The sequence below is a fragment of the Papaver somniferum genome, unplaced genomic scaffold (assembly GCF_003573695.1).
Source record: "Papaver somniferum cultivar HN1 unplaced genomic scaffold, ASM357369v1 unplaced-scaffold_133, whole genome shotgun sequence".
Classification (NCBI taxonomy): Eukaryota; Viridiplantae; Streptophyta; class Magnoliopsida; order Ranunculales; family Papaveraceae; genus Papaver; species Papaver somniferum.
Genome location: NW_020622492.1, coordinates 3,128,843 through 3,200,931, shown reverse-complemented (window position 1 = coordinate 3,200,931; position 72,089 = coordinate 3,128,843). Strand labels below are relative to the sequence as shown.

Genomic DNA, 72,089 nt, shown 5'->3' with positions numbered 1-72,089 from the left:
TCTAACAACACCACCCAATATTTCGCTTAGCAATCTGTATGAACAAACTCGAGTATACTTTTAAGAGAATCAACAAGACTCAATCAATTAAAAGTATATCAACGAGTTTATATCTCTCTTCTTGATTTGATTTACTCAAGCAAGAACTGCGAGTTCAAATCAAATACAAGGAATAAATTGGATGGTACCAAAGACCAATATCCAAGGATCAATCAATATCAATCAACAACCAAAGGTCGGATTTCCAATTGATTGATTCAAACGCACAACCTGTATTATTTCAATTATATAAAAAAATATAATGCGAAAATATAAATAACATAGACACCAGAAATTTTGTTAACGAGGAAACAACAAATGCAGATAAACCCTGTGACCTAGTCCAGATTGAACACACACTGTATTAAGACGCTACAGACACTACCCTACTCCAAGCTGACTTCGGACTGGACTGTAGTTGAACCCCAATCAGTCTCCCACTGATCCAAGGTACAATTGTACTCCTTACGCCTCTGATCCCAGCAGGATACTGCACACTTGATTCCTTTAGCTGCTCTCACCCACAACTAAGAGTTTCTACGACCCAAAGTCGAAGACTTGACAATAAACAAATCTGTCTCACATAGACAAGTCTATCAAAGGATCAATCTGTCTCCCACAGATAAACCCTAAAAGTTTTTGTTCCGTCTTTTGTTAATAATCAAGGCAAATAGGAACCAATTGATAATCCGGTCTTATATTACCGAAGAACAGCATAGAGTTATCAATCACCTCACAACAATCTTAATCGTATGGTAGCGAAACAAGATGTTGCGGAATCACAAACAATGAGACGAAGATGTTTGTGATTACTTTTTATATCTTGCCTATCAGAGATATTAATCTCAAGCCAATCAATCTGATTGTACTCGTATGATAGAAGATTCAAGATCAGATCACACAACTACGATAAAAGTAGTATCGGTCTGGCTTCACAATTCTAATGAAGTCTTTAATTCGTTAACCTGGTTTTAGAAGAAGAAAACCAAAGGTTAAAAGATAACCGACTCTAGTATGCAAACTAGTATCACACGTGAGGTGTGGGGATTAGTTTTGCACAGATACTAGAGTTCCCCTTATATAGTCTTTGAAATCAGGGTTTGCAATTAGGTTACCTTGGTAACAAAGCAATCAATATCCACCGTTAGATGAAAACCCGATTTAGATTCAAGATAATATTTTTAAACCGTTAGATAGAAAACTTAGCTTGTTACACACACTTGACAATGCACGCTTCTAGGTTTGTTAGCCGTACCCAAACGTATGCACTTGTTGTTCAACAATAGTTAACCAAATGGTTAACCATATGAGCATTCCATATCAACCATGTTCTTCTTCACCATAACTAGTTCAAATGATTTCAAATGAACTAGTTAGAGAGTTGTTCAGATGCAAAAAAATCTCATGTACTACACAGGACACAATTGAAGCAAAGATGATTTGATTCACTTGAATCAGTTCATGAACTTTTATAGCCACGGTTTACAAACTGCATTCCTTAGTCTTTTTAAGTTTAAGTTTGGAAATCATATTCAGATATATAACCTTCTCAAGTTCGCAGACTAGGTTCGCGGACTTAAGTTACCGGACCGAGTTTACAAACTCCAGCAGAAATTCTCAGGTATAAGAACTTCGCCGGTTCGCGGACTGAGTTTGCGGACTTAGTTTCACGCAAATAGTTTGTCAACTCTAGAAGAATTCTTGGGTTTGAGAACTTCGGCAGTTCGCGGACTGAGTTCGCGTACTTGGCTCACGCCATTCTTCCGGTTCTCTTGATCAACAAAGTTCGCAAACTTTGGTTCAAGGAATAGGACTTATACATAAATGTGTTTCCACAATAATGCTTATGTCCTCCATTGATTATGTAATCTAAACTCTCATTCCAATCATTGAAACATTCTTAGAGGACGTTATATAGTTGTTACACCATGTCTCGTCAAAGCAATTTTCAAGATGATTGAAACATATCATGAATTTCGTCACATGGTAAAGATTAACTTGGTTAAAGAGAAAATCTTACCAACTCATATTTCGAGATATAGATAGGCGAGGTATACTCGGCTCGAAATACCAAATGTGTATAATCAAAGTCTATATATATAGCATACGACTTCTTGTCTCAAAGAGTAGGAGATAGAGTAATTAGACTTTTGAGTAATATATAAGTTCAAGCCTTCACATACTTTTTTGTCGAGAAGTTCCACCGGTTCCTTGAGTAGTTCTTCTACTTGTATGATGAATCGCCATAAAGTCCTTGAGCTCAACTACACTTTCTATCCTAGTCCGAGACTTAGCTATAATAGATTAGAAATCAATACTTATAGTTTTGATCACTAACATTGACAAACATGCTTGAGATAGCAACGCATGGGAGTTCGAACGCGCAATGCTCTAACAAAAGTAGCACGACCGGAAATCTTTGGGTAATAGTTTGAGGACCCTATGGTCGAGCTGTCTCTTGGTCGATCGCTCCCTGTGGAGTAGGGATGGCCGGTAATCACAATGATACTTTGCTAGTTTTCTAAAAATAAATCTATACCATCCAAATAGGCTGGCAAAGTCGGTTGGACGAGATGATTTGCGGCAGTTGTATACTATTATTGACTCAACCTTAGGGTTTAGGGGCCGTTCAGCCAACTTTCTTTCGGGCGATCGGTTCAACGCATCAAGTGCTAGCTTTAGCATGTCATTCGGTCACGTGTAGACGTGGACCGACGGTGATCAATTGACATCTTCGGGGCCACTTAAAATTAAATCTAAGCCTCTCAACTAGGCCGGCGAAGATGGATGGTTGTGATCGATTTACGACAGTAGGGCGTTGCCGCAAACACAATTTTAGGGTTTTCAAAACAGCGTTCACCCTACTTTTGGCAAGTTTTTTGATGTGCTATGGTTTTTCCATGTATAGGTCGATCGACCATATGAAAAGGTGGGTTGCTAGTGAGCATGCTGACATCTCCTGAGCCATCTAAAATTAGATATAAGCCACTAGATTCGGCTGGCGAAGATGGATGGTCGTGATCGATTTGCGGCAGTAACATATTGCCGCAAACACCAATTAGGGTTTTAAAGCGGTTGCGCCTACCCTAGTTCAATCAAACGATTTGGTGTGCGATTGACTTCCCATGAGCAAGTAGATTGGTCGGGGATAATATTGGGCCGGTGATGAACGCGCCGGCATTTCCTTAATCGCTTGTGGGAAAATCCAAGTCGTCCGACTAGGTTAGCGAAGTTGGACGGTCGTGACGCTTCTGAGACCGTTTTGGCCGGTCTAGCTCGTTTGAGCTCTCTTTTTGACAGCGCGATCATCCATGTTTGGGTCGGCGTTAGAATCACTTGCGGATGAGAAAAATAGGAATTGATCGACTAGAGCAATAGTGGGCCCGCCGGTGGTCACTATGGTGATTGCCTAGTTCCATCAGGAGTAGTCTAAGCTTGTTAACTCGCGCGGCCAAATCGTGTGGCCATGATCATTTCTGAGACTGATATTAACAGTCTAGTTTTTCCTTAAGGAATTTAAGCGTGTTCGATCGAGCTAACTTAAAAGTGTGTTGATACGAAATTCTCTTCGTCAGAGAGTGATGCAGCCTATGTGGGTACTTTCATGCAGATCTCAATACTGATACTTTGGGAGATTCATTCTACTCTGCTGAGAGTGAACATCAATCGTCATGTCATGTCAATATTGAGAGTTCGGCTGGGAACATAGCATGGGAAAATACTAGGAAAGTCATGCGTTAGTGAATAATGCTGGTGGAAAGTAAAATTCACATAATATTTTGGGATTGCTGTTGGATGCACCATTCTGAGTTAATTTCATACATACAAACATATTGAATTTCTCAATACATATGTGAGCGAAGAGGATTAAACACTCATTGCTTTTAAATGTGTTAGAGCATTGCTCGGTTGAACCCACCAAGCGTTGGTATGTCAAGTTTGGTTGTCATATTTTAGTGAATCAAAAATCATGTTAAGAGTCGCTTGATTATGTACTAGAGTCAACTTCGTATATGTTAGCTTGAAAGTATTAGGATATGAGACATTACAAGTATTGCGAAGTCTTGAATATGTGAAGAAGCAAGGAGAGACAACGACAACAATCATCCTTCCACTTGAGGTTAGTGATATTTGATTTGAACTGTTTAATTTCCTAACGTATCTTTCAAGTCGTGCATATTGAAAACATAACTGCGAAGCATATTTGAACTCTAGATAGACACAACATTAAGGAATACAATACGAGGTTTATTGCTTAACCATTAAACTTTGTAGATAAGACATTGCCATAATCATTTGAATGCTATTGTGATTATGTATGGGTATGAGGTGAGGATTTCATCCTAGGGAACAATGTTTACATGTGTTCTAAGGAAGTAAGTTCATAAACTTGTTTGTGGACCGAAAAGGAAATTGCCAGGTGTTATTGGTTTTGTTATTCATTGCATATCTTATGAACAACCAATATGTGTGATAGAGTATAACCGCTCACAAATTGTTGTGTTCTTGGTAGAACTGTTCACAAAGGCCTGACTTATGTTTTGGTATAACTTTTATTATTAAAACTGATCTTAAGTAATCACCTTTGGTATGATCGGATTTTGTATTTCTGACCAATTAAAAGGAAAGGGGAACCGATCCTTGTAAGGGGTGCAGTACATCAAAGGGAACCGATCCTTGTATGGGGTGCAGCAAGGTATATAGAAGAAAGGGGAACCGATCCTATGAACATGTGCAACACATATAAGTTAGATACCATATATATGTGGGGAACCGATCCTAGTACCTAGTCAACCGAATTTTTGGAAAGCTAGTGTGACTATGCACAATACTCACATGGAGGTAGAACCGAAACTTGTTTTGGTAGAACCGTAAACCCATAATTGTGATTGAATATTGGTTTGATCAATCACATAGTTCTTCAAAGTCAGATGAACCAATTCTAAACTTGTTTGGAAGTGTGGCAAATCGGTTTCAAGGTTGTAATGTGAAAGAGAACTTACAAAGTTAAGATGTCGACAAACTTTGAACACGTGTTGTGAATGTTTATTTCTTTAATTGTTCAAAGATATTCCTTAACGACTAAGGGAAGAGAATCCCAGGATCTAAACATAAGTAAGTTAAGAATCTTTTAATTAAGGTTATTAATTTCATTTTGTAGGGATATTACAGAATTAGTAATGTGCATTTACTAATTAGATTTTCCTAGAGATTTCGATCGTTATTTTTGGACACAACATTTCCAGGAATTATGAAAACCGAATCTGCGCTTTTATGAATATCTTGAGAATATTTTCGGTTTTGGAAATTCCTTGGTGTCCAAAATTTCTTGTCTATAAATACTCTAAGTTTGCCTTTCTAGCAAACTAATCCCTCGTAACAACATATTTCCTCTTTTGTTGTTGTTACTATTGTAGCCGCCTATTCGGAGAGGAGAATAACCTAATTAGGCGAAATCTCTTATGACCGCTCAGTTTAAAGTCTTCTTTGGGATTGAGAAGCTCTAGCGTGTACCGTTGGTGGGAAACTAGATAATTGCGGTTTATCTTTTGTTTTCGATTGATTGATTGACTAACGGTGGTTGAAATCTGATTGCACCTGGTTTGTTTATTCTTGAGAATATTCTCTTCTAATATAAGATTCACTCAAACTAGTTCAGAGTTTTGACAGGGATCTTTAGACTGTTGTTAGTTCTAAAGACAATCTTGTGATAATCCACTGTTAACAGACTCTGTTTTGTGCGTGATTGATCACAAGAGATTCAAGTGATTGTGTGCAGGTTTTTATTGAAGATTTAAGAAGATTTCAAGACAAAGAAGATATTGAAGATCTGACTTGGGTTTTATAATCTTTGGTGTGCACAATACTTGTTTCTGTAAAAGAGGATCCAATTGATAATCTGTTTATCCTTGTGGTAGATTGGATTGATTAATTGAGTAGATTGGCATCAACATGATTCTTTGGATTAAAGGTGTTGTTGGCGTAATCTTAATCGATTACCTGATGTAATTTTGTAGTGGTAAGTAAAGTGTTCGTTTCTCGGACTTGTTGAGACTGATTTCAGATTTAAAAATAGAAAACAATAAAAATAAAGAAAATATATACACAAGGTCCGTCACAATGTCGAGAGATTACTGAGACTCAGGATTCCACCAAACCTCATATCATGTGGTTCAACAATCAATTCTTAGACAATTATAGCTCTAGTTTATTGACTCTAATTCTTTGTCAGTGTAGATTTTAAAAAGATTAACTGTAAATCACTAGCATGATGCATCAAAAGCACTTAGACCAAGCATACATCATCATATGAATTCACAACTAATTAAAATAAGTTTTATCATAAACTATTGAGGGATTCCTCTATAGAAAGTTTTCTTTCGTCATAAACTAAGTTATTCATCTCAGCTATCCTACGAGTCGACTCTTCTAATTTCCTGAGAGACTCTTCTAAAGGAGAAATATAAGAATTTTGCTCATATGACTGGTGCGTATGTGGATAGTAATTGGGCTCACCATGGTATGGACCATAATCTTCAAAAGGCTGATGTTCCCAACCACTATTCACACTATGGTCAAAGTCGTAACGTCCATTTTGAAACTCAGTCGGATATTCGTTGTACTGGCTATTGTAATACCAGTTCGACATTCTACTGCAGGGGTGTGAGTTGTCACACAAAATAAAACCCACTGATAGGGGATTCGTGGGTGGATAGAGTCTTACCTCCCGTACCAGACGGGCGATGAACCGTTGAAGTCCACTCAGGCCACCGACTCCAATGTCAGTGTACGAACCCGAGGGGCCGAGACAATATCGTAACTGTCGTCCTTCCCTGCAAATAGTTTATATTTAATTTTTAACCCTTCCTTAGGGTTTCAAAATAATAATAATGTCCAGTCCAAAAATACAGTCCAAAAATAAAAATGTCCAAAAAGGAAAAGAAAAGTTACAAAAATAAATTCCTATTTACAGTTTCTAAAAATAAACAAAATAACTAGATACAAAATCTTCTTCTTCACTCCTTTCGGATTCCTCTTTTCTTTCTTTCTTTAGCGATGCTTACCTTTTATAGCAATTTTTCTTTCCTTGTAGATAAACATATTTTAAAAAGAAAACAAAATAAAAACAGAAGTGAAAAGGACTCAACGAGATATGGTGAAACTATCATGTTATTTCTAACACCTGAGCTCTGTGCTTTTATGAATAGACTCTTTATATGTTGCCATCTAGTCAGATTGGTTCCTCAACTCCTACAACCAAAATGCTTCCATCCACTTAGATTGGTTAGTGCCATCCTTAATAGGCATAAATTTCTAGGATCTGGAGTTTAATTATGCAACTAAAAAGTTTCTCCTATACCCCCAAACTTAAATCTAACATTGCCCTCAATGTTCCAAAGGTGAAATTAAAATCATGAACAAGGAGAAACTGTTACCATTTGAAACAAAAGAGATAAGGAAATATATTACCGTGTCGCATGAATATTGGGTTACCTCCCAAGAAGTGCTAAGTTTAATGTCTTCATCCAGACTAAGAAAGGATTAGTCACCTTATAAAATCATAAAGTAATAGATGAAATATTTGTGGGTCATCAAAACCAAATAGAGTTATCACAAGTAAAAGGAATCTGCAACCTGTCAAGAAAATAAACAAATAAAGCATACCCTTGTCTAGTTTCCTGTTTAAGACAACTACATCTAGCTGTGGTTCAGGTTCAGGTTCTATAACTGGGTCCAAATAAAATATTTTCATGGGTTGTATTTCCTCATAGGTTAGATCCAAATGTTCAGGTTCTAGAGTCTGGAAAAACTCAAATAAAAACTTAGAAGTACATAATAATAACCTGAATAATTGAGGATCCTCTAAGTCAATCAGATTTGACTTACACAGCTGACCACAATGAGAGTGGTGATCTTCCTTAAAAAAGTATGTCGGCCCTAATCTCCTGAAGTAATTAGGTTTAGTCTCAAAACTTAATATTCGACACATTTAAAAATCAAACATTTCCACATTCGGAAGAAAAATATTTGGTAGGAAAAAAAAGTCAATCTGGGTATCATAGCCTGGGTAAACCACATCAACCAGAGGATGGGTTTCTAACAACTGAACTTCCTTATGGACATCACTAGGTTCAGGAAAACGAGTATGAAGATAATCTTTTAAAATGGTTGAGGCATATATGTCAAGTCGCAAGTGAGGGATCTCTGTAAGAACTAAAGGTAAGGCACAAGGAGAATGATAATCACCCCCAAACTTAGAGTTTTGGGTGTATATAGATAGACTAGCTACAATTTCCCTAATTTCTAGATCATCAGAATCCTGAAAATGGTCAATTTCTTCGTGTAGATTATATTCAGGTGATGCATCCTCACTCATATTTAAAAGCTCTACGAGTTCATCTTCTTCGTCTAAGACTAATGTTTCTAAGTCCTGGGACTCTAAAACAGTATTCTCAGAATAAACTCGTTCCTCTAAACCATTATCGACTTCGTAAATAGGAAATACTACATCGTCTAAAACAGGGGTATCTCTAGTCAAATCCTCGTCCTTTTGAATAGGTGAATAATTATTAAAATTATTTGGATTTGAACTAGAAATAATATTATCATCGTAAAGCTTAATTGGAGTAACAAATTCCTGATCACTATGCCTACATATTTCAAATCCTTCATCAACATTATCCTCATCTTAATCATCATTATAAGAACATGAAAATGGTTGAACCTCATCCAAACAAGTAGTGTAACCAATTTTATCCTCGTCATCCTGTTTATGCAAATAACTATCCTCATTTTCAAGAGTATTATTCGCGACACTGTATTGAAAATTAAGATTATTTCGAGCAATTCTTTCGTTCGTCTCAGCTATCAGCTTGAGGGATTCCTCTATAGAAAGTTTTCTTTCGTCATAAACTAAGTTATTCATCTCAGCTATCCTACGTGTCGACTCTTTTAATTTACTGAGAGACTCTTCTAAAGGAGAAATATAAGAATTTTTCTCATACGATCGGTGCGTATGTGGATAGTAATTGGGCTCACCATGGTATGGACCATAATCTTCAAAAGGCTGATGTTCCAAACCACTATTCACACTATGGTCAAAGTAGTAACGTCCATTTTGAAACTCAGTCGGATATTCGTTGTACTGGCTATTGTAATACCAGTTTGACATTCTACTGCAGGGGTGTGAGTTGTCACACAAAATAAAACCCACTGACAGGGGATTCGTAGGTTGATAGAGTCTTACCTCTCGTACCAGACGGGCGATGAACCGTTGAAGTTCACTCAGGCCACCGACTCCAATGTCAGTGTACGAACCCGAGGGGCCGAGACAGTATCGTAACTGTCGTCCTTCCCTGCAAACAGTTTATATTTAATTTTTAACCCTTCCTTAGGGTTTCAAAATAATAATAATGTCCAGTCCAAAAATAAAGTCCAAAAATAAAAATGTCCAAAAAGGAAAAGAAAAGTTACAAAAATAAAATCCTATTTACATTTTCTAAAAATAAACAAAATAGCTAGATACAAAATCTTCTTCTTCACTCCTTTCGGATTCCTCTTTTCTTTCCTTCTTTGGCGATGCTTTCCTTTTATAGCAATTTTTCTTTCCTTGTAGCTTCGCTCCAAATCTGAAAAGAATCGAAAAATACCAAAACACGTAAAAAAGAACAAAAAAAATAATAAAAATAAAAATAAACCTAAAACAAATCTAAATACAAATCCCCGGCAGCGGTGCCAAAAATTGATGTAATTTTGTAGTGGTAAGTAAAGTGTTCGTTTCTCGGACTTGTTGAGACTGATTTCAGATTTAAAAATAGAAAACAATAAAAATAAAGAAAATATATGCACAAGGTTTGTCCCAATGTCGAGAGATTACTGAGACTCAGGATTCCACCAAACCTCATATCATGTGGTTCGACAATCAATTCTTAGACAATTATAGCTCTAGTTTATTGACTCTAATTCTTTGCCAGGGTAGATTTTAAAAAGATTAATTGTAAATCACTAGCATGATGCATCAAAAGCACTTAGACCAAGCATACATAATCATATGACTTCACAACTAATTAAAAAAAATCATAAAACGATTAAATTAATGCAAAAAGTCATAAAAAGAATTAAATATAATTACCACACGCATGAAATATGGCTTTCTCCGTCATTCCAGTGTTGGGGTTTAGCTCCTCATATCAAAAACATGCTCAAAATATTTATTCATGGCTCCCAAGTGTTTGAAGAGAGTGAAAATACAAGAAAAAGATAAAACATATCAATTGCAACGTTTATATGCGTGGCAGATAGACTGTTACTAACGATACAGAAGATGTAAGACTGCTGGAAACGATACTACGTGTGTCGTGGATAAACCACACTTTTCTGCGACTGACTTGGGTCGTCTAATGTTCTTCAGCTTCGTCTTCTTCCTCCTGCTGTTGCAACTTTCTCTGCAACGTGATTTCTTCGTACCAGAGCTTCCCCTAAACTACATAAAGTCCCCAAACTACTCGACATCCCTTTTGTGACCCTCAAACACTTGTATTTATACACTACAGGTGATTGTATCGTTGAAATATCTTTCTTTTCCTCCACTGCAAGATACCGAGATGAATATCTCTTTCTTCCCATTTTTATCTCACGCCGCGTCAATAATCGAATCTTAGTTGTTCAAGACTCTTCTTAGGATGGAAACAAATCTAATAGAAAATATTCTACTCCCCGTTTCTTCTGCAACTTCCTTGTATGAAGAAGAAAATCCGGTTAATATTTCTCATACCCTGTTTTGTAAAGAGTCCATTAACTTTCCTTTTCTTCCAATATAAAACCCCTAACCAATCCTGTTTCTTTGTGCCAGATCAGTACCAAACCAAATCTGAGTAGAACTCCGACTAAAACTCAACGAAACTCGATCCAGCAAGTTCACAAAGTCCCGAGAATAAATACTCCCCGTTTTGTCGAATCAGCCTCATATTTTCCGCGAACAAACCCATGAACCAAGCCTGTTTAAACTTAGCAGGCCAATCCAAGTCCATTCGAACAAATAAATCCGACTAAACCTTCACCATTTTCTCGCCAAAACTTCATGCTGCTGAGTATTCCTTTTTCCCGCTAAAACTTGATTTAAACGGGGGAGAAAGTGATGTTCCCCTAACCTTTTATTGGCTGCCATAACAGTGGGGTGTAAATAGCAATTAGGGCACCCCTTATCAGTGGGTGCCCCTTAGTAATTAAAGTGCCCCTTATCCAAACTGAGAGTCCGAATAGTAATTTTCTCGCACGAGCGCAAATACCACTTTTCGAGCCAATTTTCTCGCAAAAGCTTATTTCTCCAAAAACACCTACAAAGACACAAAAAGCCATAATAAATACAAAATCGAGCACTAACAATATATACAATTGAGATTATATCAGACACAAAAATGTGTCTATCATTGGGTGATTGAATATAAGATAGATCTAAGGACCTGACGAAGGAGTTTATGTTGAGATAAACGGAAGAGCCTTTGTCCGACTCATATTACTTGGTTGAATAGAGTTGATACCAAACAGATTTGTTGTTCCTTTACTGTTTGGAATACGAACCAAAGGAATTGTTCCAAGTACGTGACTTATTTATAAGTTGGAGGCGTGGGAATACAAAATGAACTAGGTGAACTATAGGGTTAGTTACTTGGTCTCAACTATACGAAGTTAGTGTAATTTTGTGTAGCGGCTTAATCCTGGGAGTATTCAATTCTGGACTAGGTCCCGGGGTTTTTCTGCATTTGCGGTTTCCTCGTTAACAAAATATTGTTGTGTCATTTACTTTTATATTCCGCATTATAATTGTTTTATTATAATTAAAATAAATTGCACAAACGTTAGTTCATATTTACTTGATAAGCAATCCTATTGTGTTTGGTTAAGTCCGAACCTTTATATCAAGTAAACATACATCGTTGTTGTATTGTATCGATCTCGTATCCATAGACGATCACACGAAGTGTGAACTGATTAGTTGTATTGTCTCGACTCAGTCCATAGACAATCACTTTCGGAGAAAGGACTGATAGGTAGGAAAAGTTTTAGCTTGAGGTATATTTGGGTACCCTCTCCTTTTCAATTGGTATCAGAGCAGGCAAACACAAAAATATCTAACAATCTGTGTTTGGTGCGATCCAACCTATAATAATTGAATCTAATGTATGATTCTGTTAACGTTATGCAAGAGTTTGAATGCTCAAAAGTCGAAGATGTTAATACTTCGTTGACGCATGATCCAGGAGTTACGAAAACATCTATGTCTTTTTCCGAGGAAAAAGAAGATGCTGATAAAGATTTGGTGAAACTCCTAAAGCCTATACAATCTCTGTCTTCTAAAGTGTTTATTTAAATATAGAGTCAAATCTTCTTAAGCAGGAGACCAGAGAAAAACACATTCAACTGAACTGTCTAGCCAAAGAGAAAATGGATCTCGATGTCAAACTAAAAGCTCTTGGTAAATCTCTTACAGATAAAGAGACGCGTCCTATGATTCTGACTAATGATGTTGTTGTGATTTCTTCTGATGAGGAAACTAAAAGTCTTTGCTCTACTTTTACAGATTGTGAAAAAACCAGGTTAATCACATCTGAAACAGATCAAGATGATGGTAGTTTTGCTAACTACATCAAGTTAGAGGAGGATGAGAAACTAGCTTCTAGATCTACTGATGATCAAACGAAATCTTGTCCAAAGGAAACTTTGAACCGATTCCGTGATGACTCTAAGGAATACAATTTTCAGTCACTTGACAGGAAACTTATACTTCTTTAACATTCGGTGGTAAAATTTTAAAAAGAAGTTTCTTGTCTTAAAAAACTGAAAGATTGTTCCCCAGTAGAAAGACAAATTATACTACATCCCAATAAGATCAACTCAAAGGAGTCAGAGGAAAGAGTTGATAATCGCTTATGGATAAAGGTTCCTCCGCACCCATATTGAAACAGTTCTGGTTTTGATGAGGAACGACTTCAGAAGGAAGGGAAAGAGAGAATCTCTTCCAAAAGAAACAATCAGGATTTTTCGATAGTTGTTTCAAATGATCACACTAATGTGAATAATAAGGAAGTCTTTAGAATGGGAAAATCTTATGAAAATCTCATTGAAAGGATTAAGAGAGACCTGGATGTCTCCGAGAATTCTCACATTAGTACATTTTCTCCACATGATCATATATCTAGAGTTAGAAAAGATCATTGTCTTGGGAGAAAATATTTTGGGTAGAAATTTCCTAAAAGAAACATGAACTATGTTTCTGATAATCACTGTAAGCTGGAAAAAGCTTATTCCGATGCAACTTAGTTGTATCATATGTTGTGCTTTCTCATCTTTTCGTGATCATATTCTTTGATGGGAAAGGCACAATAAAACAGGCGCACATGTACCTTGTATAGTAGTTTATCAGAAAAACTCTGTGATAGTATATGGGTTGCTGCGAATCCATGAAAGTCTAGAAAAAGTTCATATTTAAACATGTTTCTCCAAATTGGAGTTATTTGAAATTTTCGGATGTTTTTAATAAACCTTCCAACTTAAGTTTCTCGGATTAAGGGAACAAAATATGGTGTTTTATATTTTCGGATTTTTCAGAGGTCTTTTGGTCCGAAAGTTGTCTCTTTTAAGAGGAGAAACTTTTTCATGTCTGTATTCGAAACCCTGAGGAATCCTTTATATTCGTTCACAATCGATCATGCCTTCAGTAACTCGCAGTGACTCAAAGACTAATAAGGAGGAAGCTCAAAAGGTTAAGGGTTGTCAAGGAATCAACATAGAGAGAAAGAAGAAAGGCATTATGTCTGATTATGACTCTGATAGTTCAGTTGAATCACAAGATGAGTCATGTATGTTAGATTACAATAAACAAGATCCAACCAAAACCCAATGGATTCATTCTGATAGTATGTCTCAATATATCCAAGGTTTTGATAAACTAAAAACCAATCTTGCTATGACTATTCAACATCAAGATTGGGTAAAAGAGAAGTATGAACGAACAAGAGGAATTCTTGCTGAGCTCAAAGCTCTAATTGAAGAACTTGAAAAACAAGAAGTGGTTGCAGACAAGTCTCTTGAGATATGCGTTAAGAGTTTGAACACTGAAGAGACCTCGGTGAACAATAAGAGCACCACTAAAGATTAAATGATTTGCTGTAATACTTAATCTAGTATAATAGACGTCAATTTTTGATTTCTTTCATTGATTGTATTGGTCTATTATGAATAAGACTATTATGAATAGAATTATTTGATTAGTAAGTTTTCTTGTGATAGTTTTCGATTTACATAGCCTGTGCTTAATTGCTTTTATCTTATTGCTATGTATGTTTATGGGATGTTTGATTTCGGTTTTACTACCTTAATATTCGATCTCATATATTATGAACCCTTATGGTTTGGGTGACTTTTTGATTTAGCGGGATTAAGTTCTAGCCCTAGTATGTAGGCTTTATTATAGGATCATGAGGGGTTCCGATAGAAACAATATGTGAAAAAGTCACAATATGTTGAATCGATTTTAGTTTAGCATAAAAGCATATGTGTTTCGACGGTTTTCAACTCTTGCTTGCAATTGTTAAAACCGGTTTTCAACCTTTCTCTGGTAAAGGTTGAGGTGTGTTGTTATTCTTTTGTTTATGCGTAAGGATGACAACGTGGTGATATCTCGATATCAATTCTCCCTGGACAAAGATGCTATCATATTGGAGAAGTGGATGCAAAATTTGAGGTAACAATATTGTTAGTTAATTGTTTTCCTTTTTAAGAAAAGCCTGAGTTTATATTATATATATTTGTTGCTTTTTCTTAACAAAATTTTGGTTCAATTGATATTTATTTCATGATGTGTGTGTGGATGTGTGTTTCAATTGGTTCTGGTTAATAAAAAATATTGTTATCTTGCTTTATTGTGTGGTATCAATTGTTTAGGCTTACAAAATTTCGGTACAATTGATGTGTGTGTGATTCAATTGGTTCCGGTTAAGAAAAACCATTGTTATCTTGCTTTTGTATGGTATCAATTATTTAGGCTTACAAAATTACGGTGCAATTGCGGTGCTTTTAATGTCTATGTTGTTTCAATTGCTTCTGGTTGAGGTGAATAATTATGCAAGTTGATTTATTTTGGTTTGTATGAATTATTTATGTCTTAACGAAATAATTTGTGTACGGGATGAGTTGTTTAGTCCAATTCGATTCCGGATAAGAAACTAAGTTAATTTTGATCTTAGTTTGTCTTATCAAAGTGAGGTTTCGGTTATTCAAGTCTAATCGAATGCCTAAACAAGGAATGCTAGTTAACTAACCTAGTACTTGTCTTGTTTAAAATTGAAAGGTCTAAGTTTATGGATAATTAGAACCTGATGAGAAAAATGGATTTTATCTTTATTTTGGTCTTATCGAATTAAGCGGTTGTTTTTGAACAATCGGTTTAGCAAAGGGACTAATGTGCTTAGTTGTTTTTGGTTTGCTAAACTAAATTGGAAAAATTGTTTCAGACAATTGTTTCCTTGGTAACATATCAAAATAAGACTACTTGTAGTTTCCGTTTTGATATTGGTTATCAGAACGTGATGTTTGGAACCCTCGTGCCTAACTCTACAGGTTTGCAAGTCTATTCTGAGATTTGTGAGATTCTTTTCGTGTTGTCCTTTATTTTTCGTTTCTTTGTCATTTGTGTGACAAAAAGGGGGAGAAATATATGGAGTAAACATATGATGCTAGCATTGGTTTTATATTGATTGGCATCGCTATGGAAAAGAACATTGGTACTTGAATGTTTTATCTAACGAAATAGTGAAAGCACAGACTAAGGGGGAGTAACATGTCATATAAATTGGTATAACAAAGATGTGCGGATTGAATATCTACCTATCTTCTTTAATGGGAGTATTAGATTTGTTATTATAATGTCAGCAACGACATTTCAAGAATTGAATGTAAGCAGTTTTACTGTGCTATTGAATCGGGAATCAAGAGGATTGTAATGAACTCTTGTAATTTGTTTATCCATATGATGTAAGAGTTTTGTCACTAAAATCGACAAAGGGGGAGATTGTTAGAGCATTTCTCGGTTGAACCCACCAAGCATTTTTATGTCAAGTTTGGTTGTCATATTTTAGTGAATCAAAACTCATGTTAAGAGTCGCTTGATTATGTACTAGAGTCAACTTCGTATAGGTTAGCTTGGAAGTATTAGGATATGAGACATTACAAGTATTGCTAAGTCTTGAAGATGTGAAAAAGCAAGGATCTACAACGACAACAATCATTTTTCCACTTGAGGTTAGTGATATTTGACTTGAACTGTTTCATTCCCTAACGTATCTTTCAAGTCGTGCATATTGAAAACATAACTGCGAAGCACATTTGAACTCTAGATAGACATAGTATTAAGGAATACAATACGAGGTTTATTGCTTAACCATTAAACTTTGTAGATAAGACATCGCCATAATCATTTGAATGCTATTGTGATTATGTATGGGTATGAGGTAAGGATTTCATCCTAGGGAACAATGTTTACATGTGTTCTAAGGAAGTAAGTTCATAAACTTGTTTGTGGACCGAAAAGGAAATTGCCAGGTGTTATTGGTTTTGTTATCCATTGCATTATGAAAAACCAATATGTGTGATAGAGTATAACCGCTCACAACTTGTTGTGTTCTTGGTAGAACTATTCACAAAGGCCTGACTTATGTATTGGTATACCTTTTATTAGTAAAACCGATCTTAAGTAATCACCTGTGGTATGATCGGATTTTGTATTTCTGACCAATTAAAAGGAAATGGGAACCGATCCTTGTAAGGGGTGCAGTACATCAAAGGGAACTGATCCTTGTATGGGGTGCATCAAGGTTTATAGCAGAAAGGGGAACCGATCCTATGGACATGTGCAACATGTTTGTAGGAAAAGGGGAACCGATCCTATGGACATGTGCAACACATATAAGTTAGATACCATATATATGTGGGTAACCAATCCTAGTACCTAGTCAACCTAATTTTTGTAAAGCTAGTGTGACTATGCACAATACTCACATGGAGGTAGAACCGAAACTTGTTTTGGTAGAACCGTAAACCCATGATTATGATTGAATGTTGGTTTGATCAATCACATAGTTATTGAAAGTCAGATGAACCAATTCTAAACTTGTTTGGAAGTGTGGCAAATCGGTTTCAAGGTTGTAAGTGTGAAAGAGAACTTACAAAGTTAAGATGTCGACAAACTTTGAACACGTGCTGTGAATGTTTATTTCTTTAATTGTTCAAAGATATTCCTTAATGGAGAATCCCAGGATCTAAACATAACTAAGTCAAGAATATTTTAATTAAGGTTATTAATTTCATTTTGTAGGGAAATTACAGAATTAGTATTGTGCATTTACTAATTAGATTTTCCGAGAGATTTCGATCGTTATTTTTGGAAAGAGCATTTCCAAGAATTATGAAAAGCGAATATGTGCTTTTATGAATATCTTGAGAATATTTTCAGTTTTGGAAATTCCTTAGTGTCCAAACTTCCTTGTCTATAAATACTCGAAGTTTGCCTTTCTAGCAAACTAATCCTTCGTAACAACAGATTTACTCTTTTGTTGTTGTTAATGGTGTAGCCGCCTATTTGGAGAGGAGAATAACCTAATTAGGCGAAATCTCTTCAGTTTAAAGTCTTGTTTGGGATTGAGAAGCTCTAGCGTGTACTGTTGGTGGGAAACTAGATCATTGTTGTTTATCTTTTGTTTTCGATTGATTTGATTGACTAACGGTGGTTGAAATCTGATTGCACCTAGTTTTTTTATTCTTGAGAATCTTCTCTTCTGATATAAGATTCACTCAAACTAGTTCAGATTTTCGACATGGATCTTTAGACTGTTGTTAGTTCTAAAGACAATCTTGTGATAATCCATTATTAACAGACTCCGTTCTGTGCGTGATTGATCACAAGAGATTCAAGTGATTGTGTGCAGGTTTTTATTGAAGATTTAAGAAGATTTCAAGACAGAAGATATTGAAGATCTGACTTGGGTTTTATAATCTTTGGTGTGGACAATACTATACTTGTTTCGGTAAAAGAAGATCCAATTGATAATCGGTTTATCCTTTTGGTAGATTGGATTGATTAATTGAGTAGATCGGCATCAACACGATTCTTCGAATTAAAGGTGTTGTTGGCTTAATCTTAATCGATTACCTTTGGGTGATTGAATGTAAGATAAATCTAAGGACCTGACGAATGAGTTTATGTTGAGATAAACGGAAGAGCCTTTGTCCGACTCATATCACTTGGTTGAATAGAGTTGATACCAAACATATTTGTTATTCCTTTACTGTTTGGAATACGAACCAAAAAAATTGTTCCAGGTACGTGACTTATTTATAAGTTGGAGGCGTGGAAATACAGAACGAACTAGGTGAACTATAGGGTTAGTTACTTGGTCTCAACTATACGAAGTTAGTGTAATTTTGTGTAGAGGCTTAATCCTGAGAGTATTCAATTCTGGACTAGGTCCGGGGGTTTTTCTGCATTTGCGGTTTCCTCGTTAACAAAATATTGTTGTGTCATTTACTTTTATATTCCGCATTATAATTGTTTTATTATAATTAAAGTAAATTACACAATCGTTAATTTCTATTTACTTGATAATCAATCCTATTGTGTTTGATTAATTCCGAACCTTTGTATCAAGTAAACATACTTCGTTGTTGTATTGTCTCGATCTCGCATCCATAGACGATCACACGAAGTGTGAACCGATTAGTTGTATTGTCTTGACTCAGTCCATAGACAATCACTTTCGGAGAAATGAATTATAAGTAGGAAAAGTTTAAGCTTGAGGTATATTTGGGTACCCTCGCCTTTTAAAAATGGCTTATGTTCCTTTGAAGGATGACAACACATTAAATACAGGGTTTACAATTTTATCCCTTGAACTAAAAACCACCATCAACATTAAGTCCCCTGCTTAGTACGTAACAGTGACATTATTCCGGGGTAAGCACTAGATGGTGAAAAATAAAGATAAAACTTATGAGACAAAGTTAGATGTTACCATGAGAGATGGATCTGACTGTCCTTGGAACATGTCACGTTCAAGAGGCGTCCAGGTAAGCGTTCCCCTATGTCAGTTGGCTCCAGGTAGATTAGGAATACGGTTGGTTGGGATCTCAAACTGCATTCCAAGTCCCTTGTACATCTGATAACGTTCGAGAGCATGTCCAAGCTTTCCTGGCTTTGGTTAGCATGGAGGAAAAGTGGAGGCGCGATGAAGCATCTCATCTAACAAGTGCTAGGGATGAAATGTTTGCTGCCCGGCTAAAATGAAAGAGGGTGGAGCATAACATGAACTCCTGGATAAACATGAATACCCTTTTCATGACGACGTCATAATCCTCGACTCTGATGTGGACGAGCCCTATCATGAGGAATATCCTCAAAGGGCTGCTGAAGCAATTTCTGGAAAAAAATGTTGAAGCAGCTCGAGAGGATGTTGAAGTGGCTCGAGAGGATGTTGAAACGGCTTCCTGAGAGGATGTTGAAGCGGCTCCAGAGAGGACTCTAGTGAAGGTACCATTGGCCCTATTGTTGATGACACTTCTTTGATGTTTAGTAGTCTTTGTTTCATGTGGCTGGAGTCAAGGCTTGATCGAATAATAATCCCTCATTCATGCTCGAAACTTTAGACGTAACGCTCCTCGGTAAGGTTAGAGTAGATCCTGTTGCATGATTTTGCAATCTGAGCTCTCCCATTCTTTTGTTTGACATTCCCCTTGCAGACTACACACTTCTTGAAGATTTGTGGTGTGTCGTCTAGGTAGGTATATGGATGGACGTTGTGCCGCGAATCTTTAAGGACTTCGTTCCAAGCGACATCTTTTGAACCGTCTTCTGAATCTTGGATGGTTGTATGGAACGAGATGCGATGAGCAGTCCCCAGTTACACTTCAGAATCGATGGTGTGGATGGACACGTGAAAACATCTCTGATTTGTACTTTGGATTCTTTGATGCACATGTACGTCTTCATGTTAAGAATTTTCTGCGGCTCGTAAAGCTTCAACAGTGATGATTGCTGATATTAGAAATAAACCGGTTGGGGGACGTGAAGGTATCCTGTGCTGGCAGTCCCTAGGTGTAATTATCCCGAGCTTATTTTTTATTGAAAAACGTACTTCCATTGAATTTGTTGGTAAGGTGTTGAAGCGGCTTCGGCCTCTGAAGAGAGCGTTGAAGCGGTTTCGGGAGAGAGTGTTCGTTGAAGCGGCTTCTTCCGGAGAGAGCATTGAACCGGCTTCTGGAGTGTGCGTTGAAGCAGCTTCTTCTGGAGAGTGTGTTGAAGCAGCTTCTAGAGTGTGCGTTTAAGCGGCTTCTTCCGGAGAGAGCATTGAACCGGCTTCTAGAGCGTGCGTTGAAGCGACTTCTTCTGGAGAGAGCGTTGAAGAGGCTTCTGGAGAGATTGTTGAAGCGGCTTCTGGAGCGTGCGTTGAAGCGGCTTCTGGAGTGTGCGTTGAAGCGGCTTCTTCTGAAGAGAGCGTTGAAGCGGCTTCTGGAGAGAACTCCAGTGAGGGCGCCCTTAACCCCTGATTCGAAAAATGAGTTCTTCTCATTCTTCTGAGACGATACGATATGGCAGATAGGAAGACGACACATAAATAGTGTTGGCCGGCAAGTCGTGTTTTCTCCTCATGGGAAAGAATAACGTTTCTATTGTAACATCTTGACGCATGCAACACTCTCTTCCGGTAACCAGAAATAGGGGAGATAACAATAATGGTTAAGGATTCGACCAACCTTCAGTTTGATTTTCCTTTATAAATTACATGCTTCTTGATTGACCTCTCTCTTGTGTTGAAGAAGTCCTTGACTGACTGTGAAGGAATTTCACGCTGAGCCTCAGTCCCCGGTTTACGTGGTTCTATCCCGTATGGTCGATGGGTTGACCATGATGAGGGCATCATCCTTTTTCATCCATGTTGATGACTATGTACAAAACCATTTGGCTGGAGATTGGATGGCCACGATCAAGATTCTTGACAGGGACGAGTTATGACTACAAGCACAAACCTTGGCAGTGACGAGTGGTGGTTACGGCCATGGATCTTGAAAGGAAGGAACGACAGCTACGAGCACGTACCTTGGTCAGTCACGACCATGAATATTGAAGGGCTTTAATAAATCATGCATTCAAGTTTATTCTCACTTCTTTACTTTTTTGGTGAAGCAACTCTTCCCTGATTCCCTGTGTACAGAAACTCGCCTATTGTTGTTTGCATAAATGCTTCATCATGGTCTATACGGTTTCGTGGACGGAGTCCCCAAGAACTATGCAACTCCTGACAGGAAGATGGTCTCTGCGAACTCCCTCAGTGCCTAATTGAAGTTCTCCTGCATCTGTGGTAACGACAATATTTGGAATTTTTATTTGTTCCTGAGTTGGTGGGCGCCTGATAGGAGGTAGTTTGATGGCATCATCTTGAATCCATACTTCCAGGAGTTCAATCACTTCATCGGTCGGGAACGGCAAGTTTGGAGCAACATCTTCAGTTTCTTGTTGTTGTGCATGAGTTTTTAGTCCCGTCCTTTCGGGATCGGGTCGTCTGATGCACTGGTGCTACACGTTTGAGTTGTTGTTCTGCAACTGGATCTTTTCTCTTCCCTCCTACACTCACCACGCTTACAGAGGGTTGAGTGTAGTATTGTTTATTGATGAGACGTCTGTCTCCTCTAATCTCATGTGTATCTTCATTCCTGGCGGGCCTGATTCCTTCCATCAAGGCTGGTGCTGTTGTAGCCAACCGCTTAGCAGCTTCATGAAGTTCAGAGAACGTCTGGAAGCGCGGATTCTCCAGTAAAGCGTGATATACAGGTGTCATGCTATTAATGCACAACTCTAATAATATATGTTCAGTTACATTTGGATCATAGTGCTTGAACCCAATTGGCTATACGGTTTGGTGTAATGTTGTTGTACCAGGTGTACGCTCTCCCGGTAAGTGACTTTGAGAACTCTTTCAGGCGAATGACATGATTGTATTTGTGCTCTTCTAATGACTCCAGAAAACGGGAGATGTGTTCACGAGCATTACCAGTTCCGTCATAAAGGGAAAATTGAGGACAGGCGTATCCTCTCGGAAGAGGAACTCTTTTCACATCAGGAGGATACGGAGATTGATGCTGGTGCATGTCCACCGGGTTTTCCTTGCTTCGATTTTGGAGGAGACGCTCCAGATCCTCACGTGTGATGAAGTTGGACGGCTGATTCCTTTCTCTTGGGCGCTCAGGATCAACATGAACTTCCTCATCCATGAATGCATGCTCTGTTGAAGTGCTTGCGCCAAAAATGTTGAAAGTACTCTTTATTGGCTCCACGGGATGACGCGGCTCTTGTGGTAGTCATTCGGTTAGCGTCTTGAGAAAAGTGAGTACCTCTTTCTGAGTTGTGTCCATGTCCTTATGAGCCTTAGCGAGAACTTATTGTCTTTCCATCAAATCGAAAATGGCAATAGGGGGTTGGCCTCTTCTGGCTCCTCCAGTCTCTCGTCCTGATGGGGGAGTGGCAGTAGCTCCAGTAACAACCAGGGACGTTACGCTCGAAGAAACATTGGGAGTGGCGGCAACGTCTATGGCTCTGGTGATTGGAGATGTCACGCGCAGGGGAATGTTTCCTGCACCGTTGGTGTTGGTGGTTGAGGATGTAGTGCTGATAGGTGTTGTAAACACCTACTCTTATATCTAGTATTTATGCTTTCTTTGCAAGTTTTCTTGTAAATTATGTATCTTATGATTGTTTTTGAGTTTATTAGGTGAAATGGAGTCTTTGGGAACAAAAGAAGGTGAAACCATCCATTTAGAGTGTAAAGCGCAAAAATATCAAATCATATGCGAGTTATAGCAGGCTATGTGGAGCGCAAGGAGTAAATAATGAACTGTCAGTTTTCTGGAACCGACGAGCCTTATATGAAGAGGGTAACCCTTATCCAGAAGTGCAGGGTACCAATATCGGTTCCAGGGTATTAGACCTCATTCAGGTCGACTCAGATTCTGAGCAGCATAATTTTGTTTCTGCTCTTACAACACAGATGGGGTTTGAAATTGGAATTTGCATCTAGTGGTTATTTCAACATCAACAGGGAAGAACAGATGGTTGACGATGAATCTGAGAAGATGGGTTGAAGTTCAATTGATTATTAATCCAAGAATGGAGCTGGAATATAAGGTCATAGGAGATTCAAGGGTTTCTGAAGATGCGGTTAGGGTTTGTGGTGAATGTTTTCAACTGATTTCGGTTGAAATTGAGAAGGAGAAAAAGAAGCGGCTGTTGTTGTTACTCCGAAATAGATATAAAGAAATCAAGAGAAGTAACTCAGAGAATTCGAAGGGGTCTTGAGCTGAGCAGTTAACGAAGATTTAAGTGCAGTCGATTCAGGAAATGGTGATGATTGTTAGAAGAAATGAAGAAAGAACTGATTTCTGAGATAAAGGGTTTGTTGTTGATTTCAGAAAGATGGGTTTGATTGTTTAGTTTGTCTGCAATTAATGGATGGATTGACCTCGATTCGAGTTGGGAATGATCTGAAGAGAAGATGTGCTGGGGTTGGCTTTGAATTTGAGTATGTTTGTCATGTAACAGATGGCTGAAGAAATGGAGATCGATATGGGTCTGTGATAGACGAGAAAAGGGGATTTACATCTGCAATTGATAGAGGTTCGACAGTTGGAAGCGAATTTAATAATGGGTTTGTTTAAATTTATACTACAACAACTTTGATACCAAGATTACAAGGGGGTTTGTGCAGTAAGAAGATGCAGTAGAAATCAGTAGGAGGAGCTGGTGATTGTGGATTGAATCTGGTGTTCCAGTCGAGTTGAAATACAGAATGGGTTGGAGATGGAATTGCAAGTAGATGAACACTGCAGGAATGGGCTGCAATGTGCGAGTTGTTGATGCAATGTCTAGGCAGGCTATGGCACTGGTGGTTCGATGTGAGGCAGTGAAATTGGTGGACTTGAACAAGTAGATGTTGGTGGACTGGAGATGTATGCAGTTGTGAACAAGAAGTGGAATGCAGGTTTTCCAGAAGAGTTGCGGCTGAAGCTGTCATGAAATTTCTAGTGTTGCAACCCTTCATTTTGGCCTTGGGCCAAATGTTACCATGCGTTGGTTGGTGACCTTGGACGGCTAAGATCTGCGTCTCACATGGAAGGGAGGCCGTTGATTGTTGCAACCCTTCATTTTGGAAGCCGTAAAGGAAAGGCCGGCATGGCATGGTTTAGGCGCGGCAAGGTGGCTGGCACGGCATGCCATTGGCACACGTGGCATGGTCGGCATGCCTTGGCGCGGTTTAGGCGCGGCCAAAACTAGGGTTTTGGAGTTGTGCCAAAGGTTACCATGCGTTGGTTGGTGACCTTGGACGACTAAGATCTGTGTCTCAGATGGAAGGGTGGTCGTTGATTGTTGCAACCCTTCGTTTTGGCAGTCGTAAAGGAAAGGTCGGCATGGCATAGTTTAGGCGCGGCAAGGTGGCTGGAACGGCATGTCATTGGCACACGTGGCATGGTCTGCATGCCTTGGCGCGGTTTAGGCGCGGCCAAAACTAGGGTTTTGGCGTTGGGCCAAAGGTTACCATGCGTTGGTTGGTGACCTTGGACGGATAAGATCTGCGTCTCAGATGGAAGGGTCTCCGTTGATTGCTGCAACCCTTCATTTTGGCAGCCAGCGACATGTAGCGGGGCCAGAATGGCTTTGGCATGGGTACGTGGCTGGCATGGTTTTCCATTGGCACAGTGTCGCGGCTGGCATGGTTGGCATGCCTTGGCGCAGAGATGCGGCTGGCATGGTTAGCGTGCCTTGGCGAGGAGACGTGGCTGACATGGTTTTCCATTGGCACAGAGACGTGCCTGGCATGGTTTACCATTGGCAGGGTGGTGCGGCTGGCATGGTTGGCATGCCTTGGCGCGGAGACGTGGCTGGCATGCCTTGGCGCAGAGACGTGGATGGCATGGTTTGCCATTGGCACGGTGATGCGGCTGGCATGGTTGGCATGCCTCGGCGCGGAGACATGGCTGGCATGGTTGCTATTGGCGCATGTGGTACGGCTGGCATGGTTGGCATGCCTTGGCGCGGAGTCATGGATGGCATGGTTCGCCATTGGCACGGTGGTGCAGCTGGCATGGTTAACATGCATTGGCGCGGGGAAGTGGCTGACATGGTTTTCCATTGGCACATACACGTGGATGGCATGGTTTTCCATTGGCACGGTGGTGCGGCTGGCATGGTTGGCATGCCTTGGCATGGAAACGTGGATGGAATGGTTTGCCATTGGCATGATGGTGCGGCTGGCATGGTTGGCATGCCTTGGCGCAGAGACGTGGCTTGCATTGTTTGCCATTGGCACGGTTATGCAACTGGCATGGTTGGCATGCCTCGGCGCAGAGACGTGGCTGGCATGGTTTTCCATTGGCACGGTGGTGCGGCTGGCATGGTTGGCATGCCTTGGTGCAGAGACGTGGTTGGCATGGTTTTCCATTGGCACGGTGGTGCGGCTGGCATGGTTGGCATGCCTTGGCGCGGAGACGTGGATGGCATGGTTTTCCATTGGCACGGTAGCATGAGAATTAGGGTTTGGCACAGATGATGTCAGTCAATGCTAAGGGTTCTGCCGTGGAACATGACACATGTATATAAAAAAAGGTACCCTAGTAATTCTTACATAGGCATGATGATTGATTCAATAAATGTGCTAATGTTCATAGTGACATTATGTTAGATGTACAATTTTACGATTTTAACCCTAATCTAAATAACACCATCAACGTTAAGTCCCTTGCTTAGCTCGGAACAGGAGCATTGTTGCGAGGTAAGCGTAAGATGGTAACAGGCGAGGATAAAAATCGAAGCGACAAGTCGTGAAAATATGGTCAAGAAGGTCCGACTAACCTTTTCCGAGAGGTAAGGAGATTTCATGATTCTTGTGTTTGGCAGCCTTACATAGATTAAATCGGTGGTACATACCGTGAAGTGGTGAGATGAAGATCGCCGGCTTAGTCTGGTCATGCGTCATCTTGGCTGGGTTAGGGAACACTGAGACGCTGGCTTGGCGAGTTGTTGGCGTTGATGCGGTTTGGAAGGGGGCCGCAGGCATTGCATTGGCTTGGACTTAGTACGGCGCGAGTGTGGGAATGGGCTTGGTCGATATCTTGACGTAGCAAGGCATGGTGCGGCACGGTGGGGAAAGGCATGGCGCGGTTTGGCGAGGCAAGCATGGCGCGACGGCTTGTCACGATGGTGGATTGTCTTCGCGGGCCCGATTGCCTCTTTTCCTTACTTGACTCAAATAGGTAGTCCTTTCCTTATTCAAACTCCGAAAGTGTTATGACCATAGAAAGGGGGCGTTACTTCTTCTCCTCATGTCACCTTGTCGGTTTTGTTTTCAAGTCTCGGTGTTAGCGGCAGAGAAGTAACAACGCGGGCAAGTGTGTCTTAAACATGTACTTCCACGTTTTTCTCACCAAACCCTAATTTATCTCGCATGGCCAGGCATTTCCTTATATTTGCTGGTAGAAAATGGTTCCATTAGAATCTGATGTCACGCCTCAATTCGCGGCTTGTAGAAGGCTTTCCTTTTCGGGACCTCATCGCTCTGCTGGATATAAGAGATGATCTTGAATCCTTCATTCGCGCAGGTCGTCCTGAAATTGTGCCTATCCTCTCTACATGTATCGTCTCGTGTTTTCTCCTGGTTTCCCATTTTGTCCTCTTTCTTATGCAGGTTGCTGGTATAGACAGGGTGAAAACTTACCCCTCTTCTCTGGTTTTGTAGCGCATAATGGGATCTTCCAGTGAAAGACGTACCTCCAACTCTTCAGGGAGAAACTTTGGAATCGGTGAAAGCCAGTTTTCTTCTCATGGGGAGGCATTAAATAGAATTGAATCTCTGTTCGGTGAAGCTGGCGAAATTATTTGGGACATACCTTTGGAGGAAGAACGGGAAGGCGGCGAAGCATCCTAGTGCATTGAGAGGCTTTGGTGCAACAAAACTTCTTCACGGCCCACTGCTAGGGCGGGACATTTTGCTTCTCAGTTTAAACGACGAAAGACCGAGTTTGTGAAACTTTTAGGGGAAAATCAACGTAGCTCCCCTGTCCAGGACGGTGTCATAACCCTTGATTCTGGTGTAAATAAATCGGGAAATTATCCTCGAAAGGTCGCTGAGAAGACTTCCGAGGAAGATGATGATGCTGCGGTTAGTGAAATTGAAACAGCTTTCGGAGTAGACAACGAAACTGTTGTCGGTAACATTGGGGGAGTCATGGTGGAATATGCTGGGTCGGTTGTTGAGGCGGATGTCGGTAAAGAGGCGGATGTTGTTGCTGCTAAGACGACTTCCGGGTGGAATGTCGAGGTTGCTATTGCTGATGCGGCTTTCGGATGGAATCTTTGTTGCACGAGAGATTGTTGGGGAAAGTGTTTGAAAGACCTCTGACCGAGGCGTTACGCATTAGATTTCGATGACTAGCTTCTCCTTTTTTACTATTTCTATTTGTTGCTTAGTCGTCCTGATGCTTAGTAGACTCATTTTTACCTTCCTTGTATTTGTGGCGAAGTTAGGGTTTCTCCAATTAGCATCCCGCTTGCGGTTTCCATCTTTGAATAAAAAGTCTCATTTGAAAAACCCAATTATTCCATTAGAATGGGTTGTTCGACTTTCCATGTCTGTATATTTTTTCCTTCATAGCTTTGGATAATTGAATAAGGTATTTCTGGTTGTGATCTGATGGTTAATGGTTTCTCAATGGTTTGAGATTTGTTTGGTATATGTTTTTTCTTCTGAGATTCAGAAAACTCATTTGGAAGGAAAGGTATGCTTTTAAACAAAAAAACGAAACCCTAATGAAGAATGCAAGCGGTGCATTCATCTCGGGGGATACAAATATCGAGTGGAAAGAGAAATTGCTGAAGAAAATACTAAAGGTAGAGTGCTGGAAGAGAAAGTAGTACAACGTTTTTAGGGATTGAAAGGCTTGAGCCACCGCGAGTGAACTATCACACCCCCCAGCTTGTCTGTGTTGATGAGCTTGCAATAACCCCCAGAAGGACGTACGCCACCAGATATGGCTCGTCTTATTTTTCCTTGGATAAATCGATCAGAACAGCTATCTTCACCGTCATCTTTCTGACTTGAAACGAGGTTGCTTTGACCACCATATCTCCGATTTAAAACGAGTTCGGGTGTTGTGTAACCGCTTGAATCTTGGTCTTGTCGGTTTCGATTGCAGCTTCCAAATTCTTAGCAAAGCGTTTGAATGGCCCAGCGCCCCACTCACATCTCTTAACAGCGTCCGCGCAGATAATCGCACTGAGTCCCCATGACGGGATAAGAGAAGAAATGACTGGTTGTAGAGAAGATCGTTCGGCCAAACTTACTTTCGTTTGGAATCTATGAGTTAGTGCCAACGGGTTTTCTCCAGGTGACCGAGTTCCATTGGTAAATCGTTGATACGGCAGCAGATGGGACGGCTTGTTGGACATTCTTTCGGGCGTTGACATCGGTAGAGGGGATGTTCCCAGTTTCGCCTTGTTGTCGAGTACCCACAAGTGCCCCAATATCATGTCGTAATCTAGTTCTTTGACAATGTGGAACTTGCTATGCATTATAGCATCTCCCATCTTGATCTAGAGGTTAATGTAGCCGTACGCGTTCAAGGATTCCCCTTACGGGTTCTTAATCACAGATGGGGAATGGGTAGCCTCTTGTTTCAAAAATCCCGTAGCTTTCAGAGTCTTGAAGGTAACAATATTGAAGTCAGAGGCCACGTTGATTAGTGTGTTTCTGAATTCAATACCTCATAAATAGGACGTGGTCATCAATCCCCAGTTGTTCTTTTCAGTTCCGCTTCCTGAGAGAGCTTAGGCTCTTGGCGCGGCTTCCGTAGTAGGAAAAATCTGTTTGCCCGACACGACACGATTGAGAGCCGTGAAGATATCTTGACGATGCACCTTGGAAAAGTAGAGAATTTCACATACATGGTGCATCACGGATTGTACAATCTCGTGTACGGAGTCCCCAGAGACTCCACAATTTCTCACTGGAAGTGGATCTCGATGTACTCCCTCGTTCCCCAGCTGAAGTTCCTATGCTTCTATCTTTTCTTTGAAGACATGCTTTAGTCTATTGCAATCACTGGTTGGGTGATGAACAAATCTGTAGTAGTGGCAGTATTTGGGGTTTGTCATCTCGGCCTCGGTCGGTGGGCGTCTGGGAGATGGTAATATGATAACATCATCTTGAATCCATGCTTCTAAAAGTTCGATCACCTCCTCAATGGGAAATGGAAAATCCAGAGAATTTCCTTCAGCTTCGTGATGACGCATGAGAGCTTTAGCGGCGGCCTTCCGTGGCGGAGTTACTCGTCGTGATGGTGCTTCGCGTTTAGGCTACTGGTCTGCAACTGGGGCCTTCCTTTTTCCTCCCTCTTTTCCTACGCTCACAGAGGAGGGACCGGCGTTGTATTGCTTGTTTATGAGATGTCTATTCCCGCGAGTTTCGCACATGTCTTCGGCTCTGGTTGGTCTAGCTCTTTCTAATAATGCTGATGCTGTCGTTGTTGATCACTTGGAAGCTTCATGGAGTTCAAAGAATGTATGGAAATGCAGGTTTTCTAGCAAGGCGCGGTAAATGGGAGCTATACCGTTGATGCATGAATTCACCAACTGTTGCTCGGTCACGTTTGGGTCATGACAGTCTAGTGCTTGAACCCTGAATCTCTTGACAAAATCATTTGGAAGTTCGTTGTCCCGTTGGTACATCCTTCCTAGGTCCGAGAAGGTAACTTCTTCATACACAAAGAAGTACTTCTTGTAAAATACGGTAACCATGTCACCCCAGTTGGGGTTGCTGTTTGGCGCGATGATGTTGTACCACGTGTATGCTCTTCTGGTAAGCGATTTAGAAAACTCCCTCAGACGAAGAACGTGATTGTATTCGTGTTCCCCTAGGGACTCCAGGAATCGGGAGATATGCTCACGTGCATTTCCGATGTCGTCGTACATGGTGAATTGAGGAGAGGAGTATCCTCTTGGAAGAGGAATTATTTGTATTTCAGGTGGGTAAGTGGGTTGATGTTGATGCATGTCTATTTGATCACTCTTGATTCGATTCCGAAGAAGTTGCTCCAGATCCTCTCGTGTGACAAAATTGGACGGTTGATTTATTTCCAATGGGGTTCTGGCACGAATCTCTTCGTCCGCGGAGATGCGTTCTGCCGAGGTGCTGACGCCGGGGGTGTTGGAGGCGTTTCTCATCGGCTCTGGAGGGCGTGACTCTTGTGGTAGCCGCTCTGTCAGGGCTTTGAGAAAGAAGATTACTTCTTTCTGCGTTGAGTCCATGTACGTCTGGGCTCTAGCGAGAACCTCCTGTCATTCCATCAAATCAACGATGGTGATATAGGGTCGGCTTCCTCTGGTTCCTCCTTTTTCTCGTCCCGTTGGTGGGGTAATTGGAGTCTTAGTGGCGGTTGGAGGTGCCATGCTTGACGAAGCATTAGGAGCGGTAGCGGCAGCTCTGGCCCTGGTGACTGGCAGCGTAACGCCTAAAGGAGCGCTTTTGGTGCTGCCAGGATTAGCAAGTTGCGCAGGAACATTAGAGGCGGCAGCGGCTCTGGCCCTGGTGATTGGTGGTGTTACACCTGAAGGAGTGCTTTCGGTGCTGCTGGGATTAGTAGTGGTGTAGTGATGCCGCTGGAAGTAGTGTTAACGCCAGGGACAAATTCTGCGTTGGTGTTCTCGGAGTTTGCAGCTGATCCGGATCTGAGTTCCACCATATTGAAGTTGTAAGTAAAAGGTGATATCGGAAATTGGAAATCGATATTGCAACCGAGAGATTGATCTCCCACTGTGGTCGCCAATTGTTTGAGGAGGAAAACGGTTTCTGCTGATTTCGGTAATTTCGCGTGAGTGAGTGAGAAACGAGTCTAAACCCTAAACAATATACTGCAAAGAAGTACTTTATATTCGAGAGATCAATCTGTACAAATCCGTCCTAAACCAATAAATGGATGTTACAGACTTGCTTTGGACACAAAGAGAAGGAGAAGGGTTGGTTTTGGGGAGGGAAGCGAAGAGAGTGTTGAGACCAGAATAGTTGGTTCTGGAAGAGTAGTTGTTTGACTTGTATCAGAAAGCGTAAGCTAACATATGGGAAAGCTAACAAATATTTTCTGAGTGTTGTACGCTCCTGACCAGAACTTGTTTTTTGGTGGAAATAGGTAAGACCTATTTATTCAAGTCGAAGTGAAACGTACTCTGGTCTCGTAAGAAATGGAAAACGGATGAGTAAATGGGAGGAGGTGGTAACCGGTAACGCCTGGAAATGATGTTCCATAATGAAGGAAAGCGTTTCACCATTACTCCCTTTATTTACTAACCGCCTCATCCTTATGAAACTGTCTTGTAACGGGCGTAATGTACGTCTCACGCTGTAACCCAGTTTGTGATATGTGTTGATGTCTCGAGTGTTTCTGTGGAAAACATGTAGCATGTTGTTGTTGTTTGGCAAGTTGAGCTAGGGAGACTTTCCGGCTCGGTGGAGACCTTCGACGGTCGAGATTTTGCATCTTGAGAGGAAGGGTAGCCATTGATTATTGCAACCCTTCGCTTGGTAGCCAGCGATATGAAAGCATGGCTGGCATGACTTTGATATGATTAGGCGTGGCCAAGCCAGGATTTTGGCATGGCAGTGCGGCTTGCATGGTTGGCATGCCTTGGCGCGGAGGTGTGGTTGGCGCGGCATGCCTTTGGCACATGTGGCATGGTTGGCATGCCTTGGCGTGGTTTAGGCGCGGCAAAAACTAGGGTTTTGGCGTTGGGCCAAAGGTTACCATGCGTTGTTTGGTGACCTTGGACGGCTAAGATCCGTATCTCAGATGAAAGGGTGGATGTCGATTGTTCCAACCCTTCGTTTTGGAAGCCACAAAGGAAAGGCCGGCATGGCATGGTTTAGGCGCGGCAAGGTGGCTAGCATAGCATGCCATTAGCACATGTGGCATGGTCGGCATGCCTTGGTGCGGTTTAGGCACGGCCAAAACTAGGGTTTTGGCATTGGGCCAAAGGTTACCATGCGTTGGTTGGTGACCTTAGACGGCTAAGATCTGCGTCTCAGATGGAAGGGTGGACGTTGATTGTTGCAACCCTTCTTTTTAGCAGCCGTAAAGGAAAGGCCGGCATGGAATGGTTTAGGCGCGGCAAGGTGGCTGGCACGGCATGCCATTGGCACACGTGGCATGGTCGGCATGCCTTGGCGCGATTTAGGCGCGGCCAAAACTAGGGTTTTGGAGTTGTGCCAAAGGTTACCATGCGTTGGTTGGTGACCTTGGACGACTAAGATCTGTGTCTCAGATGGAAGGGTGGTCGTTGATTGTTGCAACCCTTCGTTTTGGCAGCCGTAAAGGAAAGGTCGGCATGGCATAGTTTAGGCGCGGCAAGGTGGCTGGAACGGCATGTCATTGGCACACGTGGCATGGTCGGCATGCCTTGGCGCGGTTTAGGCGCGGCCAAAACTAGGGTTTTGGCGTTGGGCCAAAGGTTACCATGCGTTGGTTGGTGACCTTGGACGGCTAAGATCTGCATCTCAGATGGAAGGGTGGCCGTTGATTGTTGCAACCCTTCGTTTTAGCAGCCGTAAAGGAAAGGCCGGCATGGAATGGTTTAGGCGCGGCAAGGTGGATGGCACGGCATGCCATTGGCACATGTGGCATGGTCGGCATGCCTTGGCGTGGTTTAGGCGCGGCCAAAACTAGGGTTTTGGCGTTGTGCCAAAGGTTACCATGCGTTGGTTGGTGACCTTGGACGGCTAAGATCTTCGTCTCAAATGGAAGGGTGGCCGTTGATTGTTGCAACCCTTCGTTTTGGCAGCCAGCGGCATGTAGCGGGGCCGACATGGCTTTGGCATGGGAACATGGATGGCATGGTTTACCATTGGCACGGTGTCGCGGCTGGCATGGTTGGCATGCCTTGGCGTAGAGATGCGGCTGGCACGGCATGCCATTGGCGCATTTGGTACGGCTGGCATGGTTGGCATGCCTTGGCGCGGAGTCGTGGCCGGCATGGTTCACCATTGGCACGGTGGTGCGGCTGGCATGGTTAGCATGCCTTGGCGCGGAGACGTGGCTGGCATGGTTTGCCATTGGCACAGAGACGTGGCTGGCATGGTTTTCCATTGGCACGGTGGTGCGGCTGGCATGGTTGGCATGCCTCGGCGCAGAGACGTGGCTGGCATGGTTAGCATGCCTGCGGAGACGTGGCTGGCATGGATTTCCATTGGCACGGTGGTGCGGCTGGCATGGTTGGCTTGCCTTGGCGCGGAGACGTGGCTGGCATGGTTTTCCATTGGAACGGTGGTGCGGCTGGCATGGTTGGCATGCCTTAGCGCGGAGACGTGGCTGACATGGTTTTCCATTGGCACGGTGGTGCAGATGGCATGGTTGGCATGCCTTGGCGCGGAGACGTGGCTGGCATGGTTTGCCATTGGCACGCTAGCATGAGAATTAGGGTTTGGCACAGATGATGTCAGTCAATGCTATGGGTTCTGCTGTGGAACATGACACATGTATATAAAAAAAAGGTACCCTGGTAATTCTTACATAGGCATGCTGATTGATTCAATAAATGTGCTAATGGTCATAGTGACATCATGTCAGATGTACAGTTTTACGATTTTAACCCAAAGCTAAAAACCACCATCAACATCAGGGTTTACGTTTTTATCCCTTGAACTAAAGACCACCATCAACAGGTCCAAGCATTAAAGTCTAATGATGTGGACTTGACTACGCTCCATAGTCGCTTTTCTGCAATAGAAACTGCTGAAATGTTAGGTAATTTGCGATGACTTAGGAAACCGCTGAAACGTTAGACATGATAAAATCATTAACCAGCAGTATCCTCACAGCAACCACATGATATCATTTTTCCTCGTCTAATGCCTATAATTTAATAGTTATATTTTCTCATTTCATGTCACACAAGTTTCGCAGAAACCTAGATAACAATTTCCAACAGAATGTACTTGCACGAAGGTATGTGAATGAACAAAGGATTATTGAGAGAATAGAAATCTCAGGTAATGAAAAGAAAATGAGAAACATACCAGAATCAGCCTCCAACGGTTGCTCGTTAGCAGCCTCTCCAGATGCATATTGAATGTTTCCATTCGCGTCGTGATTAGTTGTTCCAGCTTGCCAGTTTTCTTGGGTAATATCTGTAGTTTACTACCATCTTCAGCTGAGGTAATAGGTGCTTTATGCATAATTATATTGGCATCTGAGGCCACATGCTTGTAATCACCAGACGGGTACTCCATATCAGCAAAGGCCTGAGTAACTAGAGTTTCGCTATCTCCCATTATTGTAGTTCGAGATAACTAATGAAGCTGCAATCAGATGATTCTAGAATTGAAGTAAATAACATAACAGAGAACCAAACAAACCCAAAAAAAATCGAAACTAACTAACAAATTATATATAATGGATGTTTAGAGACAAGTTACACATGCTAATTGGATGTGTAGAGGCAAGTTACACATGCAATTTGGATGTATAGACGCAAGTTACACATGCAATTTGGATGTGTAGATGCAAGTTACACATGTTGTATATCATCATCAAAATGAGAAACTCAATCACATTGACCACTTCCTTCTTACCATGACCAGAACCAGATACGATATACAAATTATACACACAGTAGTTTATAAAAGCACTAACCACAAGGAAATAACATTAATCACATTCACAAACTTGCTAGTCTAAAACTCATCTCATACACTTGCACAGTAATTTCTAAGTTTCAAACTACCCATACGAATCAAAAAATTCGAACAAGTCAAGCCAGATCTAGAACTTACAAAACGTACCTAGATTCGAAATACAGGAATCGATTGATTCGAGAAAAATCATGTTGTTCTTCTCTTCCGATCTAAATAGAATCAATCAAAACTAGCTAAAGAGAATTAGTAATGAGAAAAACCTATTGAATCAAATTGAAAACCTTACCTGAAGTAGCATCGAACCAACTGAAACCACTTGATTGAATCAGAAAAGAACCAAGTCGTTCTTCTTCTTTACCGATCGGAATAAAATCACCAAAACAGAAACCAAAACTAGATCAGAACTAAAATCTTACTTGATTTTTTCGAAAAATGGAACTGAAAAATAACTCGAATCTTACCTGAATTTTTCGAATCAGCTAATTAACTTAAAATCCATTGATTTACAATCGAAAATCAGAGAGAGTACGGAAATGAAAATCAAAAAAAGTAACCCTAGAAATTATTTCGCTGGAGCCGAGAGAGAAGAGAATGGAGAAGAGAGAGAAAGAGAAGAGAGAAATGAAAAAAATATGATGGTATTCCTTCTGTATATAAAGGGTAATTTTGCCAATACTAAAATACATAATATATAATTATGGGTCAGATCTGAAAGAAAATTTGATATTTTGGACCTATTAATATCATTTTCCTAAAGTATGGAGTTGACAATGAATAACCATTTGGTGGAGCTTCTATATATATCGAACGCATATAATATATGGAGGTTATAGTATTTTTCACTTAAATAAACTACCTACCTTAAAGAAAAAAAGGAAAAAACAAAGCAATGATGGCGTACTACGCACTCCGCGTGCTCTATAAGTTACCATCAAAAGAAGAAACGCCGTATAAAAACTAATCTGAAACTTAACCCGTCAACACTTAATGAAACCCATATTACCGCGAAACGATTAGACAAAGTAAACGGAGTTTAAAACCTTCTTCTCTTTCTCTCTCGCTCTTCTGTGGAAGACTAAACGAACCCTAGAAGAAAGGAAAAAAAAAAGGTACGGTTTTTTCTATCACGTCATTTTCATATGGAGAAGAAAAAATGAACTTAGGGCTTTCTTTATTCTTCGTAATAAACTGGTATTCCTTTTATACTGAAACGTTGAAAACCCTAGATGAAATGGGAAATTTTGGGTAGATATTTTTGGTAGGCACATACGACGACTGTTATTGTTTACGGGTAAATTAGTGATCTATTTTGTTCTGATCATTATTATTACTATTGTTTTGTTTTGTTTTGTTTTGTTTTGTTCTTTTGGTGGTTTTTAGGGATCTTGATTGGAAGCTTATTATTTGAAGTGAATGAGATTGGATGTTAGGTATGATAAATATCTATTTTTCATTTTATTCTTGTTATATTGAGCTGATGAAATTTGGGGTTATTAAAAGACTTAGTTGAAGTATGAACTATCATGTGAAATTTTAGTTGCATTATTTTCTTTTTCCCTTAGTGGATTCAGTTGTTATTCGGGTTTAGGATTTACTGTTGATAGTTTGGGGGTTATGGGTAGTGTTTATATTTGTGAATCCATTGGTAGGACGGTGGTGACATCTGTAAGCTCTTTAAAAGAATTAGCTAAGGGTTTAAATGGTGATATTATCAAATCTAACAGAAAACACTAGTGTACTCTTCTAGAGTTATGTAATTACAGTGGCAGGAGTGGAACATTTTTTAAGTGTAAAACATGTTTTATCATCTGAACTTGGTCTTATTCTTGCTTCCAATTCGGCCCATATTTGAGAGTCTTAACTGTTTCCTCATGTTGTCATGTACTAATCTTTTGTTGTCGATGTGCTGTGTTTGTTTTGCCCAGGAATCTTTGGTATTGCATAATAAGGGACGTGAGGATTTTGAGAGGTGTTGGGTTCGGTGAGTTCTGAGCTACAGGACGTAGCAAGTATATGAATTTTTTGATACCACTATAGATATTTATTTGAGTTTATATGAGAAATCATGGGATCGGCATGTTGTGTTGCTATTAAAGAAAGGAGTGCACCAAACGGAACGAGCAGTGATCACAGGAGTGGTGGGTATTCCCCATCATGGAGTTTTCGCTGGGATAATAGAAGGCGCGTGGCTGGTGAAGTAGGGAGTATTCACAGTCAGTATTCTCGTGGACACAGTGGCAATGTTGGCTTGGAGATTAAGGGCCGAATGGACGTAAGTAGAGATGATATATCAGATGGAGGAAGTCCTTTGGAAAGTTTACAATCTCCTGCATGGCAAAAGTCTCCAGCTCATGAAGGAGCTGCTGGGGATTTGGCTACTCCTGCTTCAGGCAAGCCTTTGCCATTATAAATTCCTTTTCTTTTATTAAATGCATATTCTCTGTAGATGTTAGACTGCCATTTATCTATCACCTTCACTCATATTGGGTTGATATTTGTGTCTTCGTCCTAGCCCCTAAAAGAACTTCATATCTAGATTGTTGGTCTAGTGGTGCCCTATGCCCTGTTTTTCTTCTCCTTAGTATAGTTCCATTTTTTATAATTTGGCGCTACCGAGTATTCCCCCTCTTCATTATTAATTCTGTCTTTTGTAAGGAAGGTTTTAATGAGAGACGAAAATCACCAAGCGTTGATATGTACGATGATCTGCTTGGGTCAGTACTCCAAGCTTCAGATAGTAGACTTAACTAATTGCACCCATTCACATCTCATCCCTTTATCCATCAGGGGCTAGCCCAGTTGGCCAGGAGCCCGACTCTCAAGCAGGAGGTCAGCGGATCGAGTCTCTGCTCAAGAGTTTGGAGATCTCATGAAATACTCCTGTTACTTAAATTAAAGTTTAAGTTCTTTATGTATCTTCTTTCCTATTAAAAAAAAAACATCTCATCCCTTTTGTACTTATGGATCTGAATTGCACCTTTACTTTCTGCTGATGACTTCTATTATGTCATCATTGTCATGAAGCAAAGGGTACATTACTACATTATAATCTATACTAACTAACAAAGTGATGTGAGTTCACCAAATTCTATGTAAAAGAAGAAAGCAGAAAAGTACAGTTAGAAGAAAACCAACAAAAGTGATCCAAATATCAATTTGCATATCATCAGAGATTTTCTAGTGTTAGATGCTTCTGATTAAGAGCTCAAAGTGATAATGAATAACAGAGATTACCTGCTTAATTAATTTTGTTGGCCAGTTTAATGTTACACTAATACTAAAACTCAACTAGACTTTCGGAAAATGCATGGATGATGGAGGACTTCATGGCCTGTTAGTGGTGATATTTCCCATGTATGGTTACTAACTATTTTCTTCAATTTTTGAAGTGGTAGTTGAAATTATCAAGTTTCCCTTGTTTGTATTTTCGATCTTAAAGAAACTTTTCCCTTTAAAAGATAAAGATATCAAAGGACTTCCAAACTAAATCAATTGCTGGCCATTAAGATTTCTGTCTGCACTATTTGAGTGTTATATCTGATTACTTTCCATGTGCTTGCAACAGAGATATCCTTGAGAAGCAGTTTCTCTACTGAGGTGAGTTTGAACCATTTAGAGTTGCTGCGGACAATTTTTCTTTATTTCTTTAGTTTGTCTTTACTGAAAGTTGTGTGTTTTCTCTGTAGGTGAAGGATATAACTGAAACACCGACAGTTGCAGATCCATCATCTTCGAAGCTTGCCTTCTCTGTACCTTCAACCCCCCTTTTCACAGTTCCTAAGTCAGAAATTTCATGCACTTCCAGGCATCCACCTACTTCAAGCTCAACCCCGTCAAGGAGAGCCCGACGTTCTCCTGGACACCAGCTCTTGAGAGAAGTCCCTGATAGCAGAATATGGGGATTTAAGTCACCAAATAACAACTCACTATCTGAGGGAAGACAGTCCTTTGTCCTTTCTACCTGTAGCAATGACTTGACATTGGGCTCCCATGGTGGGTCTTCGGATGGTTGGTCAATGCGTACCTTTTCTGAGCTTGTGGCGTCTTCTCAAAGAGAGAGGTGGTCTTTTGACAGTGAGTCCTTGGGCTCTAGCCGTGGTAAACTAACAAGGTCAGATAGCCAGCCTTTATCTTCTCCCTCCATTGATCTTCGTGCATGCGGGGTTTGTTCCAAACTTTTGGCAGAAAGATCATCATGGGGCAGTACTGAACTCTCTGTGGTGGCTGTCCTGATCTGCGGGCATGCTTTCCATGCCGAGTGCTTAGAGAGCATGACATCACAGAATGACAGGTATGATCCACCTTGCCCGATATGCATTGGTGGTGGGAAGCATGTGGCGAAGATTTCTGGAAAAACATCAAGAGAAGTAGACTTGAAGTTAAGATTTAACAGGATATCCAGAAACCGTGTAATGGATAGTGATGTTGAGGGGGATTCGGTGGTGTCTAACCAACGGAGAAGAGAAGGAAAATCCCCCAAATTCACTGGACCTTATTCCAGCAGGAGGAGTTCCTTTGCGGGACCTTTCTTAAGGAGACACTTCTCGCTTGGTATGAAGTCGACTAGGTCTCTCGAAATTAGTGAATCATCTTCTTCAAGAAGAAAGGGATTCTGGGCAAGATACCGAAAGTAGTGATCTGGGGCGGATAATGAAGAGGTTAGCCATTACTATTCATGAGCTTAATTACTTAAGATGTTTTCTCCTTTTCTTCTGCTAAATAGTTTCATTTCATGGAATGCTAATGCCGTTTTAATGTTTACTTCGAGAAGAAATGCTGTGACTAAGCTGAAAACCCGCACACACACGTCTCTCTTAATTGGTACCATAATCTTTGTTGTGCGTAATACTCCTCGGCATGATGTCGACAACAGAAAATCAACTCCTAGCAATGAAGCTAAGCAGGAATGAATCTTATTTTGTACTTTGTAAAAAGTATTTACCTTTTCCCTCTGTAAAATTTTATTGTAGAAACAGAGGACTGATGCAAATGTTCTGTTATGGGAAAAAAGGAAAATCATCAGAAATGTAGAGCACCTCAAAAAAGATCTATTTTGTAGGGTCCTATCTTTGTTATTGCTTACCATGGAAAATCGGTCTGTAATGATTCTAATGAACGCTCAGTATTTAATAGAAGCTTACTAATTCTTAATCAAGTATGGAGGGATGGAAAGGAGTGGACAAATAAGGTATCAATACTGCAGTTGCGGCTGGATGAGTACATGATAACGAGTGAAAAGTCTATATATATCTTTTTGCTCCACAATTTTTTCCTTTTATTCAAAAGAGGGCGTGTATCTTCCCACTTCCGACCTATTACTGGCACAGCTATGTACGATGGAACATTGGAACTGAAGTTTTCCCAATGGTAAGTGGCATAGTTTTTAAAATCATACGATTAGCTACAAAATTTCCCAAACCGATTTGAATCTTAATTATGAATCAAATTATTGTGACTTACTATTCACGATTTATAAGTTAGACACGTCTAAATTGATTATAAGTTAGACACGTCTTAATCTGTGTTTTCCAAGTGATTTTTATAAAGCCCCAAACGATTCGAATCTCAGTTATGAATCCGATTACCGTGACTCTTACGATCCACGTCGATTTATAAGTCAAACACGTCTGAATCTGTGCTTTCCGAGTGATTTTATTAAAAATAAAATTTGGAGACATTTTGACTCGCACGAGAACAAGCACAAGATTCGAACTCAAGTGCCCAACCATTGATCTGGAAGCTAGATTGTGTTATGTATTCTGCATCATCTATACCTATAATACTAATAACATATAATCAAACTTATATATATGTGTATGTATTCAGAGATTTACAATGAATCTTCAATTAATGGTAAAACATCCGATTTGGTTCTTAGATATGAAACACGATTTAACAACCTTGCTAACTAGTCTATAAGCATGTACTACAGATGTATTTACATTTACTTACATGTTGTACTTAAGCATTGACAAAATATGGATCAAACTGTAAACGCATGTATACTGTAACTAAGGAATTGCCAAGTTCACCAAAAAGAATTAGTTGTACCTTTATTTTTTAGTGGTTCTCCTGGTCAAACATATATACGTCTATGAATAAACCATTAACAAAAGATTTTGAGGAGGTTTTGTTCAGAGGTGAACAAAATGATTTATAAATTGGGGTCGGAGGAGTTCCTAATCGCCACAATCTCCTTGGCCAAATCTACCCATCTCTGTGCTTCGAAGTCAAATTTCTCTGCATCTCTGTTTAGCTTCTCAAGAAGCACCTACGAGGCAAAGGGAAAAGAAACAGATTCAACATCTTGATGGAAGTTGAATAGGAAAGATGAACAACTTTTTGTAAGTACAACCCACATGTATTAACTAGACACTACTACAAAGCTACTCATATTACAAGTTGACAAACAGAAATATTTTTCCAGGTGCTGTCTCTATTATGGCAAGAAAGAATCACTTACTTTGGTCATTCCCTTTCTCTTTATCCATTTGGGTGTGGGTCCATATCACATTTGGCTTTAGGAGTGGCACTTTTGATATTAGTACTTCAAAAAATGACCAAGTTCTCTAGCCGTGTCATAAACGAATGATGGAAAGTAGCATGCATAGCAACAATAACCACTGCATAGAAAATTATAAATCTATGCATTTTTTTAGATGGTAGGCTGAAAAACATATTTTCAAAGGAAGTGGCAGTAGTGTAAAGGTTTTCAAAGAACATGTCAGACTTCAATGCCTTATCTAGCCTTGGGGTAGGTTTAAGGTCTGCAGACAGTATTTTAATTACTAAATGCAAGTGAAATCCGCCTCCTATGGGCTGTGTGAAGATCAGTTGTGATGGCTCTTCAAGGAAAAATCCAGGGAGAGTTAAGACTGGTATGTTGATTTGGAATGAGGAGATGAAGTCTTTGGTAGTTTGGTACCATCTTTGCTGGTCTGGGAATCACCACATCTTAATACGCACTAGTTTTTAAGGATGAAAGTGGACTGCCACAAAGAATTGGGTCAAGTCTGGAAGGTGTCTGATTCAAAAATTAAAATAAAACTATTCTTGAAGAATCATATACCCAGGGATCTCAAAAACAGGTGGACTGAGGTAATAAGGAAATTTACCAATATTTCACTCTCATGTGTCTTGAGAGACCAACTTTGCAGCAGACGGTTTAGCTAGAAGATGTCTGTTTCTAACTTAGGGAGCTTAAATTAATGGTTGGCTGGCTTGTAAACTTCCTATTTTTGTTTTTACATTTATCTGCCTCTTGTTTTTCTCAAAAGAAGAAAAAAAAATCATTTGGCAAGCTAAAATAAGAAACATGGCTGATAGACATTGAACTTATCAACATATGAAGCAAAATTGGGAAATTGGTATAAATGAACCAAAAAGACAAAACAACTCTAAGATGGCAATAACTAGAAAGGAGTTTGGAAAGAATCGTGCCAACTGTCATCGATTCAATTTGGATTAAAAAAAAAGAACACAGAAAAGAAAAGAAAAAAGGCATGCAAGCAACCTGAGTTTGAAACTCGTCAGCATTTTGGGTGGGGTGGGTGGTTGCCTAGCTACCTGGGCTTGTAGGTAGCAGGCCTCTTATTATAAAAGAGGTTAAAAAGAGAAGACAAAAAAAGGCAAGCCAGCAGTTGAACTGATCAAGCAAATATAATGAAAAACAAAGGAAATCAATCAAAATTAAGAGATGGAAATTGAAATACCATTTCTTTAGACTCTAAATCAGTTAGCCTTTTCTCCTGAAACAAAAACAGTGGAGTATTAGACTAAAAAAAGATAATAGATGAGCAAGTAACAATAGTAGAACAAATTAGCATGATTATAGGGATGGCATTTTCCTTCTACATGAATGTGATTCGTTCAAGGTTGGATTGGATTAAGTACTTTTCTAACATTAGAATTTAGATATGTGCACTGTATCCCTCCAAAACCACTTCCTCTCTTTATCTTCTTCCTACATATTTTTGTCTTAAAGACTTATAATCTGCAATATACTATCAATTGAGGAGATCAAAAGTTTAAACAGACAACAGTTCTTTGGTAGAAAAAAATCCCATAAATGAACATTCATAAGACGCAAGAAGAGTAATCCCCCCCCACCCCCCATAATTTGGAGTGTCTGTATTACTAATTCCTGTACGAGGATAAGGTTCTCGAAAATGGTTTAAAAAGTTAAAAGATTCAAGCTTATAAAAAAGTTCGAAAAAAAGAGAGGATGTGCTTTGACATTATTTTATTGTCTTCCGGTGAACCCCAATTTCCACAACTGGCTTCATAATATTCAGGAACAAATGAATGAAATGATGAAAAAGTTAAACATAGCTGCTGAAAAAACCCAAGGATCAACCATTAGTATCCAAACACTAGAATGTACATCTAACTAGTAACTACAAATATTACTTGAAAGGTTAGTGCGTTACCAGTTTCAAGTGAGCCTGGACAAAATAGCCAATAAGCAAACTTGTACCCAAACCCTTCACGATTTTACTTGGAGCTGCATGTTTCAAATTCTTGATAGGAAAATTCAAAACCATAGACATATTGGAGACCTAAAAAATAAATAGATAAAAACAGATATCAGAGACTAAGCAAAAAAAAAAAAAAAAAGTCTTAGCAAAACAAAAATACGGAACTAAATGTGTTTGATAACCTTCACTAGGGTGTTTCCATAATCAATCCAGGTTTTGAGTTGAATATGCTTGTAAAATCTCCACTTTGACTACAATAAATCTACAGATAAGGACTAAAAACTCAAATAGCTCAACTCTGCTCCTTTGAACTTTATTTTGCCCAATTTTTAACTCCGAATTGGTTACACGGAACCACGATGGAAGTAAAATATACTATGATACCAATATGGAAGTACCTGTGATAGAAAGTAGAAACCGATTAAGAAGAATGTAGGTACCAAGAAATAAAACCCTGAAACCTACCTAAAACCTTAAGTTTGAAGATAAATGATTTTAAAACATTGAAAGCCCTTTATAAACAAGAATTAAAAAGTGGCTTTTCATTCGTTACAGACCCAAAAGTTCTCAAGTATTTTGGTACCAATTTAGAGAGACAAGATCCATTTATAATAAAATAGAAAACCAGAATATCATACGCAAATGAGGCAAACTCTGTTCAAATTTACCTGTTATTTCAGCAGTTTACCACTGGAGTGAATGAAGTGTGAGAGAAGGTAGCGTGAAAGTTGTTAACGATTCTGAAATCTCATTAGAGAGAAACAATACTCCGAATTACAGCATAAAAGAAGTTCCCAATTTGGGGATTTGGAGGAAACCCTCCTCAACTTAGAAGACTTCAATGGGTTCTAAACCGTTTGAAATTAGGCTAAGGCCCTACGCGTGGGTTACTCAACTTCCTCATCATAGTTACAAAAGGACGTGGTAATTGACTCCTTGATCAAAAAGTCATTAAACGGACAGGATTGGCCGAAAAAGGTCATCTCGCGGTATCGTCTGGATTTCATTTGACCTGGACAGCTGGGAATGAAAGGGGGCCACACTTATTAAACACGAGTTTTACCATATATATATATCCGTTGTTTACAGAGCTAATTAAACTCTAATTAACCCTAAAACCTAAAAATACGTATGCCGTCTCGCTTCTCATACTTTCTTCTAAACCCTCAATTCTTCTCTGCCTCCGTTTTCCCTTCAACCCTAATAAGTTGCCACTCTTCTCCGCCGCCCTCATCTCTCGCCTCTTTCCTTGAATTTGGATTTGCTTGAATTACCGAGCAAAGGAATTTTTTTTCATAATGTTCTTTGTTGACTGGATATCTACTTTTGCAGTTGAAAGTTCAGATAGACTTTCAACTATATGTTGTTCGGAAACTATTCTTTTCTTTTTAGCCTTACATTGTTGTAGCACCACCGAAAAGCATTATTAGTACTTTTAGCATGAACTTTCCTTTTAACTAATACAAGTTCACTGGATTTTCATTTGTCCATAACAGTTCAACATCACAGGATTTTGTTTCTGAATTTTATTGTCAAAATCTGAACTTTAACCAATTTTTAGAGATTAGTTTTGATTTTTAAGTGTTTAAAGTAGTGGGTTTTATTTAGTTGATTGAAATTTGAGTTCATGGTGAAGAAATTCAGGAAAAGTACATTCTTAAAGTTACAGGGCTAAACTACACGAGGTAAACGAACGGAGTAAATTTTAGTGGTGTACTGAATAGATATATTTGTTTGGGGTTGATTTTTTGTGCTTTGTATTGCAGGTGCTATTTTTATTCAAAAGAACATCTTTTGTGTACTGAATAAAATAAATCTGTGGTTGATTTGTTGCAAGCATGTTTGGTGAATTGCTGATATTCAAACGGCATGGTTTCTTTCACCGTAGCTGTTTCGGTTGTCCATGTGAAGAGATGGAATCAGTGGCGATAATTGATATCGAGGGATGACGTGTTTAAAGGGGTTTCGAGTTGAGATTGAGCTATGAAGTTGAGCTATTGGTTGCTGTCAGTGGGTATAGAAAGGATGATGGAGGAAATGGTGCTGTTGAGATTGCAGGGAAGCACATGAATTACTTGCGTTGATTGAAAGAGGGTTGTGATTGCAGGAAAGGAGAGTGGCAATGTTAAGAGTACCAATTAAACTTAGCTCCAAACATGGATTTCACTGCTGATAAATGGATTTTATTACGAGTTCAAGCCTGTTTTACATTTACTTTTTTTTTTTTGGGTTCGATGTTTGAGGGGATTGCAATACTTGAATATATCTATGACTGTTTTATCACAGCGCTTGATATTATGAAAGAGTATGTACTGCTGGATAGCTGGTCCTATGTCATTTGTGTTTGGAAGGTTTTGACCTATCTAAACTGTAAAAAAGGATGGGAAATTACCGACTGACCATGAGGTAGAAAATTCTTAACTGTGTAAAACGTAGCTCTAACCTTTCATTACTTAGGAGGAAAAGCTTGGGTAAAATGCATATATTTTATACATGTTGATACTATCTTTATTCATTTTATCCCTTTGTTCATTATGGGACATGTAAAATAGTAAGTAGCCATGCCAGTCAGAGTGCCTCCACTTGCTGCTGAACATCATTCATAGATCGTCATGCATATTGGTACTATCGGATACATGATTGTTCATTTGCTGGGGACTTGGATTACCCGGGCGTAAGGATGGTGGTGTTAGCCTCCAGTCACTGGATTATTTGGCCAGGAATGCCGGATGTGATAACTGCCTATACAGAACCTAAGGGACACCCCCATCTTGATCTACTTGCATGGTAATATTCAATATTGTATAAATTTTTAAATAATAGCAGCCTAACGAAAAATCAAATATAACAGGTGCAAACTCAAAATCACCCTTTCGGAAGATTTTATATAACAGGTTGATTCTAATTAGTTTAAGAGTGATTTGTCACCAGTGGTGATTGCTGATTGCTATATCATCCACCTTTGCGAACAAATACCATGGTAATTAAAGAATTTCCGAGATGTATTAATTTATATTTCATTTAAAAGATTAAACCCCGATAAAAATAACACCAACCATATGCATTACTTTGGCAGGGAAGTTTGCAGTGACGTAGACCTATGTTGTATTAGGCGCTACGCGAGGTGAGGCGCCAGACCTAGCGCCTGGGCGCCTAGGCGATCACTGATATGATTTGTGCTGTTTTTGCATTAGTAATTAACCAAGAACTTCCTGCTGATGAAGATCAGTACGTCGGTGATTATATTAACCAAGAACTTCTTGCCGATCAAGATCCGCACTTAAGAGATTGCCATCAGGATGATTCTAGCGTACAACTTAAGGAACTTTCACCTGATTTTGTGATTACTATATTGACGGTGTGCGTTTAACTGTATGTTTATTACTGAAATATACCAAGAGAAATCGGGGTATTTCATTACTGAAAGAATAGACATGAGAATGGAAGAAGACCCACTAAGATATATCAATATATCTTTCCATATTTTCGTCATTCATGCCCTTGATTGATCCTTCTACAGTCAAAGTTGGTCAAGGAAATAAGAATCAATCACGACAATCGCGTCATTCATTATATTTCTTACCATCTCTGGAGCGCTGATTGATAGTGTAATAAAGGAAATAGAACAACAGTAACCTCATTGAAATCACCTCTTGGACCATCTTTCCTACCAGATAATTCACGTTATTCCCTTAAAACTTATTATTATTATTTCTTTCCATATTTTCATCATTGATTTCAATGGTGATCGATTTTGCATTAATAATTGTATTTTACCATATATAAAGTTTTCATACATTGATCATTCATTGTCCATGCGTTGATATTTCCTTGCTACCTTATTACTGTTGAAGTTTCCGTGTTTAACCATTGACCGGGAATGAAGTTATACATAGCAATCTCAATATCTTACAGTGAATGAAGTTTCCATATTTCAATCACTAATTGACGTGAAGGAGAAATATTATTATCTAGCTATTAATGATGTTTCCATATTATCATTCTTTGCTGATGTTTTGTTTCCATATTATTATTATCATTAATTGATATTATGCGTGATTGAGACTTTTATTACGTCTGTGATTTTGATTAAAAAAGAAACAGAGAAATAAAGGCGCCTTTGGCGCTTAGGCTAGCGCCTAATATTTCCGCGAGGCGCCTAAAGCGCCATAGTCGCTCGCCTAAGGCGTTAGGGCGGAAAGTAGTGGAATATATGGTTCCTCGGGCGCTGGAGTTACGCTTAGAGCGCCTTTTACAACATAGACGTAGACCTATGCTACAAGCTGTACTTCAATCTTGAAATCCTTGCTCACTCTTGGTCACTTGGTGTACTAAAAATCAGAGCAAGGTAGCTTATACTTCAAATCCCTTAACTATTGATGTACGTCTTAATGGCTAAATCGCAATAACATTAAACTGTGAAGCAGATATTGTGAAATAATTGCACCACATAACTTTGAAATCCAAAGTCCTGGATCTTGGTGCCCCACCTTCGATCCACGGATGACATTTCTGAAACGTGTATCCAAACTTATCTGTAGGTGGTACATTTGTAAGTCTCACTGCCTTCTCCACAAACAGCTGTAACATCTTCGGATGTTATCAAATGATTATATTGTGTTATGAAATGGACATGTAGAGATTGGTTCTTCAACACCAATTGGTAGAAAAAATTCCTGTTATTAAGGAGATGCTGTTGGTTGGGTTCTCAATACCCAGGACCAGACAAGAATTAATTTAGGGACTCGAGACTGCGAAGTCGCAGGAACAATTCATAGTTTTAATTTCCATAGGGATACAATGGAAACTCTTAGGGTCCAAAAGTCGCACAAATAAAGTTTATACCAGTGATTTACTTTAAACGGTAAATCTCACCTGGAGCCCACAACTGTTATATATATATATATATATATATTTGTTCATTACGTTATAGCTGTTTATACATGCTTATACCAGCGCTACAGTTGTAAGGGGTTTAACGCTTGATTCATGAGGTGGTTCTTCGCAAATTAATTTCTTGGGTATTTGCAATTTTTTGGATAAACTTTCTTTACAGAGGTGATGGCACATATTTTGTGTATAATTAAATGTAGCTGTATTGTGTATCATCCTTCTGTAATTTAGAAGTGTGTGTAAAAGATTATATAAACCCGTATTACAACACCAGTTTGTTCATTTGCTAACAGGCACAAAATCTGAAATAAGAATGGAGGTGTTGTTGTCAACAAGTTCAGGTTCAAGAACGAAAGAACTCTTTCAGTAGGGAAGTCTTCTCAGCACCGAGATCACAGTTGTCTCTCTAGGAGAAACCTGACATCTAAGCTTTTATCGTCAAAATCCTTATTCAGGTACAAATGTTGTTATTTGGCATGGTGAATCATTCCTTACACTCATAACTGTATAACTCCAGGCTCTGTTGTTTTGGTCATTTACTTTTCTCTTTTCTACATTTACTTGATTGTTTTCTACTACAAATGCTTTTTATGGCATTGCGTCATACCAGTAGTGATTTGAATTGGTTGTGGCTCTTCGCTAATTCATTTTCTCTCTTTTAGGCATGAACTATTTCCTTATTGACGTGTCTCACTTGCTTCTGAATTGGTTGTAGCTCTTCGCTAATTCATTAGCTCTCTTTTAGGCCTGAACTATTTCCTTATTGACGTGTGTCACTTGCTTCTTCTAGAATGGATGCAGTTGTTGGCCCTCCTTTCGAGTCATTCACACATCAAATTGTTTTCTATCACACATCACGTTTTGTTCATTCATTTATATGTAGCAAGTAGGAATTGCTACACTTACAAGTATGATACGAACAACTAAATATGTGGGCAGTCTTTAAATTTTCTCCACGGCTGGGCTGTAGGTCCGGGCCCTATCCGGCTACTATGATCCAACTAATTATACACGCTACTGTGATCCGATTAACTTACACACTATAATATGATACGACCAACTCAGTATTTGGGCACTATATCTGCCTTTAGATTTTATGGCCCCAGCCTTATCCGTCTACTATGATCCAACTAATAAAACACGCTACTGGGATCCGACTAACTAACACATTATAATATGACACGACCAATTAAATATTGGGATCATTCTGCTATGACCCGACTAACTAAATATGATTCTGATTATTACAGACATGACCAACTAACACATTAATTCTAATGTGGGCACTATATCTGGTTTTAAAATTTACCCGACCCTATCCGACTACTATGATCCAACTAATTAAATACGTTATCGTGACCGACTAGCAAACACACTATAATATAACACGACCAACTAAATATTGGGACCGTTCTGCAATGACCCGACTAACTAATATGTTACCGAACAAAACTCTAAAAAGGTTGAGCCCGACCGTAGGCTAATTCACATCTTAAAAAAAAATAATCTTAAACCTTGATTTCATAGGTGAAGAGAGGCTAATTCAAACAATGGGTGTATCATCTATTTCGATTCGTTTGCTTGGTAATCTTTTATTACAAAATTTTAGTTCTCAATTCTTTTCACGGACTAGAATCTTTTTGTTCATGTTGAATTACAATTGAGTATTTATGTTAAATCAGAGTAAGATAGTAATAAAATTTATGTGTTGTCTCTATTTTTTAGTCATTTTATTTCAACATCATCGGTTTATTTTACGATTTTTGCAGGAACATCCTACGTCAAAAGAATTGAGTTGTATATTATTAACCTAAAATGTATACATTCCTCTGGACAATCACTAATGCATTAAAAACATGTACATCTTTTAAGAAAATGAAAAAACCGCTATATTAAGAAAAGAAAATAAGGTATTTCACCAGGAAAATAATGAAATATGGAAATAAAAGCACCAAAAGGTGACTGAGTAATTAAATTGCTTACTTATCTTTTAAAGTATCTGGATATATTAACTAAGATGTAGTATGTTTTAATGAATTACACGTGACACCAAATTATAGCAAGATCAACAAGTTTTTTATTTTCTCTTTCGATTAGAATAAAGTCTGTTTTAATGTATGTAAACTGAAGGCTATCACACGAGGTTGAGCCGGGGCATTAAGGCCCCGTTGATACCTAGTATATATATGTTATTATCTCATATCTTTCTTAACCACAAGAGTTTCATGGATTCTAATGGGCATTTGTTTTTAATCACAACATGTTATGTTTTTCCACCACCGCCAATCAACACCAGCACAACCAACACCTTCGACCATCGTCGCCACCACCAACCATCACCGCCACCACCACACCGCACATACCGCCCACCACCGCTCCACCCACCACCTCAACTTTTTTTTTTCTCTTAAGGGAATCATGATGACCTTGATTTTTTCAAATTATATTACTAATTTTTAATATACTTCAATTTTTAAAAATCTAGCTACTCCTAGGACAATCCATTATAATCCAGAATCATATATCTATAAGAATCTTAAAGATTCTTTAAAAAATATTATAAATCCACCAGATTGGGGTATAACTAATATCTAATTTTATCTAGATAAATCATGATCCGATACACCCCTTTAAAAGAAGTTTAACGGGGGTTTACTCAAAAGATACTTTTGATTTTTAAAGACTTTAACGGATTTACGAAGTATTGTGTTATTGGTTGTGTCTTTTAAAATCTCTTTCAAAGTTTATGTTACTGGTTGTAGAACTCTGAAGGCAAAGTTTAAGTTACTGGTTGTGACTTTTGGTATACTTACCTATTTTCAAGAATTTGAGTGACTTTTGTGTGTATATTTGTTTTGATTAAAGTCTTGCAATATACGTAAAATTTTGGAAGACTTCCAAAAAGTCTAAAAACATTTTCCATTCTCTTTTACTTTATTTCATAAATATATAATTTGTAAAACTCATATGATAAATGCATATAAATTACTCCATGATATGATTAATGAAAAAGCGGGGATATAACAACCACACTTGGACCAAACTCCAACTTAATTCCAAGAGCACCAACTTAAAATCGAGACTCAATTAAGAATTAAATCAAAGAGTTTATATCTCTTTATTTATCAACTAGGTATCAACGGGACCTTACGGCCCAGGCTCAATCTCTCCTTTTAGTTTTTAGTGTAACAATATATTAACAAAGACTGCAACTTCGTTAATCTATCCAAATACTCGAAAAAGACTACAACGTAGTCAATTATACAACTTGTAACTTGTATCATTCCAGGAATTATCTATAAACACATAACACATTAAAAGAGACTAATTTGCGCATTGTAGGTGCACTTCGATATATTGCGTATTGACATAATATGGATAGTAAGATATATTAACATATTGTTGATAGTAAAATCCTTAAAAAATTAGTTTGATTAATGGTATGAGTTTGTAATTCGGGTTGTATCGTTTTTTTTTTCAGTTTGGTTTTTGTTGTATATATTAATTTTCAATACCTGTCAAAAGTAACTAACACCATACCTTGAGTTTTAAAAACTAATACTATTATATATTTTTGAGTCTTCCATGATTTCGAAGCTTCTCAGTTTACGGAGTATAATGTAAAAGATAAAATGTACTCAATATCAACGAACGTCAATTGATAGGAATTTGTTTTGAAAAGCAAAATATTAAAATATAATAAAATAACCTAGAACATCAAGTAAATTAAACTCCAAACACTCCGGTTCCAATCTTGAAACTAATTACTTATTATATACGGGTAATTAGTGAAGATCAAGAACCATAAAAGACATCGTATTCATAAAAACCAAACAACTTCTTAATCTAAGGGGTAATACCTTATCCGCCTAGGTAGGAGGGACGGAGGGTGTATGTAGCCATTTTTTGTCATTCCAATATCCATGTTCCTGAGAAACCATTCGATCTATAGATGGCGAATTCTCAGTAGTGCATTCACGCACCACTGTTTTTGTATACCCATTTGACAACTCATTCTTATTGATAACAGTAATCTTTAGTTTGGGTGAGTCACTCAGTTTTTTTATTATATATCGGATTTTCATCTTCTGTAAAAGCATCGGATGTCAAGTAGAGTCCATCATTATGGAGGCTTTATGCCCTGTTTTTGTCCATCATCTGCATACTAACTTTCATATGAAATTGATACCTAGCTACTGGTATTCCATCCGTCGATCTCATCACGTTCCGCCATATTATTGTTATATTCCCAGCAGCAACACCGGTTAGGTTTTCTGCAACAATCTCCTTGTCTTATTAAGCATTTTTTTTTATCCAATTTGGATCTGAGAGATGTAAATGGATCTGATTTAATAATTGCACTTTGCAATATGTATTCACAATTATATATATTGAACGATCTTCTTTATCAACGTATAAATATTTCAAAATTTCAAGTGGTTCACGCGCCAAAGAAATTTATTTTTTCAGTGGCAATAGCTTGTTGCTAATCTCGTTCCATGCCCAGTCTCTCATCAATTTCGTATTGCCGTACCACCAGCTTCGTCATGTTGCTAACTGTTTTCTCCTTCATCAAGGTATGGTTGTGAAATCAATGTATATATCTCGCCATCAATTATAACTTTGTACGCCTTTTTCCCATCTTAATGTGCATGTATTCTTATATAATTTCAAGTTGAATAAAGCTAACCTGTATTATTTCTTTAACCTTGTTGCTTCAATTGAAATTAGATATTATATTCCTGAAACCAATGTATATGTATTTCCAACAATCTTTTTATCTTATCCTTTTTAGTCTTAGTTACCTTTAATTTCAGCAATCCTTATGGAAGCTACAATAGGCATATTCTCGTTTTCGCCATAATCATTTATTCCCTCGGTAATTCGGTTGGATGAGTAACCATATAATTAACATTATTATTACTTGGTTGCCTCTTCTTCTTGTATAATAACATGTTGACTCCAGGTTTCAGCCCCACCCCCACGTTTCAGTGTTTGTCACACATATTCATCAATATTTTTATTTTTGCTTTAAGTTGTACGTCAATAAATAATATCTTTGAGATCCTCTATACGTGTGTAGATGAAGTTATATTGCAGGATTTTCTTGTTCTCATCGCAAAGGACTTTGTATAAAAAATACTTGACATACATCAGATGTGTCATTGTAAAACAGTGGTAAAGTCGCTGGATGATGATACCAGAGACCTGAGTTCGAAACTCACCAGCACCAAATTCTTTAGCGAACAAATTCAAAAAAAAAAGAAAAAAATAACGATCAAACCGATCAGAAGAAAATAATACTTGACATACATCTACTTGGATACAATTTAAAATGTAATTACACGTTAAGTTTTAACATCTCCATTTATCCTTGAGATCCTTTATATGTGTGCAAATGATCTTGTAACATATAATCTATGCTTGTACTGGTCTATATGATTGTCATGTTTTTTATCAAAGTATTTTTGCACATAGGCTGTGTTATTTGCTTTTGGTAATCTATCTCTATGGTATTTAAGATATAATGAGATCAAAATTGAATGAATTCAATTACGTAGTATTTAAGATTTTTTTGCAAGTTTTCATTTTTTTTAACAATATTTCTTGTAGCATGAGTTTTACTTACATTGACATCAATGAATATGATGATAAATAAAAAATAATAATTATTAATCAGTACCACTTTTTTTTATTTTTCTTATGTAAAGGTTAAATATCATTAATCAAGCAACATAGTACGATAAGTTTACAATTTCGTTTTTGTCGAAAACATTGTTAAGGATATTTGATTTTTAAACTTTTTGCTTTATATGGATTGACATGAATATGTTGAAGATATTTGGTCATTATTTTTTTTTGCTAGAGCATCTGCCGTTGTATTATGATTTCTACTTATGTATCCAACCCGAGGTTGAGAAAGTTTTCCTAAAATTGCCACCATTTCAATGAGTACCACATTGAATTTGTATAATAACAATTGTTTTTGGATTTGTAGAAAGCACACCATGTTCTTATAGTTCATGTCTTGACCATACACTTACATATTTTCTCACTCATGGATGTTATGAAGTATGCCATTCTTTTTCCATCTCACCTATCTATTTGATTATCAAAAATTAAAATATGAGTGCAACATATTTTTTGGTTACTAAATTTATATAACTAAAACATAAACAAACAATTAGTTATATCTCCTATTGAATAATAACTTAATAAGTAAGAGTATATCATTACGCCCCTTTATAACTTCACCCAAGTATAATATATGTAAAAATTCAATTAATATACATTGTATCTAAACTGCATAAGCATATATCATCATTTTTAAAGTGACATGAGAAATTCAATTAATTAGTTAAATTAATGTGATGATTTCTCAAAAAATTTCTACACGCGCCTAGGCTTTTGTTAGACATCGGAGTATTTAATGTATATGTCAAGGTTCTAACCTAAGAACCTGTCTTAACAAAACAATGTATGATTATAAAAAAAAGGTTAACTTTTCTTTCTCAAATCGAATTCTACATAATACCCACCGTCTCCATGTAATAATATTTTTCATAAGGTAGACACTTTTGCAAGATATTTTCAAAAAGTCCTAAAGTTCATGATACACATCGAACTATGTAAAATGTATACATAGGAACACATATTTAAGACTTATAAAAATAAATTGTGGGAGAATTCATGGAAATTGTGTAAAGAGACTTTCTAACCACCAAAACATTGTTATCATTAAAAGCTAAGTGTTGACAGGAAGTATAATCTGACTCTATGAACAATTATACCTCTCGGGATGTTGGGTTTTTTCATCTAATGTAATATAGTGGTAAAATTATTGGATGATCATAGCGGTAACATAATTCTGAAACTTGTCTTCGAATTATTTAGTGATCATAAAAAAAATAAAAATAAAAGGGATCAAGTTTAATGTCGTATCCTATCCTAACAACATATTAGAATATAAATATCATATCATGAAAGATGATTAATAAAAGAATCAAGAGATGTTTGAAGGTCTTGGTAAGCTAAAATATCCTTACATTGTCTTCCCCATTTGTAAGGATGTAGGGGTCAGATTGTGGAAATGCGCATTTTGTGATATATTAACTCTCTTCTTCAATGTATATAACCCAGGAAGAATATGGAGAAGGTCAATAAGGAAATGTGATGGGAGAAGCTGGTAATATGTTGTATTTTTAAATGGTAGAACATAAAATCCCAATTTTTTAAACTTTACATAAAAGCGTTTATAAGGAAATCCCATACAGAAAGTCCAAACTATGTAAGAAAAGCAGATGTATTTTTGATAGACAACAACATACAACCACGCCTTTGAAGTTGCAATATTCCAAGTAGAATTTCCATCCCAAGAAAATTAATAAGATTGGTTGAATACATTAAGATTGATGTATTAATGACAACAAAAGGAAATTTTCGTTGTTGTTCATTTCCATGTAATCCAGTTACTTGCAGCTCATTTCAATGTGAGTCCTAGGAAATAAAATAAACCTAGCCTCATTTTTGAACCTTTTCTTTTTCTTGCAAGTATGTTATTTATCCAATGGGTTCAGATATAATTAAAGTCGGACAGTGAACTTGACGTGATTCGAACACACATCCTTCTGACATAGATTCAGATGCGCTACCATTGCGCCACAGATTCATATGCAAGTAAAAGTGCAAAACTACACCCAGTAAACTTAAGGTTTTATAATGTACATTTTGTATCAAAAAAATCATAATGGAAAAATAGTATGCTATTTTTGAATACTGATCCTGTGATCCATAAGAAAACGAAAGCTTCCACCATTCCGTGTAGTGTTTAACTTACCCTCGGAAGACTGAATGCTACAAAATACAAACCAACAAACCAACTGCGGACACAAAAAAGTGGCAGAGAAGCTGTAAATCTTACATATATAAACATAATCAAAGACTGGTAAATCAAACAATATAAAATTAGCACTTGAAGCACATGATCCTATTGCAAGACAACCAATAAATAATATAAATGTTTAAGTATCAATTTGTTTGATATAAAACTGAGTGAATTGAACTCATACATATATTTCGTGAAAGTATAGCCTGATCCAAACTGCGAATCCTGGTGGTAGTATGTCTATCCTGACACAAACACAAACAATGATTCTAAAATGTCATTGCCAGAATATATTACCCAATTCACAAAATTGCTAGCCAAATTATTATGAGAGAGCTGAGTTATGAAACCTTTCTTAGACAAATTATACCCTTTTATAAAGCCATCCCTCCTTGACTTTAATTACCTAACATAATACCCGTTATTGATAACACTCACCCTTTGTGTTTGGAGAAGAAGTATGATTTATTTCGAATGAAACTGTAAAGTTAGTTTTCATCACTGGAAACCATAGTGGAGGTGGACATTTTAGGGACTAAAGGGGTTTATTAGGTGGGTGTTTCATCAATCGTATCTAGGTCAGATTGATCCTTAGCAGTTGTAGGTTTATGAGTCAATGAGGGGGCAGTTGATAGGGAAAATCAATCTTGTTACCTGGAAACTGTGGGTGGTTTTGCTTCTTATTATACGTGGTAAGCTTTATTTGGTAGTCCATTTTCAACATTCAGGATCTCTTCGAAAGTTGTAACCACCTTACATTTTTCATCCTCCTGGTGCCACGAAAACATGAAATTGGATTACGTGAGGCAAAACATACGTATTCGGAGAGGCAAAAAAATTTAAAGAGTAAACAGAAATAAATGGTTGGGTACCTCTCCCATCATGACTACATCCGAGGAAGTGGCACGGAAAAGCCGTTGGACTTCACTGTCCAGTGCATCAAATATGGTGCTACCGATATGGCCTGCCATTTCAAAGCGAAGAAGGCACCTGCATCCAGTTAATATTTATATGGTCAATATTCGGGTATAGCATGAACAATGGGGAAAGGGAATTTCGTGCTGTAACTAATGAAATATATATCCCATAGTAACACACTCTTTGTGTATGCAGCACCCTGTGTTCCTATTTAGCCTCTTTATATCCCATACAATACAATCTACTTTAGCACCAAGCATATTCGACCCTACATGGTTATAGTGTCTGCAACATTATATTTCGACCATATATAGCTATAGTGTCTGGAACACGCTGCATTCCTATTAAGCCTCTGTAACAGTGATTGGATAGATGTTGTTAGCAGGATGCATGATAAAAGACGAACCACAGACTATATTTCGGAATGGATAGAGTTATAAGGCTAGTTGAAATATTAAGCTCGAAATTTGGAAGCTTATATAAAGGAAAAACAATTCCTTTTTTCTGTACAGTGCACTGAATAAAGACATATTTTAACCAAACAAACCGAAAGCCCACATTTTATTAAGACAAAAAAAAGGGTTTGATTCAATATAGATCAAATGTTATTTATCAATATTCATAGATTAAGATCATTGATTCACTTCACAGGCCATTAGATTTCAAAATGAAACATTTGGATCATTTAATCTCAAACCCGAGGTTCTCAAAATCTTAACATACCACGTGGAAAACAACAAACTAATTAAGCAAAGAGTGTATGGTTTAATTCTAAAAATTGGTGTAGTACTGAAACTACGGCCTAATATGAAAACTATTAAGATCAAGTGAAATTCAATCCATACATACCTCAGACGGATGCTGGCTTGTAACACAACAATAAGGGAATTTCTAGTGGAACTATTGGAAATTATATCCAACCAACCACTTAAGTCGTGCACTTGTTACATCCAAAACAGTATCACCCGGTGGAATCCTAAACTTCAAGTTGCACTGGATTTGATAATAATTCTATTAATTACCTACATGTCACAACCGATTAGCCATCTGTGATGAAAGTAATTCATTTAAAGGTAACATAGATATGCAACATCTCTAGATATTTATAAATATACTTGGTGAACAAAAACTAAAAACACTCGAGATTCTTCCACAATTTCCATCATAGAATATGATATAGAAACAAAATTTAGATCTTAAGAATCTCAATTAAAACTAATAATTGACCCCTTGGTAATTTGAAGGTAATTTATATCATCTATCAAAAAAAGTTGGTGAGAGATTTAAAAAAATAAAATAAAAAAATTTCAGTAAAGACAACTTACCTACCCGAAATTGACTTTGTTAGAACTTATCCAAGTAAGTAGTCGTAGTGGACGCTGAAGTTGAGGTTTAGTGAATAATGTAACTGCCATTAAAAGGAAGAATCAACCATGTTTAAAATACAGAAATTCCAGAAAAAGAGAGGGCATAATGGTTCTTCAAGTTGGACATATGGACGTTAACTTTTTTTTTTTGATCGTGAAAGGGGAATATATTGATTGAAGAAATAAGAATTGTTACAACCAGACTTTGAATAGCAAATTACAAATGGATACACCTTTCAATCGAAAGGGCGGAGATGACCAAGGAGATCAAAAGAATCCTTACAATTGCAAGCCGTAAGAAAACGAAGACCAGGGGACACAAACTCATCGAAGCCCAAGACCAGTTCCAGATACCCGGATAGCAACTGCCCATGTAAAGTAGAAGTCCAGCGAAGATGAAACCCTAATCGTTACCAAAAACTTGCCGCCACCCTTTGCACCACCATTTCAAAAACTTGCCCTGAGTATGGACGAAACCACCACCATTAATGAGTACTAAGAACTGATGATGGAAGCCTTTTCTTCTTCAGAAACCAACACCATTGTTGATTTAGAACTGAAAATGAGGACTTTACCCTGAATATCAACAGAACCAGCACAATTAATGATTATTAAGAACTGATCCATGCCTTTTCTTCATCAGAATCCAACAATATTGTTGATTTAGAACTGAAAATGGGTGAAGGGATGTGTAGTGGATGGGTGAAGGAGATCTATGAGATGGGTGGTAGAAGCAATTTTTTGATGGAGCAAGATTTTTTGATGGAGCAAGATTTTATTACAAAGAAATGTTTGAAGGAGATTTGATTTAGGTTAAAATTAAGTGGTTTTTATGTATCAATTCTGATTAATGAAGATGATTACGGGGTTTCAGAGAATATATGGACGAGGTAAAGAAGTGGTAGGTAAATGTACCACAATTCTTCGAACTAAGATGAGGTGAGATGAGACTTGGGAAAAAGAAAAGGGGATCTTCTTCAATCCAGGGAAGAAGAGAGATACAGGAGAGAGAAGTCAAGTATCATGACTACCTGATTCTCTACAACAACCCGGGGATTTCCAACAAACAACTAAAGACTACATTAAACTAAAACGGATGTCTTGCTCGGATCTAGTCCGATTAGACTAAATCCGAGCAAGAAAGGAACGGCGGTTGGTTTTGTTTTTTCGGTAGTAGTGTTTTTAGAGAGGAGAGAGGAGAGAGAGGGAAGAAGAGTAATGTTTGCCCATAACCAACAAACAACTAAAGACGACATATGGACGTTAACATGGATGGTAAGGCATATGTTTACCCAAATACATACCTCATCGACACTGTACAATATATACATACTGATTAGTTTTCCCAAATTGTGTTAACACAGTAGTTGATATGCAAAACATATATGTAGCATACTCGAGAAACATAAAATAATACCTATATTCTGTACCCTTCTAGTTTGCGAAACGTAATTATGGCGAACCCAGATTTCCAATATGCCCAAAATTTGATTTATTTCATAAATCCACAACATGTGAAACACTGGGTTCCACTTCCGTATGAAACGTATCTGTAATCGTTATAGTCGTCTTCATGACTGCAACCAAAATTTATTATTACGTCCGTTAATTTCAATGCAACACTTAATTTGATATAACCGACGGTCACTGACTCAAACAAAGAAATCCCTTTGGTAATAAGACTGAGCGGCAGAAATATCGGGAAATGCAAATGCAATGTGAGGTATACGCTATAATAATACGAACAGATATAATATAAAGAAAACTTGCGGTTCATTGAGGCAAATAAAAACATTATACACAATTGCAAAAAAGATTAACTTCACTTTCAACTTCAAAATACACACCTTAATGCTTTGACCAACTTAGTCTAAAGTTGGTTTATGTGAATGGAATTCTGAGAGTTGCTAATGGTAATGCTATGCAACTTGTGTTCCTTTTGGTCTTCTATTTCTCGGATGATTTGAGTTGTTCTGCATCTGGTACAATGGTCGGTTTCTTGTTCGTACAAATTCCTAACTAAAATGAAACTGATCATGTCATAAATCTCGATTAGTCACACGGATCCAATTGCTCCCCATAATATAGTTATGACTACCCTGAATGTCAAGTACCCAAAATTAAACACTCTTGCATTGAGTGAGTTTAAGTCATAATGAATGCAAGTCATTCACAATCAAAATCATACCGGAAATTCAACATTCTATAAATATAATAACCAAGAAAGTGAGTGACTAAAAGTGGATTAATGGTGGGTTAATTTACCTACTAAGAGAGTGAGTGACTAAAAGTGGATTAATGGTGGGTTAATTTACCTACTGGAAGAGACAATACAGGCCACAACATCACTACGACATCTGTAAATACAACCCCATTCAATTTCCTTTGCAGTTTTGATGCAATAAACTGATCTAAAACCAAACTCATGAGAATAAGAGGAATATTCAAGAGAAAACGGAAGGAAAGAGGCAAGAAGATTAGGGGTTAGGTTTTCTTCGCAACTTATACACCGTCTTAATAAATCATCATGCTTCAACTTTTTCTAGTTCCGGAAATAAAATCTAAACCCCAAAAACGCACCATCAACAATTCTACCAGAAATTATATTATCAAATTTACAAACCGTAGACATGAAAGTTGTCACCAATTGACAATAGATATGCTGCGTGGATTATGGGAGGATTTGTATCTTCTTTAGGTTTAGGAATTAGGATCGGTAACTCAAAAAAGCTGGTCGAAGTGTTGTGAGTTCAGAAAAAAACGATTTCCATATATAAAAGAAAGACAATGCTTTTCAACCGTCCAAGCAAGAACTCCATCCGGAGCTTCCCCACCGCCGGATGATGGCCCCCATTTAACGTCGTCCGTCTGATAGCCCTAGCTATCATGGAGACAAACCTCATACCTTTTTATAATAATGATACAATCGAACAGATAGAAATCTGCGAGCCTGATTGATATGAGAAATAAGTTGGACGGTACCAAAGACCAATGCCCAAGTGTCAATCAAGTTTTATCCAACAAACAAGGTCGGATTTATCAACTGATTGAACTACGCACAATCTGTGATATTTCAATAATATAAAAATATAATGCGGAAAAGAAATAACACAGACACCAGAAATTTTGTTAACAAGGAAACCGCAAATGCAGAAAAACCCCGGGACCTAGTCCAGATTTGAACACCACACTGTATTAAGCCGCTACAAACTCTAGCCTACTACAAGTTAGCTTCGTACCGGAATGTAGTTGAGTCCTAACCAAGTCTCACACCTATTAAGGTACATCCGCGTTCCTTACGCCTCTAGAACCACGCCGGATTCTGCGCACTTGATTCCCTTAGCTAATCTCACCCACAACTAAGAGTTTCTACGACCTAAAGTCGAAGACTTATAAACAAATCATTTTCCCACATATATGTTTATTCTTTATTCGGTTTTTGTTCTGTCTTTTGATAAATCAAGATGAACAAGAACCAATTGATAATCCGGTCTTATACTCCCGAAAAGCAGCACAGAAATATCAATCACCTCACAATAACCCAACTGATTAACAGGAAAAGTTATTGTGGAATCACAAGAGTCTGAGACGAAGAACTGTTGTGATTACTTTTTATATCTTACCTATCCGAGATAAATCTCGAGTAAATCTTAGAGAAGATAAAACTCAATACGATAGAACAAGTAAGATTGAAATACGCAACTACAATGAAAATAGTTGATGGTCTTAGCTTGTTACACACAAACGAAATATACCTTCATTTAGATATGGGTTACCGTACCTAAACGTGTATATTGAGTTGGATCAATAATAGTTAACGGAAGTTAGCCAACACTTTTGTCTTAGACGTATTCATCTAACACTTATAGATAAAATATGAAGATCAATCAATCATGAAAGATAATAAAATGAATATAATTGTGTTTCAAATAGAGTTGTTCAATTGTTCACTATCTCATAGAAATATATATGAGCAAATTGAATCGAAATCGGTTTGATTCGTAACCGTACAAAGTACTTATACAATAATCAATTCATGACATTAAGCCACGGTTTGCAAAGATTGCATTCCTTAAATTACAGATGTATTAGTTCATGAGTATGATAATAATACATGACCGATTCTAGAACTTTACTACTGTGTTCGCCAACCAGGTACGCGAACAGCAACTCCGAACCTTGGCCTAGTCAAGCCATTCGCAAACCCAGTTCGCGAACAACTCTCTCGGACCCAACTCGGGTAAAACCGTTCGCATACTAGGTGCGCAAATAAGGTTCCCAGACCTTCTTAGGTAAAACCGTTCGCATACTAGGTACGCAAACAAGGTTCCCGGACCTAAATCATTACAAAACAGTTCGCATACTAGTTATACATACCGTGTTGTATCCAGACATGGGTAAACGTTCCAAACTCTCATTTCAATCATTGAAACATCCTTGGAAGACGACAATGGTTGTCTCACACAAACCATTATCTTCAAGTAATTTTCAAGTGATCGAATGATCAATACGAAACTTCCCAAGTTAACATCAAATGATTGTCTCATACAAATCATATAAGATGTTCAAGGTAATTTTAACATTATCATCTTTTGACATCATATTTAGTTTCCAACTAAACTCGTCAAGAATATGATGAACATAGCTAAAGAAAAAAGCTTCCAGCACATATTTCGAGAAATAGATAAGCGAGATAAACTCAGCTCGAAATATCAAATGTGTATATTGTAAAACTCTATATAGCTATACGACTTAGTCTCATTAGAAGATAGAATAGACTTCTGAGTGATAGATAAGTTTTAGTCTCCACATGCTTTTTGTTGATGAAGTTCCTCCAAGCTCCTTAGTAGATCTTCGTCTTCAATTGGTGAACGTCGTGAAGTCTAAAGCTAAACTACACATTCTATCCTAATATGAGACATAGCTATAAGTAGACTTGAAATCAAATATATATTTTTGATTAATTAAACTTGACAAACAAGCTTGAGATAGCAACGGTTGCGAGTTTGACCGAGCAGTTCTCTAACAATCTCCCTCTTTGTCAATTTTAGTAACAAAACTATCAATACATATGGATTACAAAATAAATAAACTTTGTAGATTCTCATCCATCATGCTTGATTTCCTTGGCTCTTCAACATTCCTTGAATTCTTCTCTACTCCAAGTACTTCAGCGATTTTGAACGTGTTCAACTTAGCATCATTGTTGTTGAAGATCCGTAGGCCTAACAATAAGAAAACAGATGTTCTCAATCATTGTTATATAGTGACATAGTATTACTATATATAATTAAAGTTCAATTGTATCACAACTTTGAAATAATACTATGGTGATGTGTATCACCCCCCCCCCTTAGTCAATACTTTATCTTACAATGAAAAGCACTCCCCCTTACATAATGATCCGTAAACCATATGTATATAGTGTGAACTACCAAATAATTCTCCCCCTTTTTGTCAATATAATTTGGCAAAGGTACGAAAACTATGGGATCATAATGAAATTTTTGAAAAGATACTTCATGACTAAAAGAGAACATATCAACTTTGTTTCGATGATTCACATAGTCGAAACTTAGTGTATTCATGATGTGATTTGTAGATAGTGGTAAAAAGTGATTCGATTCTCGAACTTGTGAAGTATAATTTAGACTTAAATTCAAAACTAAATAGAAAACTCACTAATAATTATAACAACCACTGACAAAGTTGGTATCAATATTAAAAGAACACTGAGGCTAAGATTCCATTATTTTCCAAGTTCAAAGTTATTTGGTCCAAATATTTATATTCATGCAATTTTCTCGTTTAATTTGATTCTAAAATATTACAACTAATAGATTTTCAAAAGTAATAATTGTAAATACCAAGTATGAAGCATCAAGAGTCTATAAACTAAGCATACTCCATCAAAATAGATCACAATCACTCAAATAAAAATCATTTTCAATAATAGTTCAAGGAAAATAATCATAATAATAATTGCAATAAATTAAATAAAATAGATTGTACCGCTTTTTGTTGGAAAAATAGCTTCCTCTATCGCCTCAGCAATGGGGATTAGCTCCTCATTAATCATGATCTCAAAATAATTGTTTATGGCTCAAAAGGTGATTAAAAAGAAGAGAAGGTAATAACACAGAGATTTGCAACGCCGTAAGTGTGTTACAAACGTCACTGTTACAGGATTTTAAGACTGTTAAACAATGATAGTGATCTGCTGTAGTAATATAACGAATGCTATTGGGTGTAATATGTTCTTCGTGTTCTTCCTTTTCAGAAGCAGCAACAGAATAAGGTATTTTCCTACAACTCGATCTCTAGAGCTCTGTGGTGTTCTAAACTTCTCTGAAAGGCTTGATATCTCCTGTTTCGGTCCCATCATCCTATTTATATACACATCAACCAAAAATACCGATTAAATCTCTGGTTTTCTTTTCCAAAAAGGTCACGACTTTTCTTATTTTCTTTCTTCTTTACGCGTCAATCACAAAGTCTGAATTCTTCCAAACCCTTTTAAGGATATAGTGAAATATCAAGGAAGATATCCTGCCTGTTTTTACACATAACTTCCTCAAATAAAACCAACATAGTCCGTGTATCTCTCCAAGACTCTGTTTTGTCTAAACTCGACGGAAATTCCTTCTTTTTCGAATCTGGCCGCCATACATTCCCTGTTTTGGACTAACAGGATTATATCCATCATATTCCACGTGCAACTCCAACAAATTTGCTCCAAAAACATGATCTAAGTCGTGTTTATCTGAAACAGGTCCGGCACCTTCTCCGAGAAGATATCTTCCATTTTTATCGGCCTGAAGCTCTACTCTGACGTGTATAAACACGTATTGATCCTCCCTTCAAGTTGGCATACCGAAGTCCCCCTTCCTATACCATAAAACTCGGCTTCCAATTACTCAAATAATCTTCACGGGAAAAGAATTATTTTCCCGCCATTTCTGGTTTTTAAATGATGAAGAAAGGTTTCCCCTTATCCAGTACAGGAGTGCGAATATCCATGAGGTGTAAATAGCAATTAGGGTACCCCTTAGTAATTGAGATGCCCCTTATCCAAACTGAGAGTCTGAATAGTAAGTATCCTCCGGGTGCTTTCCGATAACTTTTCGAGCCAAATTTTTCCAAAAATGTTTATTGGCCAAAAATACCTACAAATAAATAAAACACGATAATAAGTACAAAAATGAGCCCTAACAATATATAGAATCGAGACAAATCGGACACAAAAATGTGTCTATCAAATACCCCCAAACCTATTATTTTCTAGTCCTCGAGCAAAAATAAAATAGAAATAAAATCCTAACTCACTGTTGCAGGCATCGTCGATTGCATTTAGCGTATGCAATAAGCCTTTAAACCCCTAGGTATCTCTAGTGGCGGAGCGTTGTCTCCGGAGGGCTTACCAGAGGTATACCCACAAAACCTTTATACTCCAGACCCTAGCTTTCTACACAGAACCTTGGAAGGCACTAAAGAATCTCCTTGGTTGACATACTTATTGACTACAGGAGGAAGTACCCTGATGCGAAATTCCAATTGATGTACGCGAGTTCGCACTCAAGCATACTAAAATTCATATAAAGTGACAGAGCTCTACTCAGATAGTCGCATCCAAACTCAGAATCAAACAAATCACATGGATAGATTAAGAAGATGGAGATAGAAAAACATAGATGGTTTTGATGTTGACTAAGGTGAACGGTGTTTCTCATATCTGTCTGAAGGCCACTGCCATAATGAACCTATCCTAATGGATTGAGATACCAGTCTGACTAATATCAACACACTGGCATATACAGGGGTACCAATGGTCGATAATCCTAACTCTAGGTCAACACAACTGGCATATACAAGGGTTCCAGTGGTCGACTTTATTGAATTTATTCCAGTTGGTCTGATGGTCTGGTCTCAATTTTTTTTTTATATGGATATCTCAATCACTCTATTTCACCCTAGCAATGGTAACAACTTGAATCGTGAGCCCCATCTAATCACTTAGAGAAACATATTTTAAAAAGAAAAAAAATAAAAATAGAAGTGAAAAGGACTCAATGAGATATGGCGAAACTACCATGTTATTTCTAACACCTGAGCTCTGTGCTTTTATGAATAGACTCTTTAAATGTTTCCATCTAATCAGATTGGTCCCTCAACTCCTACAACCAAAATGCTTCCATCCACTTAGTTTGGGTAGTGCCATCCTTAATAAGGATAAATTTCTAGGCCTGGAGTTTATTTATTGCAACGAAAAGGTAACAAAAAGTTCTACCCCACCCCCAAACTTAATCTAACATTGTCCTCAATGTTTCTAAGTAAAGAACAGTACCAAAAATATAAGTAACATGAGGAAATAGTAAAGAGAGAAGTCGGAAAGATAGTACCTGGGTGAAGTGTAACCAAAAACCTACAAAAATAATATACAACATACAAAATCGCCTCGATGGTCAATCAAGGTAAACAGGGTCCTCCAGAGGGACCTCCTCAACATCACCTGTAGGAAAAGGCTCTAAAGGGCTTCAATCGCTGACCGTTAACCTTCGAAGAACTACTACCATCTGGTGTCTCAATCTCAACAGCGCCATGAGAAAAACAGTACGGACCACAAAAGGACCGGTCCATCGAGAGCGCAACTTCCCGGGAGATGCAACCAGAGTGTCATATAGAAGAACTTTTTGACCTGGAGAAAATGACTTTCGTAAAATATTCCTATCATGCACAAGTTTCATTTTGTTCTTATACTCCTTAGCACTATCGTATGCATCTCTACGAATCTCGTCCAACTCATTGAGCTGGAGCTTTCTTTGAGCTCCTGCCTTGTCAAGTGAAAAGTTTAAGTTCTTAATAGCCCAATAGGCTCGATGCTCTAACTCAACAGGCAGGTGACATGCCTTGCCAAATACTAAACGATAAGGTGACATTCCAATGGGTGTCTTAAACGCAGTACGGTAAGCCCATAAGGCATCAGTAAGCCTCGACGACCAGTCTTTCCTATTTGGATTAACTGTTTTCTCTAGAATATTAATTTCCCTATTGGAAACCTCTACCTGACCACTAGTCTGAGGGTGATATGGGGTTGCTACTTTATGGGTAATACCGTATTGTTTCATTAAAAGAGCAAACGGTCTATTACAAAAGTGTGAACCTCCATCACTAATTATAGCTCGCGGCGTACCAAAACGTGTAAGTATATTCTCTTTCAAAAACTGGACTACGACCCTGTGGTCATTGTTTTACACGGAACCGCCTCAACCCACTTAGACACATAGTCTACAGCGACAAGTATGTAAAGATAACCAAACGAAATAGGAAATGGACCCATAAAATCAATGCCCCACACATCAAAGACCTCAATCACTAAAATAGGGTTCAAAGGCATCATATTTCTACGGGAAATGGTTCCTAACTTCTGGCAACGCTCACAAGAAACACAATGACTATGGGAATCTTTAAACAACGAAGGCCAGTAAAATCCACACTGCAAAATCTTAGCAGCAGTCTTCTTAGCACTAAAATGACCCCCACATGCATGTTCATGACAAAAGGAGATAATACTAGACTGGTCACTCTCAGATACACATCTCCTAATAATCTGGTCCGGACAATACTTAAACAGATAAGGATCGTCCCAAAAGAAATGCTTAACCTCGGCTAAAAACCTAGAACGATCTTGCTTACCCCAATGTTGAGGCATTCGACCAGTAACAAGATAATTCACTATATTTGCATACCAAGGTGATTGGGAAACAGAGAACAATTGTTCATCAGGAAAACTATCCCTTATAGGAAGGGAATTATTAGGGGAACTAACAACTAGCCTAGACAAGTGGTCTGCTACCACATTCTCTGCACCCTTTTTGTCTCTAATGTCTGGACAAAATTCTTGTAACAAAAGGATCCATCTAATCAATCTAGGTTTGGTATCCTTCTTAGACAAAAGGTATTTCAAAGCAGCATGATCAGTATAGATTACGATCTTAGAACCTAATAAATAGGATCTAAACTTATCCAAGGCAAACACGATGGCTAGCAATTCCTTCTCGGTAGTTGTATAGTTCATTTGGGCATCATTCAGAGTTTTGCTAGCATAGTAAATCACATGGAGTAATTTGTTTTCTCGCTGACCTAGCACAACGCCTATAGCATAATCTGAAGCATCACACATAATTCAAAGGGTAGGTTCCAGTTAGGTGCCTGGACTATCGGGGCAGTAGTGAGTAAAGTTTTAAGCTTATCAAAAGCCTTTAAGCAAGCATCATCAAAGACAAACTTAACATCTTTTGCAAGCAAATTGCAAAGAGGTCTAGAAATCAAGCTAAAATCCTTAATGAATCGACGGTAAAAACCTGCATGCCCTAAGAATGACCTAATATCTTTTACGGTTTTTGGGACCTGTAGAGTCTTAATAAGGTCAATTTTGGCTTTGTCTACCTCTATACCCTTTGAAAACGATGTCCTGCTAAGACAATTCCTGATTCAACCATGAAATGGCATTTTTCCCAATTAAGCACTAAATTCTTTTCCTTACACCTAGTCAACACTAATGTCAAATGATGCAAGCACTCATCAAAAGATGAACCAAACACTGAAAAATCATCCATAAAGACCTCAAAAACCGTTCTACCATGTCAGAAAATATGCTCATCATGCAACGCTGAAAAGTCGCAGGGGCATTACAACCCGAAAGGCATGCGTCTATACGCAAAGGTACCAAAGGGACAGGTAAAAGTGGTTTTCTCTGGTCTTCTGGGGCAATAACGATCTGATTATAACCGGAGTAGCCATCTAAGCAGAAGTAGTGACTATGTCCAGCTAATCTCTCTAGCATTGGTCGATAAAGGAAGGGAAGGGAAGTGTCCTTCCTTGTGACCTTGTTCAATTTCCTATAGTCAATACACACACGCCATCCCGTGGTCACTCGGGTTGGGATTAATTCATTATTATCATTCTGGACTACAGTGATACCTGATTTCTTGGGGACAACCTGAACAGGGCTGACCCACTTACTGTCTGAAATTGGGTAAATAATACCCGCATCTAACAACTTAAGCACCTCTTTTCGAACTACCTCTTTCATGTTAGGGTTCAGTCGACGTTGCATCTCCCTAGAAGGTTTGGAGTCTTCCTCTAAATGAATCTGATGCATACACAAGTAGGACTTATACCCTTAATGTCTGCTATAGTCCACCCTAAAGCTTCCTTATTGTCTTGAAGTACTTTTACTAGCCTACTTTCCTGATCACTATCCAAATCGGAAGCTACAATCACAGGTAAAGTCTCAGATGGGCCTAAAAACACATACTTTAGAGTATCGGGTAGTGGTTTAAGGTCCAACTTTGGGGGCTCTTCTAAAGAAGGAATTAGGGTAGTCTCAGAAACTGGTAACGGTTCGAACCTAGCTTTCCATCTATCAGTGTCTAACACAGGGGTAGAATCTAATAGAGCATTCACTTGTTCAATAGTGCTATCGTCATCAAAATCTAAACCAAAATGGGATAGACAACTTTCTAATGGGTCTTCAAATAAAATGTTTGGTAATGACTTCTGAACTAAGGCTTCTATCATGTTCACCTCTTCAACACATGTGTCATCTAGCTCATAAGGTAGCTTACTGACATTAAAAATGTTCATCTCTATAGTCATATTACCAAAAGATAAATTCATCACACCATTTCGACAGTTAATGATCGCATTCGACGTAGCTAAAAACGGGCGACCTAAAATCACAGGTATCTGGTTCTCTGGGTCAGGGACAGGTTGAGTATCTAGGACCACGAAATCCACTGGATAGATAAACTTGTCGACCTCAATAAGGACATCCTCAATAACACCTCGAGGATTTTAACAGACCTATCAGCTAACTGCAGTGTTATCTGAGTAGGTTTCATTTCACCAAGTCCTAGCTGTAAGTACACATGGTACGGAAGTAGGTTCACACTGGCTCCTAAGTCAAGTAAAGCTTTTTCTACCCGGGTTTACCTATTGTACAAGCAATGGTAGGGGAACCTGGGTCTTTGTACTTTGGAGTTGTAGTGTTTTGAATAATTGAACTTACGTGACTAGCTAAAAAGGCTTTCTTATGGACGCTAAGTTTTCGCTTTCGCGTACACATATCCTTAAGGAACTTGGCATAAGCAGGAATTTGCCTAATTGCATCTAATAAAGGAAGGTTTATGGTAACTTGCTTAAAAACCTCCAATATGTCATTAAAGTTCGATTCCTTCTTTGTTGGTACTAATAGCTGAGGAAATGGGGCTCTAGGCACAGAATCAGAATCAGACCTCTCAGGAACTGAGTTGGCATCATCAGAAATTTTATCAGTTTCCTTAGCTAGTGGTCCTGAGGGGTGAACTACAGTATGTTCACTATCGGGCATGGTTACCTGATTGTCTACTATTCTACCACTCCTAAGGGTTCTAATAGCATTCAATTGATTCGATGGTTTTGTACCTACTTCATGAACTCCTCTAGGATTGGGATTAGTCTGACTAGGGAACCTACCATTATCTCTCTCACTTAAGGTCTTAGCTATTTGGCCGACTTGAAGTTCTAACTTAGCAAGGCTCTGAGCATTAGTTTGAAAATTCTGCTTGGTTTCCTGTTGAAAACTAACATGGCTCTGTGCTAACATTTCCTGAGTTTTTGCTAACATCTTAATAGATTCCTCTAAGCTAGTCGTTTTATTTTCTGGGCCTGATGTATTCCTAGTGTAGCCAAAACCTGGGGGAGCATTAGAATTATTAGACTGACCCTGACTCTGGCCCTTAGACCATGAAAAGTTCGGATGGTTCTCCAACCAGGATTATAGGTTTCTGAATATGGGTCAAACTTCTGACGATTATCAAACCTAGTGTTATTATATAGAGCATTGGCTTGCTCTTCATTATTCTGGCCTTCCCAAAAAGGCTCCAATCTACCACTAGTGTTACCCACTTCTAAAGCTTCTAACCTTTTCGCTATAGCAGCAATTTTGGCATCTGATTCATAGCCTCCTTCTACCCTATTAACGTTTCCTCTGCCGAGAAGAATTGTTTTCTGGGGTCCCCTACTACTTTCCCATTGTTGGGTCTTTTCGGCGACTTCATGCAAATATGTCATCGCGTCATCAACTGTTTGGTTCTCAAATCCACCAGTACACATAGATTCTACTGTGGTTGTGGTGGGATAATATAAACCCTCATAAAGGATCTGAACTAACCTAACCTTCTCTAAACCATGATGAGGACATTGGGCTAATAAATCATTGAACCTTTCCAAATACCTATACAAAGTTTCTCCCTCCTGTTGAGAAAACGTGCATATTTGCGTCCTAATAGACGATGTTTTGTGCCTAGGGAAAAACTTGTTCAAAAAGGCAGATGTAAGTTGTTCATACGTTTCGATTGACCCGGAAGCCAAAGTATATAGCCACGATTTAGCTTTATCTGTCAAGGAAAAGGGGAATAACTTAAGTTTCAAAGCATCATCATCTAGGTTTCTAATCCTGAGGGTACTACAAATTTCCTCAAAGTCCCTAACATGGAATAGGGGTTTTTCATTTTCTTTCCCTAAAAAGATTGGGAGCAGCTGTAAAGTCCCAGGTTTAAGTTCATAAGTTGCTTCCATCTCAGCTAACCTGATACATGAGGGACGAGTAGTCCTAGTTGGATTCAACAAAGCTTTCAAAGTTGCCATTTCTGGCGCTATCAGAGCAACATGGATTCTCTCCTCAGTCAAAGGACGT

The 72,089-nt window shown here is 38.3% G+C and overlaps 1 protein-coding gene, 2 long non-coding RNA genes and 1 pseudogene across 9 annotated transcripts; 3 read left to right on the top strand and 1 right to left on the bottom strand.

The window, feature by feature from the left end:
• Window positions 1-35,794: 35,794 nt before the first annotated feature.
• On the top strand, window positions 35,795-39,966 carry LOC113333654. Of its 3 annotated transcripts, none has more exons than XM_026580077.1 (7): window positions 35,795-35,920; window positions 36,192-36,241; window positions 36,737-36,792; window positions 36,908-37,201; window positions 38,377-38,408; window positions 38,498-39,469; window positions 39,583-39,966. In XM_026580077.1, exons 2-6 carry the CDS (start codon window positions 36,225-36,227, stop codon window positions 39,443-39,445), a joined length of 1,347 nt encoding a protein of 448 aa, XP_026435862.1. In that variant the 5' UTR covers window positions 35,795-35,920; window positions 36,192-36,224; the 3' UTR covers window positions 39,446-39,469; window positions 39,583-39,966. The 3 variants fall into 3 exon arrangements, with proteins under 3 accessions (XP_026435862.1, XP_026435861.1, XP_026435863.1); XM_026580078.1 differs by lacking the exon at window positions 35,795-35,920 and adding an exon at window positions 36,034-36,069; XM_026580076.1 differs by lacking the exon at window positions 35,795-35,920 and having other exon boundaries at window positions 35,927-36,241.
• A 4,473-nt stretch (window positions 39,967-44,439) lies between these two features.
• On the top strand, window positions 44,440-45,831 carry LOC113333479. The gene is made up of 2 exons (XR_003352038.1): window positions 44,440-44,973; window positions 45,055-45,831. It is a non-coding gene; the product is annotated as an uncharacterized LOC113333479 (long non-coding RNA).
• Window positions 45,832-55,865: 10,034 nt separating this feature from the next.
• Window positions 55,866-59,586, bottom strand: LOC113333455. 5 transcript variants are annotated; one of them, XR_003352006.1, is made up of 6 exons: window positions 58,310-59,586; window positions 57,834-58,006; window positions 56,939-57,056; window positions 56,721-56,836; window positions 56,251-56,311; window positions 55,866-56,061 (listed from the first exon to the last, which is right to left on the bottom strand). It is a non-coding gene; the product is annotated as an uncharacterized LOC113333455 (long non-coding RNA). The 5 variants fall into 5 exon arrangements; XR_003352008.1 differs by having other exon boundaries at window positions 55,866-56,311; window positions 58,310-58,392; window positions 58,635-59,586; XR_003352009.1 differs by having other exon boundaries at window positions 55,866-56,311; window positions 58,314-58,392; window positions 58,635-59,586.
• An 11,990-nt stretch (window positions 59,587-71,576) lies between these two features.
• On the top strand, window positions 71,577-71,676 carry LOC113333838 (annotated as a pseudogene).
• The last annotated feature ends 413 nt before the right edge of the window (window positions 71,677-72,089 follow it).

Excerpts from the sequence above, each read along its gene's own strand:
- LOC113333654 (XM_026580077.1), top strand. Across the intron at positions 36,793-36,907 it reads TTTGAGAGGTGTTGGGTTCG|AAAGGAGTGCACCAAACGGA; the intron begins GTGAGTTCTGAG and ends TTGCTATTAAAG. Across the intron at positions 37,202-38,376 it reads TTTGGCTACTCCTGCTTCAG|AGATATCCTTGAGAAGCAGT; the intron begins GCAAGCCTTTGC and ends TGCTTGCAACAG.